At 35.6% G+C, this 72,089-nt stretch overlaps 4 protein-coding genes across 6 annotated transcripts in view; 1 reads left to right on the top strand and 3 right to left on the bottom strand.

Annotated features, from left to right (window-relative positions):
* LOC129887178 (mediator of RNA polymerase II transcription subunit 33A) overlaps positions 1-3,708 on the top strand; it is a 12,159-nt gene extending 8,451 nt beyond the window's left edge. Inside the window, exons 10-12 of the mRNA XM_055962162.1 lie at positions 617-1,277; positions 1,600-1,806; positions 2,369-3,708. Coding sequence (XP_055818137.1) covers positions 617-1,277; positions 1,600-1,806; positions 2,369-3,486 — 1,986 coding nt within the window. The 3' untranslated portion in view covers positions 3,487-3,708. The remainder of the gene's footprint in view (positions 1-616; positions 1,278-1,599; positions 1,807-2,368) is intronic.
* A 23,010-nt stretch (positions 3,709-26,718) lies between these two features.
* LOC129887176 (pentatricopeptide repeat-containing protein At5g19020, mitochondrial) lies at positions 26,719-29,458 on the bottom strand. The gene has a single exon (XM_055962161.1). It carries the CDS (start codon positions 29,273-29,275, stop codon positions 27,188-27,190), a length of 2,088 nt encoding a protein of 695 aa, XP_055818136.1. The 5' UTR covers positions 29,276-29,458; the 3' UTR covers positions 26,719-27,187.
* Positions 29,459-30,418: 960 nt separating this feature from the next.
* On the bottom strand, positions 30,419-36,635 carry LOC129887175 (uncharacterized protein At5g19025-like). Its single transcript, XM_055962160.1, has 2 exons — positions 35,867-36,635; positions 30,419-30,690 (listed from the first exon to the last, which is right to left on the bottom strand). The coding sequence occupies exons 1-2, from the start codon at positions 36,583-36,585 to the stop codon at positions 30,654-30,656; spliced, it is 756 nt and encodes a 251-aa protein (XP_055818135.1). The 5' UTR covers positions 36,586-36,635; the 3' UTR covers positions 30,419-30,653.
* A 2,950-nt stretch (positions 36,636-39,585) lies between these two features.
* Positions 39,586-54,700, bottom strand: LOC129887174 (hydroxymethylglutaryl-CoA lyase, mitochondrial-like). Of its 3 annotated transcripts, XM_055962157.1 has the most exons (9): positions 54,583-54,700; positions 54,314-54,469; positions 53,149-53,320; positions 52,778-52,957; positions 50,617-50,697; positions 50,319-50,482; positions 48,841-48,977; positions 47,506-47,621; positions 39,586-40,826 (listed from the first exon to the last, which is right to left on the bottom strand). In XM_055962157.1, the coding sequence occupies exons 2-9, from the start codon at positions 54,448-54,450 to the stop codon at positions 40,578-40,580; spliced, it is 1,236 nt and encodes a 411-aa protein (XP_055818132.1). In that variant the 5' UTR covers positions 54,451-54,469; positions 54,583-54,700; the 3' UTR covers positions 39,586-40,577. The 3 variants fall into 3 exon arrangements, with proteins under 3 accessions (XP_055818132.1, XP_055818133.1, XP_055818134.1); XM_055962158.1 differs by lacking the exon at positions 50,617-50,697; XM_055962159.1 differs by lacking the exon at positions 54,583-54,700 and having other exon boundaries at positions 53,149-53,342; positions 54,314-54,446.
* Between the last annotated feature and the right edge of the window lie 17,389 nt (positions 54,701-72,089).

The following is a 72,089-nucleotide window of genomic DNA, read 5'->3' as shown; positions in this document are numbered from 1 at the left end:
CTTCTGAACGAGGTTTTCATGCACGAACTTTCAAAGATTATCATGCTGACATTGTATAGCATGACACAATGGTAGACCTAAACTCACGTGTCAGCTACACCCTTTACTTTGTTCTCTTTTTTAACCTGTGAAACGTAGTAATCCTAACACTTTCTTTATGTTCCACAAAGTGCTGTAAAAATTGGTAAGTTTGAGAAATTTTTAATGAGTAATTGGAGAACTTCAAAGTTTTCAGAAGAGAACATTTGAGATTTCTCTTCTCAACAGATTCTTGAAGCCAAAGAACAAATTAGTAAATCTGAAGTCTTACTAAACAAAAGAAATGAAAGAACTTAAAGATTTATTAGATGTTTCTTTGGATTGTGGGAGGAAATGTCACAATGTTTATTATTTTCTTACAGTCAAGTTGTATTCAAGTAAATGTGAATGGTAAGGCGTTTTAGCAGCATCCTACTCTATCCTTAACACGTCTTAGATGTCCGTAAATACTTCCCGGCTAAATGGGGGAACTCATTTTCTATCCATTTTTTATTTGATGAGAAGTGAGGGATGAGTATAATTTCGGAGTTTTGCATGCAGATATAAACTTCTAACTATTGATTTCTATTTTTTTCAGGTCCCACAACTTGCTGCTTCATCAATGACAATATGTGAGGTGTTTGGTTCATGTGCTCCCAATATCTCATGGACACTGACAACAGGAGAGGACATCTCAGTGCATGCTGTGTTTTCAAATGCCTTTGCTCTACTTCTAAAATTATGGAGGTTCAACCATCCACCTATTGAATATAGAGTCGGGGATGTTCCTCCTGTGGGATGCCAACTAACTCCCGAATACCTCCTACTAGTGAGGAATTCCCATCTTGTGTCTTCTGGAAACATGTTGAAGGACCCCAATAGAAGGAGACTAGCAACTGTTGCAAGTTCTTCATCTCCTAATCCAATATTTGTAGACTCATTTCCTAAATTGAGAGTTTGGTATAGGCAACATTTGGCATGTATAGCTTCAACTTTGTCTGGTCATGTGAATGGGAATCTTGTCTGTCAAACTGTTGATGTTTTACTCAATATGATGTTCAAAAAGATTAGCAGGGGAAGTCAGAGTTTGATCTCTATAACATCTGGAAGTAGTAGCTCTTCTGGAACTGGAAGTGAGGATACTTCTCTGAGGCCTAAATTACCTGCTTGGGACATCCTCGAAGCCGTTCCTTTTGTGGTTGATGCTGCGCTAACTGCATGTGCCCATGGAAGACTTTCTCCTCGTGAACTGTGCACAGGTTAGTCAATACATGTAATAGATGACTCTTTTAAAGTACATCTTCCTTTTAACCTAAGAATCTGCAACTCCCAGATCATCCACTTGCACATCTCAGACTGAACTAATTAGCAATTAGAACTTCACGTTTCAACAGACATCTCTAGGAATTTGATTATAGTTGCTTCCCTGTAAATATGTATATCATTTAGTATGTGTTAAAGCATAACTTCAAGGGGGAGGAGGGTTAGGAATTTCAGGCTCTTTGACAATGTCTTTAATTCTCATACAGACTCTAAAATCATGGTTCTACATTATCAAATATTTTCACATTCACATTTCAGGTCTTAAAGATTTGGCTGATTTTCTTCCTGCATCGCTAGCAACCATTGTAAGTTACTTCTCTGCTGAGGTCACTCGTGGAGTTTGGAAACCAGTTTTTATGAATGGCACTGATTGGCCAAGTCCTGCTGCAAATCTCTCCAATGTGGAGGAACAAATCAAGAAAATTTTAGCAGCCACTGGTGTAGATGTCCCAAGCCTTGCTGCAGGTATTTCCCCATTACTGACAGTGATTAAGAATGTTACTATCTCTATTGAATAAAGCCACATATGTTGCTTCATCTTCTCCTGAACCACAAATAGACTCAAGTCTGAAGCTAAATGCTTCCTCCATTCCAAGACGAATGAAACAAGTACTATTTTGGGGAGTAGTAATATTTTCTTTGACTACACCTTTGTAACCTTTTTATAGTCGTTGTAACTATAAAAGTTTTTATTTCCTTGTATTCTTAAAAAAGTTTTTAATATGTATATTTTATTTCAGAAAAGATTAAGACACTGATGTCTGAATTTGCGCTGAAAATTAAATCTGCTACTCCAAACTTTTAACATTCTATTTGGAAGTAAGGGAATATCGAAAGCAAGAGTGGCAAAAGATTTCATGAAAAACATTTTAAAGATAACAAAGCTCTATGTGTCATTTCCTTCTTGCGAAACTTACGTGTAATTATATTTGATTCTGTAAGAACTGAAATCATCTCTATTGTCTAGGCTCAGAATCTTTCTTCAAATTTTTGTACTTGATCATTGAATTCCAATTTTTTTTCCCAGGCGGAAGCTCTCCAGCAATTCTTCCACTGCCATTGGCTGCATTTGTCAGCCTTACTATAACATATAAACTTGATAAAGCCTCCCAGCGTTTTCTCAATCTGGCCGGCCCCGCTCTGGAGTCGCTTGCAGCTGGCTGCCCTTGGCCATGCATGCCAATTGTGGCTTCTTTGTGGACCCAAAAGGCAAAGAGGTGGAGTGACTTCCTCGTTTTCTCTGCATCTCGAACTGTCTTTCTTAATAACAACCATGCAGTCATTCAGCTTCTCAAAAGTTGCTTCAATGCCACCCTTGGTTTGAACTCTTCCTCCATATCAAGCAATGGTGGTATTGGTGCACTTCTTGGTCATGGATTTGGATCACATTTCTATGGTGGTATTTCTCCAGTTGCCCCAGGTATTCTGTATCTACGAGTTTACAGATCCGTCAGAGATATCATGTTCTTGAGAGAAGAGATTGTTTCACTTCTGATGCAATCTATAAGTGATATAGCACGCAGTGAGCTTCCAAGACAACAATTGAACAAACTGAAGATACCCAAAAATGGAAAGAAATTTGGAAATGTGTCGCTTGCTGCAATAATGACAAGGGTGAAACTAGCTGCCTTGCTTGGCGCTTCTTTATTATGGTTATCTGGTGGATCAGGGCTGGTACAGTCATTAATAAAAGAGACTCTTCCCTCTTGGTTTTTATCTGTTCACAGCTCTAATCAAGAAGGTGACAAGGGTGATCTAGTTCCAATGCTCAAAGGGTACGCACTGGCATACTTTGCAGTACTGTGTGGGGCTTTTGCGAGTGGTGTGGACTCGTTGTCTATGGCATCAAAGCGACGTCCAAAAATCATTGGGCGTCACGTTGAATTCATAGCCAGTGTCCTGGATGGCACAATATCACTTGGTTGTGATCCGGCTACTTGGCACGCCTATGTGTCGGGATTTGTGAGCTTGATGGTAGGTTGTACACCAACTTGGGTGTTTGAAGTGGATGCAGAGTTGTTAAAGAGGCTCAGTAAAGGCTTGAGACAATGGCATGAGCAGGACCTTGCTCTTGCTCTGCTTAGCATTGGTGGGGTTGGTACAATGGGATCAGCTGCAGAATTGATCATGGAGGCTTCATCATAGTATTTCCTATTAGTTACCATAAGAAATTTTGTAGGTAGATTGTTATTGGTAGTTAAACTAAGTGTTCACCCAAGTAACCTTGTGTACAGTTTGAAGGTGTAACTCTACTTTGTGTTTTTAGGCTGTTTCTTGATGGGAGGGAAGTCATGTACATTGGGTATGGAATATAACTTTTAGGTTTGAACTACTAATGATAATCTGAATGTGATTAATGTTATTCAATATAGTAAAATAGAAATACTTTTAAGACGAAAAGAAAGACAGTATTCGAGTCCACAAAATTAACTATGTATTCTTAAGGAATTTAATTCCTTCATTGCACCTGAAGTTATGAATTATTTTCTTCCAAGATAAAATGGACAAACTGTTAAAGAATTAATGGTACCTCAAACTTTAATAATTTCAGTAAACTGAAAAGGTAGTAACGAAATTATACAAAGACTCAACTTTGTTTGAAAAAAATATATGTAGGAGGGGAAAAATTTGATGCAGAAAACTGAGAGAAAGCCTCTCTATTTATAGCTAGCAATAGGGCTGTACAGGGCAAACTGATAAACTGCACCAAACAGACAAACCGAACCAAACCGGAAAAAAAACCCGACTAGTGGTTTGGTTTGACTTGGTTTGGTGTTTGAAAAAAAAATCCGACCATTATAGGGTTGGTTTGGTTTTAACTAAAAAAAGTCAAACCGAACCCAAACCGACCCGATTATAGATATACTACTTTTAAATTATGTTATACATAAAAATATTTATTAAAATGTAATTTATAAATATTTTTTAAAAACTTTTCATAATTTTTGTTTTCTTTCTTACATTTAGATTTGGACTTGAGAAGCCCATCTAAATAATATACAAAAAAAGTCCATCTTATAAAGTTATATTATAAAGTTAAAACTTCAAACAATGTTCTGCGTCCATCTTATATGTTGATATTTTGTACTAGAACTCTTTTTAAGAAGCACTGCTTTGTGCTTTTTATTAGATACTATGAAAAACCCGAGAAATCCGAAAAAACCCAAAACCCCAAAAAAATCCGAAAACCCCCAAAAAACCGAGAAAAATTGATATCGAAAAACCCGACTTTTATTGGTTTGGTTTGGTTTATAAATTTAATAATCCGACACAAATGGTTTGGTTTGGTTTGGTTTGTAAAAAATCCAAACCAACCCGGTCCATGTACACTCCTAGCTAGCAATAGGTGCAAACTCACGTATTTAGAACAATCTTATTTGTTCAGAACATGCATGGTGTCTTTTAGAAAAATAATTAATAAATAATTCAGTGGATTAATATTAAGAAAAAATTATCATTCAATCACATCATTTATTGAAGCCGAAGCCGAGTGAGTGACGACGACGGCACGAGGGGGCACCTTCTACTTAACTCTTTAAGAGCTAAAGAAAGTGTTTCCTAATATAAGGACATAACTTGTCCTTTCTTCTACCAATGAATGTGAAATGACTTTTCATTTTCCCTTTACTTGGTTCTCCAACATTTCCCAATTCTCATTTCCCAATTCACACCTTACTTAAAAAAACCAATCCCCCGCATGAATGGGGAATGACTATCGTTTAAAACATATGCATGAAAAACTATGTGATTCGTAAATAAGGATTAATTGCATCTCGATAAGTAGGTTTTCCTTTGAACTTTCCATAGTGAACATAGATCAGATATACTCGATCAATCGGTAGATTTGATATCTTTGAACCGTCGAGCTTTAGTGTATACCTAGACAACATAAGTCACACAATTAACCCTTTAACTGTTTTTGGTTCTCATTGTTTTGTTCATTTAAGCTATGAACACTTCCGGGTTCATAAGTGGGTAAAGAACTGGCCTTACCGGATTCTCCTTGAAGCGGCTTACACTTTACACTTATAAAGATGATTTCTAAATGTGTTATCCCATAGATACATTATTTGGTATACCATGTATCAAACTTATAACTCATTAAAAAGTCCTAATGTCTTATCCTTGTTAATAAACATTGTCTCATCATGAGAACAGACCATAAAAATTATTTTGATAATGTTGAACCGTCATCAATGACTTTGTTTGATCTTCTTGAACCTAGATCTTGGGATGTCCGGTCTCTTAGGTAGAGTTACCACCATGATGATTTGTCCTTGGCCATAGTTCCATTCTCATTAATGATCTCTCAACTCCATCTCTAGTTAGATCTTTTGTAAGTGGATCTGACACATTATTCTTTGACTTTACATAGTCAATTGTGATAATTCCACTAGAGAGTAATTGTCTAATGACATTGTGTCTTCATCGTATATGACGATACTTATCGTTATACATAACGCTCTCAACTCTTCCTATTGCAGTTTGACTATCACAATGTATGCATATAGGAGCCATTGGTTTGAGTCAAAATGAAATATCTTCTAAGAAATTTCGGAGTCATTGAGCTTCTTCACCGGGCTTATCTAAGGCTATGAACTCAGACTCCATTGTAGAGTGAGCTATACATGTTTGTTTTGATGATTTTCAAGTTATTGCTCCTCCACCAATGGTGAAACGTATCCACTTGTGGACTTAGTTTCAGTTGACGTAGTAATTTAATTTGCATCACTTTATCCTTCAGCAACTGTTGCATACTTATTGTAATGCAAAACAAAGTTTTGAGTGTGTTCTAAATACCCCAAAACTCATTTCATTGTCATCCAATAATTTTGGCTGGGATTACTTGTGTATCGACTCAATTTAATTATAGCACAAGCATTGTCTAGTCGTGTACAGTTCATGATGTACATCAAACTCTCCAACACTCTGACATAATCCAATTGAGATTAACTTTCACCTTTATTCTTAGCAATATCAAGGTTCACATCAATTGATGTTTTTACACTTTTAAAGTTTAAGTACTTGAATTTTTCAAATACCATTCAGATATAATGATATTGAGACAATGCTATACCTTGAGGAGTTTTGTGAATCTCAATTTTCAGTATCAAATCGACAAATCCTAGATTTTTCATATTAAATTTACTAGCAAGCATACATTTAGTAGTATTTATGTTAGCAATGTCGTTACTCATTATCAGCGTATCATCCACATATAAACAGAAAATGACAACATTATTTGAAGTGTTTTTAATGTAAACACATTTGTCACATTCATTAATTTTGAAACCATTTGACAATATTGTATGATAAAACTTTGAATGTCATTGTTTGGGTTCTCATTTTAGTCCATACAAAGACTTAACAAGTCGGCACACCTTCCTTTCATTTCTAGAATCCATGAACCCTTTCAGTTGTTTCATATAGATTTCTTCTTCCAAATCTTCATTTAAGAAGGCTGTTTTGACATCTATTTGATAGACCATCAGACCGTACACGGCAGCAACGCTATTAGCACTCACATAGGTGTAATTCTAGTTACCGGTGAGTATGTATCAAAGTAATCAAGACCTTCACGTTGTTTATATCCTTGCACAACAAGTCTTGCTTTATATTTATCAATAATGCCATTATCTTTCATTTTCTTTTTGAAAATCCATTTGGAACCTAAGGGTTTACTTCCGGGAGGACGATCAATCAATTTTCAAGAATAATTATTCATTATGGATTCAATCTCACTATTGACTGACTCTTTTTAATATTGTGCTTCCGAAGAAGTTATGGCTTCTTTGAAAGTTCAAGGCTCATTTTCTAATAAAAATGCTAGAAATTCTGGTCCAAAGGAAGTAGAGGCCCTTTGACGTTTGCTACGTCTTGAATTTTCCTTGTTATGATCATTTTTCTTTGTTTTTTCCTGAGATTGTTTATTTTCTTCGTTAGACAATTCACATTCTCTTTATATGGGTATATGATTTCGAAGAATTCAGCATTATCTGATTCAATTATCGTATTAATATGTATGTCAGAATTTTCTGATTTATAAACCAGAAATCGATATGCTTTAATATTCGTAGCATATCCTATTAACACACAATCAATCATTTTTGACCCTATTTTTTTTTATCTTTTAAGGTTTAGAAATTGCACCTTAATCAAACACCCCCACTCTTTCAAATATTCAAGATTAGGCTTTCTGCCTTTTCATTTTTCATATGAAATAGATTATGTTTTACTATAGGAAACTCGATTGAGTATTCATCTAGTCGTAAGGATAGCTTCCCCCCCACAAGTTCTGGGGTAAACCAGAACTTATCAACAAGACATTCATCATCTTCTTAAGTGTTCTATTTTTCTTTTTTGAATTTCATTTGATTGTGGCGAGTAAGGGCTGTTGTTTGATGATTAATGTCATATTTCAAACATACTTCTTCAAAAGGAGATTCATATTCGCCGCCCCTATCACTCCTTATTATTTTGATCTTTTTGTTAAGTTGTGTTTCAACTTCATTTTTGTATTGTTTGAATGCTTCAATTGCCTCATCTTTACTACTAAGTAAATGAACATAACAATATCAAGTATTATCGTCAATAAAAGTTATGAAATACTTCTTTCCACTGCGAGATGGTATTGACTTCATATCACAAAGATCTGTGTGAATTAAGTCTAAGGGATTTGAATTCCTTTCAACTGACTTATAAGGATGTTTAACATACTTAGACTCAACACATATTTGACATTTTGAATGTTTATTTTCAAACTTAGGCAATAAATTCAAATTGCTCATTTTGCGCAAAATTTTATAATTGACATGTCCTAAACGTGAATGACATAAATTAATTGACTCAAGTAAGTAAGAAGAAGCTTGAACTTTATTATTCTAAACAACCATTACATTCAGTTTGAAAATGCCCTCAGTGAGGTAGCCTTTTCCTACATACATCTCATTTTTACTAACTACAATTTTATCTAATACAAGAACACACTTAAAATCGGTCTTGATTAGCAGATTAGCAGAAATCAGGTTCTTCCTCTTTTCAGGAACATGAAAAACGTTGTTTAGAGTCACCACCTTGTCGGGGATCATTTTTAGAAATACTTTTTCATATCATCCAACTTTTTTTTTACAGAATTTTCCATGTAAATAGTCTCATCCGATGCAACAGGGGAATATATTTCAAAGACTTCTCTAACAGTATAAACATGTGAAGTGATTCCAGAATCAAGCCACCACTCCTTAGGATTTCCTACTAAGTTGCACTCAGTCAACATAGAACATAAGTTCTCCATTTTCTCTTTTATTTTTCAATCATGTCTGCTTGATTCTTTTTCATTTCCTTCTTTGAAGAGCGACAATCCACAACTTTGTGTTCAACCTTTCCACAATTGAGACAATTTTCTTTGAACGTCTGTTTAGGCGGGTAGCCTTTTCATCCAGACGACTTCTTTCTCTTTTTGATATTTGGCCCTTCTTCAACAATATTTTCCCCTATTATTGTTGAACTTACTCGACCCCTTTTCTCTACGACTTTGTCGTCTTCTTCAATTCTCAATCTTACGATGAGATCTTCAACAGTCATCTCCTTGTGTTTATGCTTCAAGTAGTTTTTGAAGTCCTTCCATAGATGGGGTAACTTCTCAATGAAGGTTTCTATTTGAAAAGTTTCATTGATGACCCTCCCTTCAATAATAAAAAAATTATTGTTAATCCCACAATAAATAGTTTTAAGAAAAATATTGACATAGATCATATCTTCGACGAGGAGATCGTGCACAATAATTTGCAACTCCTACACTTGAGACGTTACTGTCTTACTATCTACCATTTTAAAGTCTAGTAATTTATCTACCACAAATTTTTTAAGTTCTGCATCCTCTGTCTTATATTTCTTCTCTAATGCATCCCACAACTCTTTTGAAGTTTTGTACACGCTTAGACATTATATAGATAGTCTTCCAGACTATTCATAACATAATTTTTGCATAGGAAATCAGATTATTTCCATGCTTCTATTACCAGAGAACGTCCTATCTGGAGTTTTCTCTAATAAGAGACTAGAACATCTTCAGTAATGAACCTCTGAAGACTCAAGGTGGTTAGGTAGAAAAACATCTTCTGTTGCAACCTTTTAAAATCAACACCAGAAAAATTTCTTGATTTTTTTGTAGCAGTAAGAGCAGGCATAGACGCCAGACAACCAGATGAAGCCACCGTATTTGCTCCAAAAATAGAAACATTAATGTTGTCACACCTCGGGAGGGTATCCTAGGTGTGATCGGCACTCGAAAGCCATTTTTGGCCTCCAAGCGAACTACCTGGTCCAGTCACACATTCATTCAAACACATTCTCTCAGCGGAAGATTCAATCAATGAAGTACTATTCATAATTTAGGGCTAAAGGCCAAATAACTATCAAATCAAGAAACGGTTATAGAAGAACTATTCAAAAGAACAATCCAACATTTCTACACTCCGGTCTATGAAGCCTCTATCAACAATCTAGGAGGTGCCAATGACAAGCCCATGGCTACCAACAATCAAAATAAAGGAAACAACACAAAACTATACAGGAAACTCAACATCCTCTGGAAACTAGGAGGACTTACCAACTAGCTAGGAGTGTGTGGATATTCAACGGTGCACCGGTTGATGATCTCTAGTACCTGTCTCTGCATCATGAAACGATGCAGGCCAAATGGCGTCAGTACATGAAATGTACGAGTATGTAAAATGGTCGAATGAAACAACATCAGAAGGAACCAAATCAACTCGGGAATCTCAACTCAGAAAGAAATACAACTCAATAAGCATCCTAAGTCTAAGTAAGAATATAGTTTAGACGGGACCAAATCATATACAAATCAACTCAATCCAATTCAGAGTACTACCAAGACCTATGTAGGAGTTTCTCTTATCTGACAACCATCACTTATGAGCCAGTGAAAGTACAACAAACCGACGTTATTGCTGCGTCCGTTCATACTTTGCCAGGGTATGAACGAATCAACCAATCATGAATCCAATCCAACCAAGTCCTATAATGTCAGGACAATATACTCTTGCCCAATTCGGTGCTCGATACTCCTCCCAAGACTCAATGCTCATAAAAATCCATCCAATCAACTCAATCAAATCATATCGACAAGTCTCATTTACAACCTTGTCAACTCATCAACTCTATCACAATCAAACCTCTCCCAATCATACAATCCGATCATTCCTAATCATATTTTTCAAGAGTAGATTAAATATGCATTTATAACAACATACAAATCTATCCGATCATTCCTCTATTCGTTTAACAAATCTTTTGAGACTCATCACAACTCCAAGGTTTTAAACCAACAATTCAAGATAAACAACATATTTAAGAAAATTAGCATTTTTGTCATAATCCACATAGTCAAGAAAATTAATAAAGCATGTTTAACAACCCATCTCCATCGACTCATGCTAACAAGAAGATTTTTGGAATTTCTTAGCTCAACAACATCAACATAATAGATATTAATTAAATAAGTGACAAGACTCATTTGAACATAAACCTACCAAGAACTCCATTCTTATGAACCTTTAACCTCAAAGAAAGTGTAGGGCACATGGGTGAACTCAACCCATGTTTTGAGTAGCCTTACATACCTTAGAGAAGACTTGAAGAAAACCTTGATGTTGGGTCTTCAATGGAAAGCTTGAATCTTGAAGCTCTTGGAGGCACTTCTTGTTGGAGAAGGATTTGGAGAAGAAGAAGAGGAGAGGGAAATTTTCTAAGGCTTTTAGAGAGAGAGAGGGGCTGAAAATATGGTCCAAAAACGTTCAAGACTTATATATATATAATTTGGGAAAATTCCCAAACTGCCCTTTCTCCAAAATCTGGAAAATAGGCCAAAAACACTCTTGGCGCGATAGTGGCGCATCGCGCTACTGCGGCGCCAAGTCGAATAGGCTAAAAACCTGCACATCTTTTAGTGGCGCGTTGCGCCAACGACCAAACTACTGAGGCTTGTTCCTGGCGCGATAGTGGCGTATCACGCCCTTACAGCGCCAAGCCCAAGTTTTCTGGGTTCTGGAACATAGGCTTGAAAACCCTGCACACCTCGTAGTGGCGCGCCGCGCCAGGGGCCAAACTACTGAGGCTTTTTAGTGGCGCGATAGTGGCACGTCGCGCCACTACGGCGCCAAGCCCAGATTTCCAGTAGTTGCAACCCAGGCCTGAAATTATTGCCGTGCTAGTTTGTCTTAGGATCGTCATATCTTGTGACTTCGAACTCCAAAAATTACATTCTTGGTGGCGTTGAAAAGAAGACTCGACGACCTTTAATTTAATAGGTCGTGGGCCACCTAGATTTTCATTTTTCAAAAGATAGGGTCGTTAGAAGTCAACCCCTTATATGAACTCATCCTAAAACTTAGTCATGACGAATCTTTTGGACTTAGCTTGGTCCTAGGGGTACTTTATGACCCCACATTACCTCCAACACTCTTCAATTACTCAGGGACTCATCTTAACTCATGCATATACATCACAATAAAAGAGTTCGACCCTACCCGAATATAAGAAAGGTCCGAATCTTAGGGAAAAGTTTTGGGGGGTGTTACAAATGTCTCCCATTTTGTTTTGAAAATACAAAACCGAGTTTTAAACAAGACCATTTAGTAATTTTTGTTCAAATTGATGAAGTTTTATATTCTTTGAGAGAAATAAAAACTTAATTAACTTGATGAAGATATTATTTCTTCGAACCAAGTTAATCACTAATACAAATGATTTAGTATTTAGAATACTAATAGTAAAAACTAAATCTTTATACAATTATTTCTGGAATGATGAAGATTTTATATTTTTCAAATTGTCAACCGAATGAACTTTGAATGTTGATGAAGTTTTTATGACTTCAAATCAGTTTCAAACTCAAACGGAGTAAAAAAACAAAAGGATTTTAATGTCCACAAATCAAAAATACAGGAGAAAAAAATGTAGCAAATTCCGTAAGCTTGTTGTCCCTGTATTCAATATAGTAAAATAGAATACTTTTAAAATCAAAAGAAAGACAATATTTGAGTCCACAAAATTTACTGTGTGTGCTGAACGAACTCCAAAAATTACATTCTTGGTAGTGTTGGAAAGAAGACTCGACGACCTTTAATTTAATAGGTCGTGGGCCACCCAGATTGTCATCTTTCAAAAGATAGGGTCGTTAGAAGTCGACCCCTTATACGAACTCTTCCTAAAACTTAGCCACGACGAATCTTTTGGACTTAGCTTGGTCGTAGGGGTGTTACAATATCTTCCCCTTGGGATCATTCGTCCTCGAATGACGAGTAAACCAAGAATGGAAATTGGGGTACAAATCACAATCAGAATTCAGTCAATCAACCAATCAATTTCTCAAATAAAATTTACTATCCAAACTCAAAATGCACGAACGTATTTAATTCAAGGGAATGAGCATTACCTTCAACGTTCTCATTGGTAGGAACGAATATATGGGGATATTTAGATTTTATATCGTCCTCTGCTTCCCATATGGCTTTCTCAACAAACTGATTCCTCCACAGGACTTTGACTGAGGCGATCTCTTTGTTCCTCAATTTGCGAATTTGGCGATCAAGAATTTGGGCCGGAACCTCTTCATAGGATAAGCTATCCTTAACTCCAATACTATCAATGGGGACTACCAACGAGGGATCGCCTAAGCACTTCTTCAACATCGAAATATGAAATACCGGATGAATAGAGGCCAGCTCCGAGGGTAACTCCAACTCATAAGCGACACTCCCAATCCGCCTCGTAATCTGGTAAGGACCAATATACTGAGGACTAAGCTTCCCCTTCTTTCCAAACCTCATGACGCCCTTCATGGGCGACAGTTTCAAGTATACCCAATCACCCACCTCAAACTCTAAGTCTCTCCTCCTCACATCGGTGTAAGATTTTTGGCGGCTTTGGGCTGTCTTTAGCCTATCTCAAATAACTCTCACCTTCTCCATGGCTTGGTGAACAAAATCAGGCTTAATCAACTCAGTTTCACCAACTTCAAACCACCCAATTGGCGATCTACACCTCCTCCCATACAAAGCTTCATAAGGAGCCATTTGAATGCTTGCATGATAGCTATTATTATATGCAAACTCTATGAGAGGTAAGTGATCATCCCAATTTCCTTTGAAGTCAAGCACACAAGCTCTCAACATATCCTCCAACGTCTGAATGGTGCGATCTGCTTGGCCATCCATCTGGGGATGAAAGGCCGTTCTAAGGTACACCTTTGAACCCAGTCCCTTTGAAAGTATCTCCAGAATTGGGAGGTGAATTGAGCTCCTCTATCTAAAATGATAGACAGGGGAACCCATGCAATCTGACGATCTCCTGAATGTATAACTTTGCATAATCCTCTGCGATGTCAATGGTCTTAACTGCCAAGAAGTGAGCTGATTTCGTCATTCTATCCACAATCACCCAGATCGAATCATGTTGCTTCCGGGACTTTGGCAGACCTGTGATAAAGTCCATATTGATCATCTCCCACTTCTATTCCAGGATTTCTATATTTTGAGCCAAACCACATGGTCTTTGATGCTCAACTTTCACCTGTTGGCAATTCGGGCACTTGGAAACAAACTCCGTAATATCTCTCTTCATCCCACTCCACCAATAAACTTCCTTCAAGTCGTGATACATCTTTGTAGAGCTCGTATAAATAGAGTATCTAGAACTATGCGCTTCAGCCATAATCCTTCCTCGAACATCATCGACATCCGATATGCACAATCTGTTTTGGTACCTCAATACACCATCTCCCCCTTTGGTAAAAACCATCTCCTCCTGTTTGTGAACAATTCCCTTCAACTGGAGAAGGACGGGATCTTGGTCTTGCTTTTCTTTTACCTCTGCCACGAGTGAAGATGCAGCCCCATCCTGAATATTAACTCTACCTTCATTATTGTCTTCAAGATGAACTCCCAATCGGGCTAATCTGTGCACCTCTCTAGCCAATTCTTTCCTTCCCTCCTCTATATGGGCAGTGCTACCCATAGACAACCTGCTAAGAGCATCAGCAACAGCATTAGCTTTACCTGGATGGTAGAAGATGCTCATATCATAGTCTTTGAGTAGCTCTAGCCATCTCCTTTGCCTCAGGTTGAGTTTCTTCTGCCTGAAGACATATTGTAAACTCTTGTGATCGGTGAACACATCAACATGCACTCCATACAAGTAGTGGCGCCAAATTTTAAGGGCAAATACCATAGCTGCCAGCTCAAGGTCATGAGTTGGGTAGTTTCTCTCATGAACCTTAAGCTGTTTTGAAGCATAGGCGATACCTTTCCCCTCTGCATCATCACACAACCCAAACCAACTCTAGATATATCGCAATAGATCACAAAACCCTCTGTTCCATCGGGCAGAGTTAGAATAGGAGCAGTGGTTAGCCTGGTCTTTAATTTCTGGAATCTCTCCTCACAAGCATCGCACCATTGGAACTTAGCCTTCTTTTGGGTCAACTTAGTCAATATATGATGATATGGATGAGAATCCCTCTACAAACCTTCGATAATAGCCGGCCAAACCCAAGAAGCTTCTTATCTCTATCGGGGACGTGGGTCTGGGTTAATTTTTCACTGCCTCAATCTTCTGAGCATCAACCTGAATACCATCTCCAGATAAAATGTGACCTATAAAAGCTACTGATGTAAGCCAAAATTCACATTTTGAGAACTTTGCATACAATACCTGGTCCTTCAGAGTTTGCAAGATGACTCTAAGATGATGGGCATGCTCCTCCTCATTCTTGGAGTAAACCAAAATATCATCTATGAATACAATCATAAACATATCAAGATATGGTTTAAATACTCGGTTCATGAGATCCATAAAAGCTTCGGGGCATTAGTCAACCCGAAGGACATCACCAAGAACTCAAAGTGACCATAGCGGGTCTAAAAAGCTGTTTTTGGGATATCACACTCCCTCACCTTCAACTGATGGTAGCCCGATCTTAGGTCTATCTTTGAGAAACAAGTAACACCCTGAAGTTGATCAAATAAGTCATCTATTCTGGGGAGAGGGTATTTGTTCTTTATGGTGACCTTGTTCAGCTGCCTGTAGTCAATATACATTCTAAGGGACCCATCTTTTTTTCTGCACAAATAGGACTGGAGCACCCTATGGTGAGACACTCGGCCTAATGAATCCCTTATCTAACAAGTCTTTCAACTGTTCTTTCAACTCTTTCAACTCAGCCGGAGCCATTCTATATGGAAGGATTGAGATAGGCTGGGTATCAGAAAGGACATCAATCCCAAAGTAAATCTCCCTATTAGGAGGGACTCTAGGAAGATCTTCAGGAAAGACATCAGGAAACTCGTTGACAATCGAAACCGACTCAAGGGATGGAGACTCAATACTGTCATCTTTCACTCAGACAAGGTGATAAATACACCCTTTTGAGATTAGCTTCCTGGCCCTAAGGTAGGAAATAAACTTACCCTTAGGCACGACAGGACTACCCTTTCACTCTATGACAGCCTCATTCGGGAATTTGAACTTAACAATCCAAGTTCTACAATCAATAGAGCCATAATAGACATAAAGCCAATCTATGCCTAGGATCACATCAAAATCAACCATGTCTAACTCAACTAAGTCAGCCAAGGTATCCCTGTGATGAATTGACACAGTGCAATCTCTATAGACTCTCTCAGCTAAGACAAAATCACCGACAGGAGTAGCTACACTGAAAGGCTCAAGGAGACACTCAGGGATTGTATCGAACTTACTTGCCACGTAAGGAGTCACAAAAGATAGTGTGGCACCCGGATCCATCTAAACATAACAATCAAGAGAAAGGACTCAAATCATACTCGTCACGATGTTTGGAGAGTTCTCCTGATGTTGACGACTACCCATGGCATATAGTCGGTTTGTACCTTCACTCGTACTTGAAGCAGTGCCCCTCTGATTACCTCTAGCTGGTGGTGCGGTGGTAGAATAGTGGGCTCTATTCCCCCATGCTGGACACTCCTTCTGAAAATGTTCGATTTGGCTGCATTTATAACAACCAACCCTTCCCGCTCTGCATTTCTTAAAATTTACCACTGCAAATATATATCAACAATATTTGACTCGAAATCAGTATAAAAAAGGAAGAAATAAAATCACTGTTTCTACAGAAAATTGTGTAAAAAATATATAAAAAATTATTTAATTTTTGTTTGGGTTGAAAAACATGGGGTTACTTCATCTCTTTATTATTATTAAGAAGACTCTACCTAAATCTCATAGTGAAAAAATCAATTACAACTTATCCCTCATTTTTCTTAAATTACCCAATTTTCTTAATTTTTGACATATTTCAGATACATTATTGGTTCTTCTGATACATCACATTTTGGGGTGTAGAATAATTAATGTTGTTGAGTTATTTATGGATAGTAAAGTAATTTAATCAACTACTTTGCTAAACAAGGGAAATAATTCATACAAAGCGTAACAGTTATGATGAACATGAAAAACTCAAAAAATAGAGCATAACAGCGAACAAAAACTTCAATCCAAAATTTGAATTTCATCAAGCAAATCGAGATGAATAACTGATACATAACCATAGTAAATTGTATAAGGACAATAGTGTTCCCAGATATTCTTTCATAGTAAATTCGAGTTTGATACATGAGGACAACTGATACATAACCATCCGACATATTCGATAGATTAAGGGTTGATACATTGAAGATTGTTGTATTAGTTTTCAACTGAATTTAAATCAATGCCTAGTACCGATATTCCTAAAGGCTAGTGATACAGGAACATCAAGTATTTTGGGGAATCGGGTGGTCATTTGCATCTTATTGAGATTCATAAACCTCAAGATATAGAGTTTGATGTTTTGGAATTGAAGAGTGATTATTCTTCTTGGTTTGTGAAGTATCGTGTGAATCTTGAACTTTTGACCAATTTGTATCTAGTTATGGTGAATCAAGAACTGTATCCTCCTGAAGATTATAATTTTCCGTATACATTCAGTACCCTCTATTTTTTAACAAATAAGGAAAACAGAGCAAGGTTATTAATATCAATTCGAGGGAAAATTGTTGTATAAGGACAATAGTGTTCCCAGATATACTTTCATAGTAAATTCAAGTTTGATAAATGAGAATAACTGATACATAACCATTCGACATATTCGACAGATTAAGAGTTGATACATTGAAGATTGTTATATTAGTTTTCAACTGAATTGTGGTTGATACATAACATCTTGTATTGATATAGGTTGTAGATGTATCAGAAGCAGTAAAGTTTGATACATGAGAATCTGATACATAAACTTTCATAGTAAATTTGAGTTTGATATATGAGAATAACTGATACGTAACCATTCGACAGATTAAGGGTTGATACATGTATCAGATCCGACTTGATGCCGCCCCTGAATCCACAAGTACCGGCTTGATTACCCCCTAAGATATTATCATGTTATCAGAAGCAGTAAAGCTGCTTATGTATCAGATTCTTATGTATCTGATATAAGAAGTAAAGCTTGATACATGTATCAAATTCTCATGTTATTAGAAGAAGTAAAGATGCTTATGTATCAGATTATTATGTATTTGATACATAAGCAATAAAGCTTTATACATGTATCAGATTCTCATGTTATCAAAAGCAACTTATGTATCAGATGCATAAGCAGTAAAGCTGCTTATGTATCAGATTTTTATGTATCTGATACATAAGGAGTAAAGCTTGATACATGCATTATATTCTCATGTTATCAGAAGTAGTAAAGCTTCTTATGTATCAGATTCTTATGTATCTGATATAAACAGTAAAGCTTGATACATGAAGATTATTGTATTAGCTTTCAACTAATTTATAGTTGATACATAACATCTCGTATTGATATAAGTTGTAAATATATTAGAAGCAGTAAAGTTTGATACATGAGAATTTGATACATAAACTTTCATCTTATATTTGAGTTTGATACATTGATAACTGATACATGACCATTTGACAGAGTTAGGGTTGATACATAAGCATTGTTACAATGCACCACATATTAGAAATGTTATGTATCATGAACAAAAATTGATATTCATTTACACTTAATATGTACAATACACCACAGTTTCAAATTTACCAGAGATATGTAACTGATACAAAGAATTATGATACGAACAATGAGATTTATATTCAACAACATTTCCTAAATTATTGAATAGCCAAAAAAAATATTTACTAATGGTGCAAAAACAAAATTGTACATTCTACAACTACAAAATTCAAAAACAAGCTACTCTATGTCCATCGGTTCTCCTTGACCAGGATGACGTACTTCAGTCCCTGCATTGACAGGGAAAATAATTAAATACAACTTGAACTTGATACATTGTACATATGATATGATACATTAGAATAGATGATACAAAAGTGACCTTATGAATCAGATGCATGGCTAATCATTATACATATAGAGCTTATGTATATTGATATGAGACACTTTGTTTTGCCTTTAGGTTTCAAAAATAATAGAAAAAAAGAAATTAATGTACCGTAAACAATGCAAAATTTAGAGACACCTTATGTATCTTGATTAGTACTTGATGTATCAGAAAATTATAAAAAAATATTAGACCTTATGTATCAGAACAACAATAACAAAACCATATCAGAAGCTTATGTATCAAAATAGGAACATTAAGAAAGGTACATTGAAATGAATCACAAAAATCTAGATTTTAAAAAAAAAACAGAACACAGCTTGACATAATTATGTATCAAATATGTAACTATGAATATGATAAAAAGAGAAAGATTTTGTGAACTTCTGTATCAAACAGAAAAATAATTGAAATGACACATAACAACAAATTTATGTATCATGAAATGTGATAGATTAACCCCAATTTAAAATAAGACATTCACCCAGTCATAAAAAATACAATAACATGGTACATAGAAAATAGACTACTGTTTTGATTTTTTTCTCCTTTTTTGGAAGCTTTTGGAACCAAAGATTTTGAACTTGAGACTATTAGAACTGGAGATTTCGAAATTGAACAAGCATCATTTCGCAATTTCTTCATAATTAAAGGCCTTATTACGGTGTTTGAATCTATTTTCATCAAAACCACCACTACTAGAAGAATCAAAATCATGAGTGAGAAATTAGGGATATGCTCAGTAAAAGCTATAAAAATACAGAGAGAATGCAGTTAAGAATCAAAAGGAGATGATAGATTGTAACCTTTAACTCGTGTGAGTGATTTTAGACGAGAAATTAGAGATATGCTCAGTAAATTTCTTAAATTTTTGGATCTTGAAAATGGAGAGAGAACGAGAGAAAAGGATTTAGAGGAGAGAAAATATTTTTTGAGTGATGTATCCAGAATATGAAGGGGAAAAATAAAAATAACGAATTTTGGTAATTTTTTTAAAGGATTGGGACTTTTAGCAAATTTAATAATAAAAGGTGTATAGTTTGATAATTTTCCCTATTATTTATTAAAGTAGTTGTGTCCCTTTCAAAGTGAAAAAAGGATAATTACTTTTTTCTTTATGACTGTTAAAGTTGTTGGCTCTTTCTTTCAGAAGTGAAAGAGCATTTTTAAAAGGTATTTAAAGTGCAATACCTTTCTTTTTTGGAAAAGAGGAAAAGGAGAAGAGTGTAGTGTTTTATGAAAAAACTACAAATGCATCTAAGTACCATTGGGTATTGCTATATTTTTTTTAAAGGAGAGTGTACTCTAGAATTTTATAAAAATAAAAATTTCAAATATTTTAAAGTGTTAATTGTTCTGTTATACTTTGTCTTGAAAATAGATAATGACAATTTTATGTGACTCCTTAAAGAACTATTAGTATTATACTCTTTAATTGGAAATCGTGTGGTATTTCTTTGGAAAAAATGAATATAAAAAATAATATATATACAAATTATAACTTATGTACTGACTATATTTTTTTTATTTGGAGTAATGAAGTATTACAAGTTGTTTCTTGTCAATATGTGACTTGAGGAAGAATAGTGCCAATGTCTATTCATTTTTTTTAATACTTTAGGGGTATTGATATGGTACGAAGTAAAGTGATATTTCCTTTAAAAAAATTGTTAGTAAGTCATACATGTTGTCAAAAGTGATTATGTTTTTGGCTTTAATATTAATGAAAATGAATTTTATTAAAAGCCATATACTAAAATATGTGTACATTTTGTTTTTGTTTATATATGTGCACTAAAATTGATCTTTATAAATTCGTTTAGTCCTTATATTTCTTTAAATTTTTTTTTGTCTTCTACAAGTATTAGTGACATATGTTGTCACATTGAATGGTATAGCCATTTTATTATTTCTTGGTTCCTATTTCAGAATTGGCTGAATGGGGACAAACTCGAATCACTCCAAGTGGGAGTTTTGGATGTCGAGCAAAGAGACAAAGTGGAAGAGCATGCCGTCAAAGGGCATGTTTTTGAGGTCATGAGATCATATGAAATGGTATGTCCAGGGTGACACAAAATCTATTACGAAATGAAAGGGCTTTACGAAGGGAAAGACAGAAGAAACTAATAGAGTTCAAGTCCTTTAAGATGTCCCCAAGTATTACTGTTGCTAATTGTATTCATTTGTTTGAATTAAAATATGTGTAGAACTAAAAAACTATTTAGAAATTTCGAATTGGAAAGCTTTAGCTATTTTACCAAATTCTCTCTGTGATCTTTGGAGAGAGAGATTAATTAATGTTTACCACGAGATTTGGCCTAGCGAGCCTCTTTGGGTGTACATAAATCGACTTGAATTTTTGTGGGATGATTTTCATCTTTAAATTAACTTGTAACTTGAAGATGTTTATTAAATTTATATATATATGACGTTGTTTGTCTCCTTTTATATGAATTTCATTCATTTATTTGAGTTTACAACGATTTACTTGAAAGCTATAATTCTAATACACATTAAGAAATTAATTTATAATTTTGATCAAATGTTTAGTTAGTAGATGATGATCGGATTCTTAAGTGTCCTTTCGATTTTACACTAAACATGAAATCTTTATGTGAAATGATTTACTTGAATGTTTAATTTGCATGCATAATTGATAAAATATTACGTAACTGCCTCTTAATTACAGACATGGCATCAAAAAGTAGTATTGCTGACCTGAACAAAGGTGAAAAATTAAATGTGACAATTACGATATCTAGAGTCGTAAAATATGGTACATACTGCAAGAGCAAAATGCTCTCGAAGGAATAAACTATGTTTTGAACCAATCAGAAGAGGGTAATACTGCATAATATAGAAGAGATCTTGAAGCTTATAAAGCTTGAAAAAAGTCTAATTCCACTATACATGGAATAATAATTAGTTCTGTTGTTGATGACCTCATACATGAATGTGAGGAATTTCCAATTGGAATAATAGTTAGTTTTGTTGTTGATGACCTCATACATGAATGAGAGAAATTCCCAACTGCTCATGTTATGTGGACACATCTGCAAGGAACATATGGAGGTATGTCTGAGACCCACCTCCAACAATTGACTATAAAATTTGACACTTGCAAAAAGTTTCATGATCAAAATGTCAAACAACACCTTAGGGTGACGTCACACATGATAGCGCAACTCAAAAGTGCTGGTCATGTTCTCTCAGATGAGCAACAAGTTTAAGCAGTGATCCGGTCTCTTCCTAATAATCGGAAACATTTGAAGGTTAACTTGACTCATAATGATAATATCAAAACCTTCTCTGATATTGCCCACCATGTTGAACTTGAAGATGAGTGGCTTGGTGCTGCTAAAACTGCTTCTAATGCTTTTGTGGCAGAGTCAAGTGGTACAAAGTCTTCAGGCTTCAAATACAAGAAGAATTGGAAGAAAAATAGAAAGAACAAAGAGACTGGAGAAGGAACCTCTAACAAAAGGAAAAAAGCCAAATTCTAAAAAGGAAAAATGATTTTTCAAGAAGAGAGACAAGAGCAAAATGAAGTACTACAATTGCCAAGTTCTAGGGCATTTTGCTCGTGAATGTAACGAGACGAAAAAAGTAGTATTTCTAAATGCATCTTTGAATGCTACAAATATTTCTAGCACTTCTTTACTAACTGAATCTTATCCTATGTGGATCGTAGACTTAGGATCCACTAACCACATGAGTCGAGATCGAGAAGCGTTTGTGGAGTTTCATCGAGTTTCACCTGGATCAAGGTGGATCTATGTAGGAAATAATGCTAGACTATAAGTCAAAGGGATAGACACTTGCAAATTGGACTTGCGTGGTGACCGATCTTTAATGTTGCATGACGTCCTATATGCTCCAAAGATTCGACAAAACTTAGTATCTGTGTCTGTACTTCTAAATGTTGGTTTTGATTTGTTCTTTAGTCATAATGGTATTCGAATAACTCTAGACAATGTCTTTTATGATTTTGGACTACGTTATGATCGTTTTAGATTGTAATCCTTCAACTTATGACTATTATGTTGACCGTTTTGTAATTACATGTTATTCTAGTAACAATGATATTGATGTTATTACATGACATGCAAGATTAGGTCACATAGGGCAAGATCGAATGAATAGGTTGGCAAAGGAAGGGCATTTAGGTCTTTTCTCCAAAATTGATATGCCAACTGGAAAGATTACACGTAAACCATTTGAAAAGGCTAAAAGAGCAGAGATACCACTTCAATTAATCCATTTTGATATTTTTGGTCCAATGAATGTGAAGGCAAGGTTTGGTGCCACATACTTCATCACATTTATTGATGATTTCACGTGCTTTGATTATGTTTATTTGATTTCTCATAAATCTGAAGCACTTGAGTGCTTTAAAATATATATGAATGAAATTGAAAATCAATTAGATAAAAGAACAAAGGTTTTAAGAACCGACCGAGGTCGTGAATATTTGTCAAAATAATTTGAAGAACTATGTACTGAAAAAGGCATTATTAGATAGTTAACTACTCCTTATACAGCTCAACAAAATGGTGTAGCTGAGAGAAGGAATATAATATTATTAGATATGACAAGATCAGTGATGGCGCAGGTAAATTTGTCTATCTCTTTATGAGGAGATGTATTATTGACTGCAACCTACATATTGAATAAAGTATCTTCTAAATCAATACCTTTTACTTCTTATGAACTTTGGACTGGTCATAAAACAAACTTGAATGATCTACGATATTGGGGTTGTGCTGCATATATTAAAGATCGTTTTGGTGAGTTTGGTAAACTAAGTTCAAAAGGAAAGAAATGTATCTTTATAAGATACTCCGAACATTCTAAAAGGTATGTGTTCCTTGATGAATTGGAAGATGATAGTATTACTGAAATTGAATCACGAGATGTCAGATTTTTGGAAAATGAGTTTTTCAAAAAGGGTGATATAAATGAAGGAGTGCCTCTTTACGAAATGTTGAATTCAGAAGATCAGATAATGTCGTCGGACATACTTGATGGATAATTGATCAAGAAATAATTCATGGTCCTAGTGGGAGTTTTGAATCCCAAAATCCTATATAGGAATCTGAACATCAATTACGTAAGTGTATAATTAAATGAGTACCTAAACGATCTTATGTTATTAAGGATTATGTTTTCTTGGTATCTCTCACAGAATTGGATGAACCTAACACTATGACTAAGGCTTTATTGAGCCCTAAAAAGAATGAATGGTTAAAAGCGATGAAAGAAGAATTAGAGTCCATGAAAACCAACAAAGTCTGGAATCTAGTTAATCTACCTCAGAGATGTAGAGCTATTAGGAATAAATGGATTCTCAAGGTTAAACGCAAATAGGATGGGTCAATAGAAAGACACAAAGCCCGATTGGTGGCAAAAGGTTTTACTCAAGAAGCTGGAATAGATTATGAGGAAACTTTTTCACTAGTTGTAAAGTTTACCTCTATACGGTTACTTTTGGCTATTGTTGCACATTTAGATCTAAAATTACTTCAAATGGATATGAAGACCGCTTTTCTTAATGGAGAACTAAATGGGGAAATCTATATGGAACAACCTGTATGTTTCGTTGTTAAAGGCCAAGAAAAGAAAGTTTACAAATTGAAAAGATCAATTTATGGCCTAAAACAATCTTCGAGGCAGTGGTACTTGAGATTTCATAAGGAGGTGATTTCATTTGATTTCAACATGATCGATGAAGACCATTATATCTATGTGAAAATATCCGATGGAAAATTTGTAATTCTTTCTCTTTACATGGATGATATTTTATTAGCCGAAAATAATTTGGAGTATGTAAAAATTGTCAAGTCATGACTTTCAAAGTCATTTGATATGAAAGACATGGGTGAAGAAGATTATATATTGGGTGTTAAGATCCAAAGAAATCGTTCTAAGAAATTCTTGAGTTTATCCTAAGAAACATACATAAAAAAAATATTGGAGCGCTTTCGAAAAAGGATTTCTGGTGACACGAAAGCTGTGCTCGACGCTCTCTTTCCTATTCCACTGCGCTAAGTGGTCTTTCCCTTTCTTGCTGGATGACTACTATGGAATGAATAGTTACAATCCCATGGATCCTCCTGTAGAAAGAGGTGAAACTTTAAGCCTTGAAATGTGTCCAAAGACAGAAAAAGAAAAGGAAGACATGTCTCGAGTTCCATATTTGAGTGCTGCCGGGAGTCTGATATATGTTATGATGTGTACTCGCCCAGACATTTGTTATGCCGTGGGTATGGTTAGCAGGTATCAGTCTAATCCTTGAAGAGACCATTGGAAAGCAGTGAAGAGAATATTTCAATATCTGAAGGGAGCTGTAGATTATTCACTATGCTATAGTGGATCTGATTTACTCATGAGAGGTTACACAGATGTTGATTGGGCGGGTGATCGAAATGATAGAAAATCAACCTTTGGTTATGCTTTTTTACTTAATGGTGGTGCCATTTCATGGAAAAGTAAGAAACAAACTTGCACAACTCTTTCAACCATGGAATCTGAATTCGTAGCTTGTGCATTTGCGGTACAAGAAGTTGTTTGGTTAAAGAGATTCTTTGAGCATTTGAATATTACAAAGAATTCTAAGGGTCCCATGATTTTAAATTGCGACAGTTAGGCGGCTATCGGATATACGAAGGATCCTAAGTATCATAGCAAAACTAAGCACATTTACATCAAGTATAACTTTGTGAGAGACATAGTAGCAAGTGGAGAAATAAATTTACAATACATTCCTACACGTGAAATTATAGTTGATCCTTTTACAAAAGCGATATCTAGAGACTTGTCTGAGAAATATGTTAAGACTCTAGGTTTGAGTAGGATAGATGATATTTAGGTATTGTAAGACAACGTGATTGTTATAACATTCTCATCAATATAAACTATTGAATTTATATTCATATCTTATATGCATGTGATATTTTTGTTTTTGAAATAAAGTGTGTCGGATAAATCGCGAGATTGGCTCTCTCACAGGAGCAATCGCCTTACATCAGAGAATGTGAAGAGATGTTTTTCACTACGATGAGATGACTTCTTTTATATACTGGACAAGAGTCTCTCTAAGAAAATGAATTTGAGGATCATTGAAGAGAGAAAGTCAGATTAGACATCTAGAGGTGTCTAGACCAAGGTCTGTACGATGTTGGATAATTAAAAGAATGAGACATGTACACGAGTATAAGGTGAAAGCATCGTAGCAAATATTTCATACCACGTGTGTTAAACGATCGATGGGTTAATGAAAGAATGGTTCCCTGCTTCTTCATTGTGTGAGATCCCATAAAAGTTCAATTACCTTTTCATTAGAATACTCTTTGACCTTTTACTGTTTCTTGAAGCTTCGATCAGTGTTGCTACTTTAGCATGTTAGTAATAGACATGAGTGATTTAGTAATGCAGTGCATGTCTAGGAAAGTAGTTGATTTGGAACAGATATCGAGTAGAAAGGAAAGATGATTAAAATGAATAATTTAACTTTTATACACAAACCGGCTATTACACTCGAGTGTAATTGTGTTTATAAAGTTAAACATGAACTCGAGTCCACCTCTTTAAGAGGATGAGGGATCGAATAAGTAACTAATGAAGTAGTGAATAGAGCCTGGGGTATTATGAGTTATAAAATCCTCATATCAGTAGCGAATTCTTTCCACATGTGATTGGATTCCTATGTGGAGCTTGTAAAACATTATAGGTAAGCTCTTGATGCTCACAGGTCGCACGAACTATTTGTCGTATGAATTGTGTGTCTAGTTGATGTCATATTGGTTTGGGTCTTGTTCACCATGTGTGAAGTGGGAGATATAAGTTTTGGGACATGGATCGCCCATGTGGACCGAACCGACCCAATACGTTTTTCTTCTGAAAAAAAAGGGGAATTAAATTTAGATAATTTAAATTTTGAAAGAAGAGGGAACAATTATTAAGTAACTGCTCAACCTCTTCCTTTTAAAATAAACTTTCCCTTCAGTTGAAAGGCACAAAAAAGAAAAATAAAGCAGAGACAGAGAAGGAAAAAAAAAGGGGACGATCTCTTTTTTAGATTCACATTGACAAAAAAAACAAAGACATCTAGTATGCGATATATACTCCGTTTCCTTGAGAGACGAAGTCGATTTGGAGCAACTTCGAATTGGAAGCAAATTCAACATCTTCCGCTGTGAAATTAAGGTACACATAATGTTGTTTTTGCTCCGAATTTCTAACAGTTAGGATTAGTAACACAAGGATAGATAGAACTGGAGAAAAATCAGCAGTTTGCTTGAAATATTTGGGACACTCAAAAGTTATTATAGGTGAATTCTTCTCCTTGGCAGCCAAGTACAAAAAGAGTTTTTGCTGTAACAGCAGCTAACAGAATCAATTTATCATACAACACCACTGTATGCAGTTGACCTTGTCAATCCTCGACTTCGCATAACTTGCCTAGTGAGAAATGCATCATCCCATTTTCCAGCATCTGCATAAATGTTAGACAGAAGGACCCTACTAGGACCATGGGATGGCTCCACTCTAGCCAAGTTCTCTGCTGCCCTTTCACCTATTTCTGTGTTACCATGAGTTCTACAAGCAGCTAACAATGTGCCCCATATGATGATATCTGCCTCCATAGGCATGCTCCTTATGAATTCTTCAGCTTCTTTCAACTTTCCTGCTCTACCAAAAAGATCCACCATACAACCATAGTGCTTAATATTTGGTTTTACATTATACAGTTTAGTCATGCTCTGGAAATGCTGTTCACCAGCCTCCACTAACCCAGCATGGCAACATGCACTTAAGACTCCAATAAAAGTGATAGAATTGGGTTTGATTTTTCGCCTCAGCAAATCTGAGAAGATATGAAGAGATAATTGTGCATGCCCGTGCATTGCCAGGCCACAAATAATGGCATTCCATGGTGAGACATCGACAGCTTTCTCTCTGATTTGATTGAATACCTCTAAGGCATCATTGACGCTGGCACATTTGGCATACATGTCAATTAGTGCTGCACTCAAGTTGTCATTCAAAGGGATGGAATTTTTGCAAATATAATCATGAGCCCATCTACCTTCTTTCAAGGTCCCCAAAGTAGCAATAGAAGAGACTACACTGACCATAGTAATTTCATTTGGTTTTACACCAGCAGCTAACATCTCATGAAAAATCTCAAGAGCCAAATCAGGCTGCTCGCTTTGTGAGTAACCAGAAATCATAGAGCTCCAAGAGAAAACATCTCTTGCAGGCATTTGATCGAATAAATGTCTAGCCTCGTCAATTTTTCTATTTCTAACAAGTCCTGCTATTAGGGCATTCCAACATGCAACATGGTCCTTGTTTCCTACTTCAAACTGCAAACGAGCAAGATCCACTTCCCCGCAAGCTGCATAGAAGTGAATTATTGTTGCCTGAATAAAGTCCAATAGATCAAAACCCATCCTTACTGCTACACCATGAAACTGCCTACCCTCAAAATTTGACATCACTTGTCCACAAGTCGATAGAAAGTCTACAATCATAACATCATTAGGATGCAGCCCAGTATAAAGCATATCACGATATATTTTGACAGCACCGTTCAACCTTGCTGCTTGCAAATAACCATCAATAATTGTACCCCAAGAAACCACATCTTTATCAACAATCTGTTCAAAAACATCTGTAGCTAAATCAACTAGCCCAGCCTTACTATACCCATTCAGCATCACATTCCAAGAAACCACATTTTTTTCAGGCATCTCATTAAACAACATACTTGCATCCTTCAAACACCCATTAAGACAATACAAATGAAGCAAATTCGTGGACACGTGGACGAAATCCGTAAGCCCGATTTTCAACACCAACCCATGAAGCATTTTATCCACCGTAATTCGCCCACAATGCAAGTAAGCTGAAATGACATTCACCATGGTCAGCTCATTTGGACCAACACCAAAATACCTCATATCCTTAAAAATCCAAATTCCCTCACTCCAAAACCCCTTCTGTACCAAACCCATTATCATTGTCGTATAAGACACACAATTTCTCTCAGTCATTTTATCAAACATCTCATAGGCATCATTCAAAAACCCAAATTTAACATACCCACACAACATTATGTTACAAGACACTGCATCTAAACTAGAACAAGAGTCAAAAATTGCCTTAGCATGATTTACTAATCCGCATTTTACATAAAAAGTGATCAAGCTATTTAGTATAAAAATATTGGATTCAAGACCTGATTTGAAGACAAGGGAGTGAAGCTGTTGGCCCCGAATGATACATGAATTTGTCGAACATGACTTGAAGGCTGAAACAAGAGAGAACTCGTAATTGGGTTTTTGTTTCTTGATATTTTTGTCCAAGAAGAATTGAAGATTGGGTTGTGAAGATGAAGAAGATACCCATTTGGGAGAGGGAAAAGAGAGTAAGAAGAATGGAGGAAGGAGGTAAAAGGAAGGCTTGTGTCTGATTCCAATGATCATTACACACTATCATGGGAAACTTTCTTGGCTTCACTAAAACAAAATTTAGATGGGGGAGGTGTGTACCACAAGTTTATGTTTGGACATGCCATACGAAATGTTTGAAATCTTAAATTTTAACAAAAAACTAAATGAGATTTCAAATTTATTTTTAGATGTAATATTTTATATGTAAAAGAATTCTATCATAGATTTTCATGTACTATCATCGTATTAAACTAAAAGTAAATACATTCTAAGTTGAAAGTTAAATTTAAATATTGAATGATTGTTTATGGCGTACTTAGTAGCTAATAGCAATATATACACGAAAGATTTGTTGATCAAATGTAAAACCACAATGTAAGCTGTGTGAAGAGGAAGATGAAACTTAATCCTAGTTAGAGTTTGATAGGTAGTAAAGGAGTAAAGGTGCACATTCAGTATTGGGACTATATCCAGTGTCTGTTTTTTTTGTTTCTTTGAGCTTGACTTCTCAATTGTTGTGGATTTAATTATCCTAATTAAGTAGCTTTAATTGTTTGTTGTTTTATATTTCATGAATAATGATTAAGTTTAATTCCATTAGTTTACAAGATCATTCATCTATCAAACCAATACTAATGGGGAACAAATTAAGGGGAGGAGGTTAGGGATTAAAAGGCAAGGTATTTGAAAAATCACATTCAATGATTTTCTATTCTATAATCATTAAATTTTTTATTCTAAAAATGTCGCATGCCCATTTTGTACTCCTCCAAACCTGCAGATGGAAATAAACTCAATATTCCTTTCGTAGATTTGGGTCGGATCTGAATAAAAGAAGGATTGATTTTTTTTATAGTTGGGTTGGTTCTAGAGGATAAAAAATAGATGAGGTAACAAAAATAGGCTATTATCTTTTGAAATTCGATGAATAATGAGCTCATTTCTCTATCTTTCTCCACTTGAACAAGGCTTTTTGCCTAGAACTACGTGGAGAAGTTATTTAGGCAGTTCAAAATCTTATTTGACTGAAAAACAATATAGCAAACTAGAGGTTCAAAATGGGAAATTTGATGAACATCTTGAGAGGAAATTATTGGGGAAGAAACACCATTCCAACACTGCAGTAACCTGGCAGGTAATGAGGGAGGAAAGATGAGCACTTCCTTATTTGAAAAAGTGACTGCTAATTATGTAATTTATTCATGTTTTATGATATGTGTTTCTTGAGAAAAGAAAATAAGTTCTGTCTATAGTTTGTACACATTGAGCATCGTTCTAAAGTAAGTTCCAAGGAGCTGAAGAGCTCTGTCAATGGGATCAATAAAAATGGTTCTAAACAACAATACCAATCTCCCATTCTTCTGAAATTCAGAAGTAACAAAACGAGATCCCGATAAGCAATCATCAACATTCAGCGATGATCCGTTTTACCATGAAGTGTCAGAGTCCTGCATTTAGTCAACAAATTTATACGTCAGTAATCGTGGAAAGGGGCAAAAAGAAAAGAGAACATGATGTTAGGAGGCTGAGAGAAAACAAGTAGCACAAAAGTATACACCATAAAGTGTTGATGAGCTAAGTAGTTAAAAACTCTCTCTCATCAGACATGCAATAGATTGAGAATGCAGAAATAATGCGGCAATCAAAGATGTGATTCCAGAAGAAAACAGCTCAACATAAGGATTTTAACCGGAAATCAGCTAGCAACACCTTTTTGGTCAAAGTATGATAGAATTGAACCTAATATCCTAAGATGACTAAATGGGCAGATCATTGCTAGTATACACCAAAAAATGGTTCTCCGAAGTTCCAAATAGCAGATGCATGGAGTATTTGCCAATACGATCCTATCAAATACATGTTCTTTTTATTAATGTATGGAGTATATGTCAGCACGATCAAATTCTTTTAACAAACATAAACTCCAAAGACTCCACGTCATCATCATTGTCAATATGATGATCACATCAAAACACAAACTTCTTGAAACTTCAGATGCAGACTATATAGTTAAGTCTTGTAGGTTTTCTGAATCTATTTAGAACTTCTCTGGCGCAAACGGCAGGTTAGTGGCAACAGAAAAGCTGGCACTACTATAATATGCATGACTAGCAATAGGGCCTCTTTACTTTGAACTTGCAAACTGCAGTCAAGCAAATAATAAATGACTGAAATTCCAAGGAACTGAAAATGACTCCAGAGTTTGCCAAAATTAAGGAAGATGTGAATGGTTTTTTTATTTTGAATAACAGTGGTGTCCAAGCCAGCTTGCAAGAAGATCTGAATGACAGATCAAGTCATACTAGGGGAAATGGTTAAAATGACCAATCCACTCGTCAAAGTAGTCAGACATGCTACTTATAAAAAAAGTAATCAGACATATTCCACTGGGCCTGACAAACTACTTAAAGAACGAAAGATAGGATATGTTGCATTGACTAAATCCTTCTGATTGGCTCTTGATGTTAATCAAAGTCATCCAACAAATGCACTGTGTAACCATAACTTGATAAAATATGATAACACTTCTGATTGAATCTGGCATCTTGTAATATATTTCTAAGTCATCAAATCACTTGATTCAGGTATTGAAGAATGCTTTGCCTACAATATTATAACTTAATTCTCAATATTTTCTGATCACCAGCCTTAGATCTTAGCCAAACACCTGGGGCAATTTATACTGCGATTATAATACTAGGATTAAATAATGACGAAATTATTCAGCAGATATACTTTAATTTGTTGGGGTTTGGTTCATTGGAGTATAATATAAAACATCTGTTGGGTTTTAACTAGATAAAATTGGATTAACTTTTATTTCTAATTTTAAACTTGACTTTCTTAAAAGACTTGGAGAAAAGTTTCAGAGTATAGAGTAAATGTATCATTGTGCTATTTTATCCCAATATCAGGATTGTTATCCCACAGAGTGCGGTGTATAAATCCCGAGATTGCACCCTGTAATTAAAGATTCTACCAATAATTCCACATTTTATCCCGGGAATCTGGTATAAGAAATCCCGAAAATGCTAATCCTGGAATTAAAAATTCTATCAATTATCCCATATTTTAACTCGGGATTATAACCCCTTATCCTTTTTTTTTTGATAAACTTTATAATCCCTTATGCTTGTAATAAACGATCCCTTAGCATTGTAAAATTCTAAATGCAGATCTTGGTATACAACAATATTATGCTACCACCACTTGAGAAAGAAGATTTGGGGCTAAAACCTAATGTTCATATTGCAAAATCAATGATTCCATACTCACAGATCACAATCTCTAGGAAATACATCATACTACTCCCAAGAGAGAAATCATACTGACAGAGTGCCAACTGCCAAAATCTCAACTCCTGAGCAAAGCTACCACAAAAAATATATTTTTTTTAAGAAAATTGATGGAAATTTATTGGAAGAAGAAGAAAGATCTACACCTGGTGTTCATTGACCTAAATAAAGCATATGATAAGAGTACGGCGAGAAGTTGTTCAGTGGGTATTGAAGAAGACAAGAATCCATATTAAATATACAAATGTCATAATGGATATGTATAAACTATAAAGTAGTCATCACTACTGTAAGAACAACGATAGGAAATACAAAGGAGTTTCCCATAATGGTGGGTTTACACCAGGGATCAACATCAAAACTGTACATGTTTTGCCCTAGTTACGGAAGAGTAATAATGTTAGGTATAATCTAGAATTCCTGATCGTTCAAAATTAAGAAACATAAGGTTATTGACTTGTGCGAAGTTCACTTCTGAAATACCAATCCACGCTCAGCCTGAAGGCTGTTCCCCACTGATCTAAAACGTAGTTCTAGAATGTCCCACTAATTGATCAAGGGCATAAGGCAGAAAAAGTAGTCTCATCTCCCTCTTTCTATCTCATTCATTTCACAACTGTGTACTCTCACCAAACGCACAAATCTTAAGATAACAAATACCCGCCCTCTGAGGGGGATAGTGGATGAGGATCGAAATGGGGGTGATATCCTCTGAAACAGTTTAAAGGACAAGTGAAGTCTTGCCATCCGGTCCGTGGACATAGTCTTTTCAGGCAGTGGCAGAGTCCGTAAGAACTTCTACGATTTTATCCTACAACACTATCAATTTTGGCACTCCCAAATCCTAACTCCTAACCCTACCATTGAAAGACATACCATTTTGAAGCCCTTAAAAATAGAATCTTCTCCCATGAATTAGTAGGCTAGAAGATATTTTGCTGCAGCATCAGATGAGCATTACACTTAGATTGTATACAGAAAGGAAATATCTTTTTTTATTCTTAAATAGAAAAGCAATAACTTACAAGTTATACTTGGTAACTGTAACAAAACTTACATTCACTTCCCATGCATTTTGGATAATACATTTGCACATTAAACATTTTACCACCTATTCCTAAAATGTCAATCTCCAAAAGTCAAACTGAGTAATAAAAACATGTTAATGGTCATAAGATGACAACATAATTATAACAACTGTTTCTTCCCAAAGCTTCCCCACCATTTATTTGGGAGAAAGGAATTCATACCAAACATGTAATAACATGAAATATATGTATGGGGGAGTAATCACAAGTGTAAAACAACGGGGAGAGATCTAAAGACTTGCTATAAACATGAATTTACACTACGTACTTGCTTTGAGCGGATACTTGTTTAACCTAGTTATGGATGAACTCATCAATAATACTCCCTTTGTCTAATTTATGTGGCATACTTTCCTTTTTAATCCATCGCAAAAAGAATGACACCTTTCTATAATATGAAATAATTTAACTTAATAAAATGATTCATAGTCACACAAATGTCCAAGGTTTGTTTTAGACCACAAATTTTAAAAGTTTTCCTTTCTTTTTTAAACTTTGTGGCTTTGTGTCAAGTCAAATGGTGCCACATAAATTGGAACGGAGGGAGTATACAAAATGAGGGTTCATGGTGTATGTTATATACGGATGGTAATATGTAAATTTACAAAACAAATGAACACGTCCACCAAATGATAAAACTATGGACAAATATTTTTAAGGAATATGGGTTTTAGATTAAATAAAAGTAAGACAAAATATATGCTCCAGAGATGTAGTCCCAATAAGAAGAATGAAGGTGAGTTGAGATTAATTGTAGTGTTTGAATACAAACAATTGAAAGATTTAGACTCCTTCAAGAATTGATATGATAGATGGAGATGATTTTTCCTTTAAAAAACCATAGACGAAGACAACAACAACAATATATCCAGTGTAGTCCCACAGAGTAGGAAATCATAGATGAAGATGTAACACAAAACATTTGAAATAGGGAGGAGGAAATGGAGAAATACTATGACAATTATATGCGATAAGAAGATATCTCACAACGTGAAAGACAAGTTCTATAGAATAATTTTTTTGATCGGTGACTTCAATAGAATAATTGTGACAACCACAAAGTTATATGAGAAATAATGTTGGGTCTCTTAAGGTCCATCATATCCACAAGATGAATTATATGGGCATAAGATGGATATGTAGTCATAAATGATCGAAAAATTAGAAGTAAATAGATTTGGTATTTTAAGGGGAAGGATAGAGTTATTTTTGTTGTACATAATACTACGATGTGCATGATTACTTCATACTTAAAAAAGTATGTATGCAGAGATCCGACAGAGGGTGCAACCAGTAGAGGATACGACAAGAGAAGATCACATATCATATGCACTTTCTGTAGGTTCAACATAATGATAATTGAAGATGTTAAAAGGGACTGGATAGATCTAAACCCACATGAACAGAACTTGTCAAATTACCTACTATCCTGGAATCATTGAGGACTTACGTAAGAACCAAACAAAATAGAACAGAATGGTCCTTTTAGGTGATACAAATAAGTTGGAATTGGGGCACCATTCATTGTTGCCGCACGTGTCTAGGTCTAGTGACTACCAAGTGCTTCTTAATCTAGTTAGAATAAGTGTATGATTTAGAGAACCCTTAATTTGTCTTTTACATAATGGATTAAGAGATTCATAAGTACTTTCCAACTAGTTTGACTTGAGGTCTAGTTGATTGACTGGTCTTTATGACAATTCATAGCTATTGTGTCAATTAGTAACCTCATAATCACTTGTTAATGGATAGAATCAATAATCAACAAACTCATAGATAATTATTTAGTTTCGATGTTGACTATACTTGGATGTCATTTGACCTGTAGTAGCCTGCCAGACGCAAAGAAGCCCTAAAAAGTGTGAGCATCATCATCCCAATTTATAAATTCCTCATCTCTAAAACAACTCTTCCTAGCTCATCACATCATTTTTTTCTATCTTTCTTTTCAGGATAAGTCTCACATCCTTCAAATCTATCCAAACCAGACCAGCACCTTTTTATTTAATCATTATGAGAGCAGTTTCTTCTTCAAATTTAAATTTCACTTCAGTAACCATTACAGGTTTCCTTGTTCTTTCAGCAGGAATGAACTACTACTTAGAATGCATAATCATCAACTCGAGCAATGGAACTAAAACCAAACACAATCAACATAAAGCAAGACTCTTGTGATACACAACCAAGAGTAATTCCATAACTCCAAATGCAAAAAAAAAAAGAAGAGATAAAGAACTCACTTCTTGTGCCGACGCCCTCGTTTAGCACCCCAACCTTCAAGTTTAGCGACAGGACAGCCACATTTAGACCTAAACAACAATACAGCACGTCCATTGGGTGGTGCCATTTTTCTCAATTCAGCACGAAGACATTCATAATCTGGATTATTCTCAGTCCCACCTTTCCAAGGCAACTCATTGATCTCTCTAACAGCTTTGGTCTCACAGCCAGATCTCAAACACTCTTCACCCTGCAATTGCAAGTCAAATTCCATAGCCCTTCTCAACCCTTTACACCCAGTTTTCCCACATTTCCTTGATCTAAACCCAAAGCCACAACAGATCTCAAAAAAAATCACCACGAAAAGGAAAACAACAAAGAAGAATGTGTAAAAGATGTAGTGGGTCGAAACGTCGACATCTTCAAGATGGGTCAAAAGGGTGTTTAGTAAAAGTGACGGTGGGTATGGGAAAAGGAGAGAAATGGAATTAAAAATGTAGGAGAAGTAGGAAATGATGAGGAAAGCACCAGAGAAAAGTACAAGAATGAAGATTAGAAGATCAAGGGTAGCTGAAGGGGAGTGATTACAAAGGTTGTGATGGTGGTGGGATGAAGAGGGACAATTTGGGGAATTTGGATTAGGGTTTGAGTTTGAGGTTTTTTTTAGGGGTTTGGAGAGGGAAGAAGAAGAAGAAGAAGAAGCCATAGTAATGAAGGAAGAAAGGAGGAGATGGTGCATGTTAGAGAAAAATGAGGGGTAGGGGGGGAGTGGTTTTGTATTTCAGGTGGAAAAAGAGCAAGAGGAAAGTGCCTACATTAGTACATTCTGGGGCACGTTAGTGGCGTATGTTATCATTCCATTAATTTGTTAATAATTCTCTAATAATTATGAGAGGGGAATATATATATAATTGTCCAATAATCATGAGAAGAAAAATATACGAGCTACTTGGCTAGGTAATTTTTTTACTTTTTTCCAGCAGAAAATATATTTGTCAATAAAATTTTAGAATGAAGTTGAATTTCATAATATATTCATGATCTAACACAATTCTTATTTTCAAATATCATTTTTATTTTAAAAATTTCACAATGAAACATAGTCAAACGTCCACATAGTAATTGTCAAAGGTGATTTCTTTTCCGCAAGAGCTCTTCCTCTATTTTGAATACTATTTTTTCCTTGTAAAAGTATACAAGAGCAATGAAATGAATATTCATCATGCTGGTGTATATATATTAGAGCTCTTATTTGCAGCTCTAATATATATATATATATATATATATACCAATATATATTTGTGAAAGCTATCCAATCAAGGATATCAAGTAAGTTAGACCAGCATGATCGCAATAAATATAGAATTTTATGCCTTTGAGTTAGGCTTGAACACAGTAAAAATAGTGGAATTATTGTTGGAATTGCTCTTTAAAAAATAAGGAGTAATGTAAATTAAGAAATGGTAAAAAAATAAAATTTAAACAAAGTTTATTTCTCCGTCATTGATGAGGAAGAGAAGAACTTATGTGCTTATATAAAGGGAAGCACTTCTTCTAATTTTTAAAGAATTGAGAAGAGAATCTCACATCGCATTGTTGTCGTCACTCGAATTTAAATTTGATTAAATGATTGGTTGAAATTTTTTTTAGACTGAATTTATTTTTCATTTTCGATATTTAATTTCCTTTTCTAATATTAATTTATGCGATATTCACGAAATTATTTTTTCCAATAAGATTTATTTAAAATTCGCAGTTTTTTTCCCTAAATTGAAAGAGAATGTCTTTTGTGAATATGCATATTCGCATGTCTTAGTTCCTAACTAGTTTGGCTATGAATTTTTATAGATTTCGTCTCATTTCACACACTGAAAAAGAAAATTCTTCTTCTTCACAAAAGTAGACAGAATTTTTCTTCTTCTCCTCACATTTTTGTATCTGTTTTAAAGAAAAAAGTAAATGTCATATAATTTATTCTGTTTGTTGAGTTCACTGAAGTTTTGCAATTTCAATTGCCAGTATTGTAGAATGGTGTTCAGTCATAGCATGAGAGAAATTAATCTTAGAAAAAATTGATGGCGAAAAATTTAAACAAAAAAGTCCAAAATAACTTCAAGTTAAAGTTATTTGCCCAATATGTAAACCCTAACTTGGCAATTCAATTTTCATCACTCGATAAACACAAAAAAAAACGTAGTTTTCATCACTGGGTATTGTTGTTGTTCTCTCTTGAAGTTAATTTGTTGCATTTTTTCTTTTGATATGGCTCTACATCAACAAATTGTAGATAATCCAAGCTTCAATTTTGCAATGGTAGGTGATGATAAAATTATTTTTGTCAAAATATATCTCATAGGTGAATTCAAAAAATAATACGAACCCACTATTATTAATTAATAGTCTAGAGGCATGAAATGCATATGGTATAAAGTAAAAACTTCGATCTCTAGCCTCAGAGACTTGAAATACAAGTGGTGTAGGCGAGCATTCTTATCCATAGTTTGGAGGCTAATGCAATAAATATGCACCATGTGTATATATATGGGCAAATAGTAAAAAAATCATGTTATAACAATAATTTTAGCTAACTCAGCAGTTCATAACAATTTTATATAAATCTCTATACGGGTCGTCGAGGCTATTAGGATACCTAAATATATGCAAATCGATGTGCGGAGAAATGACGTGGATCATACCGAAATTACACGTAACTCTTTCTCAGAGGATCGAGAAGACCATCATAATATCTGTATGTATGCAAATCGCTATGTGGACCGACAAAATCACCATGATATCTATAACATTAAAAAAATGCATGAATATGAGAAATAACAACACCACGAGTAATATATGTATGTATGCAAAGTAGACATCCCACAAGTAACACATGTATAACCGTACCTCCTCTGTACCACAATTATAATACCATGATCAATTTGACCATCACAAGAATCTGATAATCACGACAATATAAAACAACCTCCTACTGGTCCAATTTGACACGGAATCGACATCACTAGATTTGAGTTTTAGACAGGAATAACATTAACAACAATTAAGACATTTATAACCGACAATTGATAGCACATTAAACCCGAAACCTGTAAAATTAAACTCAAGAAATCATGCCCAAAATAAAAATAAAAATTGCCTGCACAAGGTTTTGGACTTAAATAAGTTGATAATCAATTTTCTTTTGGTGATATATATATATATTATTATTATTTTTTCTTTTAAAACAAAGTTAAAGTTGTGTTTGGAAAAATATATTCACTTCTTCAACTTTTCAAACTTGAAAAACTCATCTAAAAAACTAATCCAAAAAATCATTTCACTATCTAACCAACGAAGTTTTAAATTATTATTTATTATTTTTAAAAAAAAAAAGAAGAAAAGATTTCATGTCCAAAAGGTCCTAAAATATGCAAAGTATCAAGATAATCCTTGCTACCGATAAAACATGACTTCTCTTTTTCTATCTCCTTGTAAATAAATGAACTTTACATCAAGTGTATCCTAGAAAAAAATATTAAAGGAAATGAGATTTATTATCCTCTTATAATTTGAATATAAGAACATGACAATTTCAGATCTCTAATGTGTAGAAATGATCTATTATAGAAAAAACATATAACTAAAGAAAACTATTTCTCACTAGCAAATCAAGTCATCAAAGGTATGGAACAGACAAATTTTAAATAATTTCTAAATAAAGAAATACATATCATTTTTATAGGTATAAGACTAAAAAGAAAAATATATATCACATAAAATGGAATGAAGAACGAGGAAGTAACAACATTTTTACATGATTAATTACAGCAAAGTAAAAAGCCAGAATTCCCCGACAACTTACGTACCCTCAGTACAACCCTGTGAAGTCAATAAATACCTGGAGTTGTAAATGTTGTTAAACATTCAGAACAGCATAGTTAAAAACTACCACCATTCATTTTCTGTCTGCTTTCTCTGCTCTCTAACAGTGTATTTCAGATGATTATGAAGATATTAAAAATATCTGAAGTTCTAATCCAGTTGCACCAAGGCAAGAGAACATTGGCACTATGTCAAGTGTCGACGACTAAGAGAACTATTTGACCTGTTATTGTCAATGACAAAAATATCATACAGAGATTCAGACTCACTGGCAATTAACCTTTCGATTCATTGACAGTTGGTATCAGCACAAATGAACTTGTTACAGGTAGTGAGTTGCGTCATATATGTCTACAACCTTCCATGTGGTTCTCAATAGAGAACTTTTCCTTCCCACCATCAGCCTTTAAAAGAACAACCCATGCAGTTCTCTAGTTCTTACAAAATAATTTCTTTTCATGTCTGACACTTCCTCCCAAATCCTCCAAAGTGCCCAACCCAGCACGCCAATATGAAGGTTCTACCGTCAGTCACTAGGACCGGTAGTGAAGCCAGGAATTTTGCTAAGACTATTCAAGATTTGATATTTATTTAAAAGAAGTAATTTTTAACCAACATACGCTGTATTATTTTCTCTATACACAGAATAATATTCCAACAAGAGTGTTCAACCGACTACCCTTCAGTCTGTCGCTATGCCACTGACTAGGTGACACATCGACATGGGTATGTTTAATATAAGACAACAATGATGGTACGGTATGAGTGACAGTAATGGTGCAGTTAAGTTGGTCTGAAGTGACTTTCACCTCAGAGTGGACGCAGTGCACAATTTTCAAAGGCATCAGATGTCCCTTAAAGCTTTGAGGCAGTAGCTGTTGTTCTGCTCAAGGCAATAGCAGCCTTAGAACCAGAAGGGCGACCCAAATGTTTGCAGATGAAATCTCCAGCCAATAGAAGCTTTCTCAGATCCACATTTGTCTTCACTCCTAGTCCATTGAGCATGTAAATGACATCCTCAGTAGCCACATTACCCGAGGCACCTTTGGCATATGGGCAACCGCCAAGTCCTGATACAGATGAATCCACTATGCTGATCCCCATCTGTCAAGATTAACATTTTGTTACTTAAAGCATTATTTATGCATTAAGGTTCAAAGTGTCAAAGAATACATAATAAGTTCATGCCACTTCCATCAATTAAGTGATTTGCCGAATGACCTAGATACAGTAACAAGATGCACATCCAAGGAGCCTAATGATCAAGTTTTTGTTTTGTAAAACTCAGCAATGTTTTATTTTTTTTTGGGTATATTTCTTCAAAAATAATTATCATTTTACAATAGGGTGTCTGCAGAAAGACCTTGTGCACATGGTGCATGCTTGCACACACAGCATACAATAACAGAAGGGGATTTTTATTTAATTTTTTGCTTGCAGGAAGTCTTGTACGCCCAGTACATCCTTGCACACGATAACAGAAGGGCTTTTTCTGCATGCAGGAAATCTTGTATGCATGGTGCATGCTTGCACGCATACCCCACAACTTCTTCAACCCATGCAAAGCCCAAAATTGAGATTCAATTTATTTTCTTCCTTTTCCTGAGCTTGCACACCACTCCAACAAGGGTTTTCACCCAAGATCATCTCCAACATTAAGGTAAGCTTTAAGGGGCAAATTAATGTTGTTTTACACTCCCTGCTGGAGTGTGGTGGCTAAGACTCATAGACTACCTACTCCTTAGGAAGTGTGATAAAGGTTTATGCAAGGACTTCAAGGTTATCCCGAGCGAGAATAATACAGTGGTTATGGGGGCTTGGGAGAGTAGCAGGGATGTCGATAGTATGTGAGCTAGGACAGTTGACTGCATTAGAGAAGTAACCAGAGAGGTGTTAGCGTTCTCGAGGGGTAACCTAGGTGGGAATAAAGAGGGTTGGTGGTGGAATGAAGAGGCCCAAGGAAAGTGGAAGCCAAGAAAACTGCTTATGACATTAGTGGAAAGCTTAGACGAGGAGGATAAGAGGAAGAATAGAAAGAGGTATAAGACCGCGAAGAAGGAAGCGAGCTAGTGGTCACGAAGGCTATAATGACAACTTATGAGCACTTATATGAAGAGTCGAGGGCAAGGGCAAGGATCAGAAGTTGTACAGGCTTGCCAAGGCGAGAGAGGAGAGCCCGTGATCTGAATTAAGTGAAGTGCATCTATGAAGAGAATGGCAAAGTATTGGTAGAATAGGCACACATTAGATGAAGATGGAAGACGTATTACCATAAGCTCTTGAATGAAGAAAGGGACAGAGGTATCGTGTTAGGGGAGTTAAAGCACTCCGAGAGTCGTAGAGATTTTGGGTATTGCAGTTGCATAAAGGTTGCGGAGGTTAAGGGGCTATTCGTAAGATGATCGGAAGAGCGACACCAGATGAGATCCCGGTAGAGTTTTGGAAGACTGTAGGCGAAGCAAGTATGAAGTGGTTGACTAAGTTGTTTAATATCATTTTTAGGATGGCAAAAATGCCAGAAGAATGGAGGTGGAGGACAATGGTGTTGTTGTACAAGAACAAGGGTGATATTCAACATTGGAACAATTATAGGAGTATCAAACTACTAAGCCATACTATGGAAGTTTGGGAGAGGGTGGTTGAAATAAGAATGAGGAGGGGTGTGCCTATATCTGTAAACCAATTGGATTCATGTCGGGACGATCAACTACAAAAACCATCCATTTCGTAAGGAAATTGTTGGAGCAGTATAGGGAGAGGAAGAGGGACTTACACATAATGTTCATCGACCTAGAACCGACATATGATAAATTCTTTAAGAAGGTCCACTGGAGATGTTTAAAGGCTAAAAGTGTACATGTGGATTACATTAGGACAATTTAGGGCATGCAAAATAGAGCCAAGACCCGGATTAGAACAGTGGAAGGTGACTCAGATCACTTTTCGATCATGATGGGGTTCTGCCAGGAAATCAACCTTTACCACGTTTCTATTTGTCTTAGTGATGGACAAATTGACACGACATAATCAAAGGGAGGTGTCGTGGTGTATGTTATTCACAGATGATATAGTGTTTTAACAAGACGGGCGGTGAAGTGAACATTAGGCTGGAAGTTTGGAAACAAACCCTAAGGTCTAAAGGTTTCAAGTTAAGCAGCACTAAAATAGAGCACTTGGAGTGCAAGTTCGGTGATGTAACGCATGAGGCGAAAGTGGAAGTAAAGATCAATGCACAAGTCATACCCAAGAGAGGAAGCTTCAAGTATCTTGGATCCATAATCCAAGGAGACGGGAAATTGATGATGATGTTGTACACCGTATTGGAGCAGAGTTGGAGAAATGAAGGCCTGCATCCGGGTAGCGTGCGATAAAAATGTGTTGCCAAGGCTTACAAGTAATTTCTATAGAGAGGTGGTCAGAATACTGGTCAGTCAAGAACGCACATATTCAAAAGATGAATATAGCAGAGATGAGGATGCTCAGATGGATGTGTAGGAATACAAGAGAGAGATGATTAGGAACAAAGTTATACGGGGCAAGGTGGAAGTGGCTTTCATGGCGGAAAAGATGAGGGAAACACGATTGAGATAGTTCGGACATGTGAAGAGGAGGTGTGTACCAATAAGGCGGTGTGAGAGCTTGGTTGTAGCAGGAATTAGGAGAGGTAGAGGTAGGCCGAAAAGAGTTGGGGCTGGTAATTAGACAGGACCTGACCCGAGGTAGGAAAGTATGAAGGTTGAGGATTAGGATAGAAGGTTAGCTGGTAGCCGAGTGTTGTCGCACTTTAGGTGGGAGAGCCAGGGGGCTAGCCCCATCTTCTTTACTCATTAGTAGTAGTGTGTAGTAATAACGTAGTTTCATATTCTTCAACGTGTTTTACTTTCTAGTTAATGCATTTGCTTTGCATCTTGATATTTTGTTGTCATATTTCTCTTGCAACTATGCTTCAAATAATTTTCCTTTTGAGTTGAGGGTCTATTGGAAATAACCTCACCTACAAAGGTAGCGGTAAGGTTTGCGTACATCTTACCTTCCCAGATCCGACTTGTTGGATTACACTAAGTATGTTATTGTTGCTGTAGTAGAATCATAGAAATTATCCAGATCTCTCATTTCCACCAAAATTTCTCCAAAACCTAGCATTTGAGATTTTTGCACGTTAAGGCTAGGCTTGATAATTTACCTTAAATGGACTATTGATAGACTAGCATTTGAGATTTTTGCACGTTAAGGCTAGGCTTGATAATTTACCTTAAATGGACTATTGATAGACTAAGTAATGCTACATTGGGCGAGGTTTGAGCCATGGCTCAACGCAAGAGCTCACATGTAGATATGCAGATTTGATCGTATTAAGCATGTTTTTAAGTTCATAGCACCATTTTGCTAGCTACAAACCGAGATAAGCAGAGACCTAATCATCTAATTGTGATTCTATAAACGAAATGTTTCCTAAGTGTTCGTTAAATTGCATAAAGTGTTATTTTTAGTAATGTGTGCCCAAAAGCACATAGAGACAACCACGTGCTAGTGTTCCTTAGCTGTGGAAGTACTACATGATACTTTGTGTCTTTAACCAAGTGGAATATGTTACTTGAACTCCTGCATGCTTTCCTAACATTATTTAGACTTCCAACTTGACTTATGAGATATGAACACATGTTTATACCAAAATTTGAGATGCTTAAGCTTGAATGAAATTCTTTATGTTAAATTAATGCTTTGACCACTTGAGGCGTCATGTATAAGTAGGGTTTTATGTTGAACAAAACTATGTTTTTGGACGAGTATAGAAGATTGAGTGGGTTATGCTTTCACTGGAAGAGGAGGCTTTAATGGTATACATCTATTCAAACTCAAATTCAAAAGATAAACTCCAATTTATGGGGAAAATATGGATCAGTTCACATTCTTTTAAGAGAAACTCTTGTATTTTGTATTCGTTTTTTTGGGGAAGGAGGCTGTCACACAAGAATCACATGCTCATCTACTGGTTAGTCCATGTCGTTTGCGGCCTTACACTTAATACCCTCTTGGCCTTACTTTGACACCATTCACTTGGCATTGATGTACCTTTATGTTACAGTCGATTGCTAGCTTACCTGACCTTTCCCTGATGTACTCGATAGTAGATATGTAAGACCCCGGAAGTTGGAGAGACGGAAAACGAAGTTTGAAAAGGGAAACCATGGCAATTGCAGCTTTTGGGCACCAAGTAGACCTCATGGATCCCTTCATGGGCCGTGAAGAGGCAGCATGGTCCAGCCCTGGTGCATTTGGAAGTTGGGTGAAGGTTCACGAAGGGGTTCATGGCTCGTGGTGGACCTCACGAACCGTAATTCCTTCCGTGAATATGACCCCCAAGACTCTAGGGTAGGGTGAGGACCACGACCCGTGGTGGGCTCCAAGGAAGTCACCCCTCCAACCCAGTCCAAGCCCTCCTCACCACGGGCTGTATTTAGCTTCACGGGCCGTGGTGGCCCTTCCATGCAGGTGCCCGATTCAGTTAAGTTAGGGGTGTTTTGGTCTTTTCCCTATTGACTCATTAATGAATGTGGACGGTTTTGGGGGGTTTGTTCTATCCTATTAACTATCCTAAGCCTTCTAACTCTCATTCTCACCCTAACACCCAAATCCCAAAATCTCCTCTCTAAAGTTCTCTCTGAAGGGTCTTCTTCTTCCTCAAGCTAATTCCAAGAGAAATCAAGTCAAGTCTCCAAGTCAAGAGAAAATTAGGAGCCCGTTTGGATTGGCTTTAAGTTGGTCAAAACCAACTTAAAGCCCCTTTTTAGCTTTTGGACGTGTTTGCCTAATGCTGACTTTAAGCCATAAAGTTCTTAAAGTCAGTCAGAAATGAAAAGTTAGGATTTCTAACTTTTTTTTCCAAAGTGCTTAAAGTCATTTTTTTTTACCATGGAAATTACTTTTATATCCTTTATATTTTAACTAAATTCTCAAACTACCTTTTTTTATTCTTTTAACCCTAAAATTCACATCATAAGCACTTTTATCCAAACACTCAACTGCTTATTTATAAAAATAACTTTAAGCATTTCAAAGTTCTAAAAACACTTTATACATAAAAGTTACTTTTTTAAGCCCATCCAAACAGGCTCTAGGGCTTCTAAGGTCTAAGGTATGTGGGGATTCATCCATGGGTCCTTTCACCCACGGAGTCCCAATGTTTTCTCAAATTCTCTTTCATGAATTCTTCTTCTAAGCCCTATTTTCCATGTAATTGCATTGGGTCTTCTTAATTATGATTTATCTTATAGTTATTGATTAGATTATGCATAAATTTTATTATATTGCATGATTTCAAGTTGAATTTCAATGACCCATGCCATATGATATTTTCAAGTATGTTTCAACGATTTATGATCATGAATTTCAAGGGATTCCAATGAATGTTTATGAATGATTATCAAGGCTTATGAATGACTCATGAAAGATTATGAATGATGTTTCAAGTAAGTATTTATAGTGTGAAAGGTAATTCTCACACAATCATGTTAAAGAGGTGTGAAGGATTTTCTTACCAACTCATGGATTCTAATGAATCAATCCTGTTAATGAGTTATTCTTATGATTACTTTATGACGAGGATTGATATCTTTTATTGTCTTTCCTAATAATGATTAATGACCATGATTTATGACTTCCGTTGGGATAATGACTAACCACCGAGAGGACTTGAGGTGGGGTTCAGTCCGGTAGCCAAGTAGCTACCCAAGGGAATCCTAGTAGCAACCTTTAGTCCCTAACTACATTGCTCGTGTAGGTTTATGATGTCAATATGGCCTAGCTAGTGGATCCACATATAGCTCATGATGTTATGATGTTCTCACGGAGTCTACCTTGGCAAAATAGCCTCTCCCTTCTCGATGTGGGAGTTACATCGGATTCCATGTTATAGCTCGCATGGTCTTATATGTCGGTTAAAGGTCTTATCCCAGACCAAGGTATATGAAAAGGTATAAATTCTCATAATGATGTATTTAATGCATTGATCACATGATTATGATGTTTAAATGTTTTCAAGGTTTTACTCATGTTTTAAGATATTGGTCATGCATCCTATGTTCATATTAATTATGTCCTATTTCCATTGTTCATGCATACTTAGTGCATTCCATGTACTAACACATACTTTTTGCCTACATTGTATCATATTGTAGGGTCGGACGATCATCGCGCACCTTCCACTTGTGGTTAGAGTTGAGCTTTACTTTCGTATAGTTGGTGAGTCCTCATGCTTCGAGGACAAGACTTTTATCTTTTCATCGTTCTTATGACTTTTATATGTTGTCTTGGGTGAGCTTGTCTTATGCCCCCATCTAGTCTAGTAGAGGCATGTTGGATGTCATGAAGTCTATGGTGTCCTTTCATTTCGAGTTTGAGATTTGTTCTCTTTAATTGAGATTTTTCATGTTGAGACTTTATTTTCGCATCTATGTCTTAGCTTTACTGGTTTACTTACCTTATGTATGCTCATGAATGATATGCTAAGAGGCTTGGTTGGGGTCCCTCAGGATTCGAATCGTCGTGTCACACCTAGGGCCTAGCTTGGGTCGTGACAAGATACCTCCGCTATTTTTCATTTTTCCTCTTTTTAATTGTTTTCGCATGCCAACTTGCACAAGAAAAAAATAAGACATGCTACACCTTTTAGATCTAGATGGACACAGCACCAACTATGCAACAAACAAATTTCTCATAATGTGATAAAATATGCCAACATGTGAAGAAACTTCTCACTACAAATAGAGAAAGGAGATCTTACTTGCAACGACACAAGAATGTTAGAAAGAGCTTGTCCATAAGTGTCATGAAAATGAACAGCAAGCCTCTCTACAGGGACAACTTGAGTTACTGCATCAAGCATTGGAATAACAGTACCTAGCAAATGGAGAGCAGAGACAGAAAATATGGGAATATGTAACAAATAAAAAATGGTTTAGTGAAGGAATGACATTTTTGACAATCAAATCCATTTCAGATACAACTCAAGAAAAACAATTGACATATAGTAACTGTCTTTCGTTAATTTTAAAGGAAAACCATTTGATGAACGTCCATTGCATTTTTTGTGTAATTTTGGCACAGACAATGAAGTTGAAATGGCCTATACATCCACTTGATGGATTATGAGTAGATTTCACAGCACTCTGTGCCGCTTCAAATCACATCATCTCCTTATTAAGCTATCGAGTTCAAAACTATATATTTAAGGAGTGTAGAAGACATGCACCTGGAAGTTAATCAGCTGGGCAAATATGTATACAGTTGAGACATTGAGGTTATATCCTATGTCTTCTAATAAAACAATGAAAAAAGTGAAGGTGAACATTATTGTCTTTCCTATCACGCCTTCATCAAGGTTCTCATGACCATACAATCCTGGAAGTTCATCAGCAGGGCAAATATGTGTACAGTTGAGTCATTGAGGTTATATCCTATGTCTTCTTATATAACAATTAAAATGAGAGAGCGAACATTATTGTCTTTCCTATCATGCCTTGATCAATGTTCTCATGACCATACAATTATTTAACAGTTAACACTTGACAACTACATGTCTCAATTATTTTACGGATTATATACACTAATTTCTCTCAATGTTCTTTATGATAATTATTTTCCTCTAAAAAACATCGCACTAAAAACGTACTTGACACTATCCTGAGAGACTTCTCTTATTTTTATATTTTATCTCTTAAAGCCAGAAGAAAACCACATAGAAACCTAACTTAATACATGGTAAGCAGTCACCACTGTCCGTTATTGGAAATTGAATCTAAAATCCAGCAATTCTAATAAGATGTGTTACTAATTAACTAATAACATAGCAATAATGCACTTCCCTAAAAAGAAAATTATATTGTTAAGCTGTCTATGTTGACTCCGTAGCCTGTAGCTGAATGTAATACAGCAAGCTTGTCCCTCAAAAGAGTGACTGCCGATAAAATTCTTCTTCAAGTAAGAATCAGAATTACCAACAAGTAATGTAATTTGCTGGCACATGCTAGAAGTTTACCAAGAAACACGATACAGATTCTTCTAGCAGATCAAAGGTACAAAATGGGGAAGTGTGAAAACTGAGAAGATTCAGAATTACCTGGAGTACCAACTCCAATTGTGTCACCAAGAGAAATTTCAAAGCAACCCATATCTACAAGTTCTTTAGCCACATATGCAACTTTTGATGGAGACACTGCTCCTTCTATGGGACAGCCAACAACACATGATATATACCTGATAGAAAATAATGATAGCTACTTTTTCAGTTCAAGAGATGCAAGCTTACTTCTCCAGATAAATGTTACAACAAAAGAATAAATTCCTAAGCATTACTACCAGTTACTCTAACAGATTTACTACTAGTTCTCCTTAAGTGCTTGAAATGACAGAGCTACCTTGATTTGAAGATTATATCTAATACAAGAAACCAAGACCTTTTGCATGTCGAAGTCTAGCCACTAAGGAAGGAATAATTTGAGCTCGTAGACATAGGTAGGGCTTAAATAATCAGGAAAAGCAAAAATCACAAATTTTGTCACAAATGTTAATCATTTATCATCATTTCCAAAAATGTATTTTCTCAATCCTTTGTCCTTCCAATTTTAATGGATGTCCACGAAGGAACCTCCATTCAGTAAATTGTAATACTTCTAGCTGTTTCAAATACGAGGGATTTGACATCATTAAATACAAACATGTAACAGGAATGTACTTCTGTAACAATCAACTATAGCAGTAATTAGAATGACAGAAGCATGAATAGCCAAATATAATAAAAGGGATTAGCAGAGCAACTGGTGAGCTAATATGCAGCCCCTATCCATTGAAAACCAGTTCACTTGGATTCTTCGGTGAACATAGACATCCCTAGACATGAATATACTCTGACTACTTTGTAACAAGGGCCATAGTCAATAAGCTGGTACTTGGTTTCCACAGGCAAATTGCAATACATGCTAATGGAAACATTTTGTAGTTCGTCCAAAAGAAAGTGATCTTTAGACAGAATATAATACACAAACACTCATGAAGTTCTAATATTCATATTTTTTTTACCAAAATCTTCAGTTCCACATTGATTCCTGGAAGGAATAAAAGAGGAGATAACTGTACACGATATAACATGGTCACTAGTTAGCACTCCACCAGAAAACACTAAAGCTTGCCTTCAGATCCAGAAAAATTGTAAACCTCATATTTGGAAATTGTATCATGGTAAAAGGGAAGGTTGGAAGTGATCGATAGTCAATACTTTATGCTTAAAGGTTATGAATGGGGAGATTCTTATGCGAGGTGAAGTTATAGCAAAATTTAACCACCTTGCTCCAATGTATAAATAAATTTAAGCTAGTATATGATGTGAAATAGCAACCATTCTGTTCTGCTGAAAGAACTGTAAGCAATTATTAAGCTATATGGGTTCAGCAAAAATCTGAATGAGACTAAGGAAGTTAAACAAGCCTTGAGTCTCTACTTCGCTTGAACTCTCCTTAAAGACCTTACATTGTTAATCTGGTAAAATTGGAAACGTAAAACCTGAATTCCTAGAATATATAGATCTGCTAGAACGCATACCCGCGAACAGGGATGGAATGGTTTTTGGCTGCAAGGGCAACATCACGATAACGAGCAAGACTGTCTTCAATGCTACAATTTATGTTAGACCGAGAAAAGGACTCGGATGCTGCAGCAAAGATTGCCACTTCCTTGGCTCCAGCTGCAACAGCTGCTTCAAAACCCTTGAATAGAGCCAACAAAACATTATGAGTGATCTCAATCATCAGGCTCCATTGTGAGCATGAAAATGTATACAGATTTAACATAACAAGACATATAAAGGAGAGTCTCACGCTTTGCATTTCTATCAGCTTACTTTAAGATTTGGTGTCAAAACAGGTAAGCGCACCCCTGTAAGGTTCCTAACTGCTTCAATTACATCCTTTCCATCAGCTAACTGCAATTTGGTATTGGCAGAGAAACACTATCACCAACACTCTAAATAATAACTACGGCATTTTGGTAGTTTAAATCCTATTGATTCAATATATATTACTTGAGGGATATGCTGCAGTGCTATAGTTCATCACAGGCTAAGCAGAAGCACATTCATGCAAATAAATTAAAATAATCATGAACAAGCTTGTCACATCATTAAGTCACCAAGAAGTGTTGCCATAAATCTCAATAAACTAACACAAGAGGTTATCATTATTATACTTTCATGTAGATAGAAGTTGAGGATTATAGGCCCGTAATAATGAAGAAGATTATGAAGACGTGAAGCGCTTATTCATCCACAATAGAATCCCAAATCATATATAGTTCATGCTTTTGAATTTGCTTGAAGTTAAACGGTGCATGCCATAATCTCATAAAGATCTGCAACTTTGTGGGAATAGAAGAGGACTACAAAAGGCGACAAAATATTGCGGAACACTACACCAACAGCTACATGGTAGACTGTGTGGAAGGAGAGAAATCGAAGATACTTTGAAGGCAAAAAGGAAAATACTGTAACCTAAAGCATATATGTTTAAGAGCCCGTTTGGATTGGCTTTAAGTTGGTCAAAACCAACTTAAAGCCCCTTTTTAGCTTTTGGACGTGTTTGCTTAATACTGACTTTAAGCCATAAAGTTCTTAAAGTCAGTCAGAAATGAAAAGTTAGGATTTCTAACTTTTTTTTCCAAAGTGCTTAAAGTCATTTTTTTTTACCATGGAAATTACTTTTATATCCTTTATATTTTAACTAAATTCTCAAACTACCTTTTTTTATTCTTTTAACCCTAAAATTCACATCATAAGCACTTTTATCCAAACACTCAACTGCTTATTTATAAAAATAACTTTCAGCACTTCAAAGTTCTAAAAGCACTTTATACATAAAAGTTACTTTGTTTAAGCCTATCCAAACGGGCTCTAACTCTCAACTTATTGGTGTAAAAATGAAATGCACAAGTAGACAGGTTGGTTAATTCCTTTCTTTTCACAGGAAGTTAGTATATTACTAAGAAACGTATTGTTGGGGTCATACTACTTATGATTGCACTCATTGGGTGCAATTCTTTAATGAAGTTGACATGACCTGCAGATGTCGAGCAGAATGAACATCCTTTTCATGACATAGAAGTATGAACTTGATGAAAACACAAAGCAGTAATCATGGTTAGTCACCCGTGAGATATAAAATTATATCAGCGTAACTCTTCAAACTTGTTCAAACCATCTCATGGCATGAGTTGATACACGGCTACAAGACATACACTACTCATTTGAGCATTTTCCGTTTCGTAACATCATCATTGTAAAGCAAAAAGTTAGATAGAATCAAGCACTTGAACCTAGAAACTGGAAACCTTGCCATATATCTCTACCTGAGGGAACCAGATCTTACAGAAATCAAATGTTTTCTCCTCAAAAATCCAAAATGACTAACAAAAGCATTCATGGGGCCTTAAACAATGTTTATCACGGTCAAATTCATCTTGCAAAATAAACAAAATACAAAAGTAACAATCTTTAAGGGCCTTAGTAGTTAGTAAGAGTCATGGGCGGAGCTACCCTTGCCCGACGGGTGTCAAGCGACACCCCTTCGTCGGAAAATTACATTGTATATATAGATCAAAATTTGGTTTAATAAATATATATATATCAGTATTGACACCTCTTAAAACAAGTTGAAGGTTTAGTGTAGTGGCTAAGGGGTTGCAAAAGTTACTTGAGGTTGTGTGTTCTACCCCTGCTAGCAGCATTTATTTTTTTACTTTATATTTTGACACCCCTTAACAAATTTCCTGGCTCCGCCACTGGTAAGAGTCCTAACAAGGGAGTAACTAATGATCATAAGAAAAATCTCATGCTCATGATTTAAGATGAAAAACTAACCATTAAAAGAAGAACTGAAATGAAAATTCTTCTCATTTCACACAGTTGGAAAAGAAATAGCAATAAAAAGCACATTTTGCAGGAGAAGTATGAGGATGACAAATGCAAGACACGTAAGGAAAAAAAACCCTAGGAAAAGCAAAATATATACCTGTGGTACCCACTTTGGAGACACAAAACTAGTAGCCTCAACAACTGGCAGTCCACTAGAAACAAGTAATTTAATAAGCTCCACCTTCACTTCAGTAGGTATTATTGTCTTTTCATTTTGCAGTCCATCCCTTGGGCTAACTTCTACTATCTTGACAACTTCAGGGACAGATCCTAAGGACTGCACAATTAATTATATGGTGCCAAAATTATAAAGAGAAAAATCAAGGAACTAGAGCTGATGCCTTCAGGAAGTTAGCATATGTCCTAATCCTTGCACAAGTTAGGTCACCAATATTAAATATCACAAAAAGGAAAGTACACTACATGAAATATCAGCAAGATCCGGAAACACTGACAAAAAATAGATACCTTGTCTTTGATGTCTTTTAAATGTCCATGGCTTCTATAATAACGATTTGACAAAGAAAAAGATACAATGCTTGTTCTAACCACCCTATGATCTTGATTAAATAAAGGATTACATGATGAATCACTTCTCATTTGTCTTCGCAATTGGAATGCTCCTCCTTCAATATCCTTGCTGCAAGGATATAGTTATTTTACTATCAAAAGATGGAAAAAGAAAGGTTACTTGTCAAAAGTCATCGGATGCCAATAAAACTAATTGAGAAAAAGATGATAGTGAAAACCCTGCACAGTATTTTTGACAAACACACTGATTTTTCCCAAAACATCTAGTTTAAAGTAACTGCTGGAAACCATTACCAAAGTGGCTCAATTTGAAAGAGGTGTACAATAATAGTAGCATGAAACTTTCCAAGATCTGTTAAAAAATGTTTTTGGTTGACAATCTTTTGATCAAACTGCAGCAATACACTAAACAACTACTTTCTTTTTTTGATAACCAAAATAAAATGCTTCAGCAGACTCGCAAGACCAGTGGCCCCACTTCTCATTTTGTACTAAACAGCTACTTTCTTCTGGACATATTACTTATATTTATTTTGGAAAACGACTTCATTGTGAAGATCAGCTCTTTCCTTATTATTCATGAAACATAAAAATAAAAAACATCTCCCATGGTGTTGACAATTAATTGGCATGATTTAATATGATTGCTTCTTTCAGTCATTATGAGTCCAACACAAACAAACTCCAATTATATACATTGCACTTGAGTGATATTGATTTATTCTCTTGATTGTCAGAGATATATTTCAAATCAACGACTATCTAGAATTATGGCGAGGAAACAAATTCAGGGTACAGGGACACCAACGACTATCTAAAATTTTGTATCTTTATTCTGGAATTTAAAAAACACCAAAAAGCTGTAATGTTTTTTTAAAAAAAAATTGGTAAATTGTAACACCAAAAAGCTGTGTTTTCACTCCATATTACTCACAAAAACTACATTTTTCAAATACTCACAATTTTCATCTACAAACTCCCTTTGGTTATGAGTAATTCATGAAACAACACCGCAAGCAACATAATCAAAAGAGAATTTTATTTTTTTTTACAAAAAAAATATATAGGAAAGTTTAACATCAGAAATTTCTTCAATGAATACCTCAAATTGATTAGAGACGAAGTGTTGTTTTCTGCTCCGAAACTCCTAGTAAATCCACTAAATTGCTCCTCAAAAGCAAAAGGTGTAGTTCTCAATCTCCATCTTAATGTTTTCTTCATTACTTTACGAGCTAACATTTCAATACATTCATTCAATCTTCAGAAGAGAAAAAATTACACATAAATTAGTACTTCGTTTTACGTATTTAATCTGATAAATTAACAACAATAATCATATTGAACTGGAAAACCGGGGTATGGGTGTCTAACCTTAGAGAAAAATTGGGATAATTAGAAAACTTCGTCGGCGATCGGAGCGAATCGAGAAAAGAATTTTGGATTATCAATCATCTCACCATACGCTTATCTATTCTAATTATAATTATGATTTTGGGATTATTTTGAAAGAAGGCCAAATACATAGATAGCTCCTCCAACTTGCCATTCATTTTTCATTTTGGTGCTCTAAGTTAGCCTTGTTCTATTTTAGCCCTTCATCACAAAATACTAATTTTATGATTTTTTTTATTTTTATTTATGTTTTTCAACTATACTCTTGCATTTTAAAAATCAACGTCTATCTGTTAATTTTCGTAAAAAATAAATAAATAAGTAACAGATGACCATCATTTTTTTAAAAATAATGATGATTTCATTTTGAGAGTTTCTCTGTATTTTTTCATAAAAAATTACCGATGAAAGTGTGTCCGATTTTTTTTCTTTAAAAAAATCATCGAAAGTCAGACGAAGTATATCGAGTTTTAGCCTTTTCTTAGTAGTGTTATTAGCAATGAACAAGAGTCTTTTTTTTATCTGTATTGAAGATGAGTTCTTTTTTCCGTATTGAGTTAAATTAAAAATTAGAAAGTGAATATTTGCGCTAAATCTTGACAGCTTGGATGATATGGGGAAAAAAATATATGTGGTGTTATTTAATATAATTCAATGTTTAAGAAAGAAAAATCATTTGAGTTTGGCTGCTTAGGTATTTTAATGATGTTTGGTACGTGCTTTATTCGGTCTTATTCTTTGTTATACATGAGTCATATGTTTTTTTGGTTATTTCAATATTTTGATATACTATTTTAGATGTCGATCAACTATTATTTTCTGATGTTGTACGTCCCATTATCAAAAAAATAACTTTAATTGTGTGCTTGTGCCTACAAGTGAAAATCTTGAGTACTTTGTGTTTATCCAAAGCTAAAGTTGCTTAATATACGTTAAGTAATTTTTTTAGCTCATGGAATTATCAATTTTTTGGTTGTTAGTAAGCTATAGTAGAAATTTTAAAAATATAGGTTGATCGATAAGCTGATCCATTGCCAGTTACTTGTTGCTAGTGTCATGGCTTTGATATTATATTTCTTATTAATATACTGTATTAAGGATAGTCCATTTTAGTGGATGAATCCATCCGATTTCTTATGATTTAAGTACTGCATTTAAGAGATAAAATGTCATGTTCTGGAGTTCTAATACACAAGACTTTAATGCAGTAACTTGGTATAATTTTATGTATCATTTGTTTAAGTTAGTGTAGCCAAGTTTAAATATTGGTTCTTATACATCTTCTTTGTAATGCATGTGAAACCTGATGAGTTCAATGTGGACTCCATTTTTGCCTTGCATTGTTATGATGGGCTGGTAGGCCCAATTTCTCGAGTCAGCCTTGCTTGTTCGAAAAATGAAAGTTGATGAAAAGGTTCCAGAATCTGATATTACAAGTGTTGGAGCAAAAATGGACTGATATATAGCCCATGTATATCAGATATAAAGGAAAGCAATGTTGTATACACTGGTATTGAGCATATATATAGCTACGATATACAATTAAATTGGGCCAAAGGCCTAAAAAGCTGGTGGCCCAACAACTAATCCAAGCGTACAGAAACTAGATGTTGGGCCAGATTTTCATATTTTTATTTATTATTTATATTTATTTGAATTGTAATAATTTATTTACTTATGTTATTTATACTTATTTAGTTATTAATTGTAGTTTGGTTTAACTTATTAAATCCTCCTAAAAAAGGAATCATCCTTTTTTGTGATTGATTTACACTTTCTAAAAATGATTTTACTCAAATATTATCTTTTAGTTAGTCATTTTGAACAAAAGTCCTCCTTTCAAATTATTTTGAAGTGTTTCAATTAATTGAGTTTTTCAAATGAATTTAAATGTCTTGTCTTTAAATTATTTTTAGCCAAATGATTTAAATCATTGGATAATCGCATGTTAGCGGCTATTTTAAGTGCTAAAACCTTATTAAAATTGTAATATGAACCTCTTACTCAATTTTCTCTAAATTAAGTCTTAATCTGTTAAAGTATTTTGAATTAAAGTTTTTTTTTAATTTCTTTAGAAATTAAGTGACGACTCCTTTCTAAGTTGATTTTTTACTAAAAAGTTGGAATAAATTTTAAACCTTCTTTTCAATACATAACAGAAATGACGATTCCATTAGAAAATTTAATAGGTTCTAACTATTAGATGTGATTACTTGTCTATGTATGTAATAATGTTTACTTGTCTTTATTTATTTAAATTTCACAAATTATAACTGTTGCACTTCATGACATTGAATTCCGTCAAATGACAAATAGTTTGCATTAGGAATAATGATGCGTACGTGGTTATCTACGGTTGTTCCTTTAGAAAAATTACTTCTTGAAGTAATATACAGATATTTGGTTCGTGGTCGTCCAACGCCATTTATTATATTCACCCTGCAGTTTATCCAACTCGGGTAACCGATTTTAAAGCCCACTCTAGTCCATCCAGCATAGAGCGAAATCAAATCCCTATTTAAACATAAGCCTAAGATGTCTTAATATCCAAGGTGTATTAGGTCTATTAGTAGACCACCAAAACATGCCAAAGGTCCATGACCTAACGACATACCATTCTTATGTGACATTTGAAAGATGTATGTGTGGTAACCAAATTGTTATCCCTGGGGAGGGGATGCTAATGGTACCTTATTTTGTAGGCACGTCCCCTTTCCTCAAATTTGACATGGTTATAGAAGCGCCCTTGAGTCTTCAAATATGGTGGCACAACCTCAACAAAGACCATAAAAAGGAACTTAGTCGGTATATGGGACTATTACCATCACTTATGGAAATGCCCGCTTGACCTGAGTTGATCGAAGTCCTTACTGAATATTGAGATAACTAAAAAATAGTATTTTATTTTGGAATCATAGAAATCACCCCAACAACTGAGGAGCTTTGAGATGCCATAGATGTTGTCGGTACAAGATCAAAAAGGAGAGTCAAGAAAGAAGAAAACATTTTGATTCCTAATAAGCCTGACCCCAAAGACATTATAAAGTGCCTCAAATTGAAATGCGACTGAATCGACTGGATTTACGGGTCTAGCATCGCTTTTAGAGATCTTTATGATAAATTTAGACATACTGAGAATTATATAACTTTTAACCAGGATTTTCAGTCATATAAGGAATTGGATGATACAGGACCTTTAGCATTTGCCATTGCACTATTAGGAACCATGATGTTTCCTCAGGGACCGAATGTTATTTCAACTGTTGAATCATCATGTTAGCTCACACTGCTTTCCATGGACTTACTAATCAAGAAGCGGTGAAATATTATCCGCTTGCTCCCACTATCCTAGCCGACATGTATCGTGTTTTGGGAAGGTATAAGAATGGGCATAGTTATTTCTGAGGATGTAATATACTCCTCCAATGGTGGATAATGAGTCATTTTCTCAAGGTACAAGGAACTAAGGGGCTCCATATCCTAGACAATAGAAACACTCTTTTGCATCTTAACATGATGTTATATTAGGGGAATCTTGATAAGAAGAAAACAAAAGGGAAATGGGCTCAAATCTTTACTGAATTAGGAGAAAATGACATACAGTGGATGTTCAATAGTTTCTTCTCAAAGGAAGTCATGTTTCGAGGTACTAAGTTTCTGTTCTTACCACTTTCGGATATCCGATGTATTCACCCATACATACATATCTAAGTTTTGAGATAATTGGGAAGAAGACAAACCATACCTCCAATAAGACCTACTAATATCTATGTATTTGATCATAGGGACAACAAAGTCCCAAATGCAAAAGATATATTGAAAGAATAGAAAAATGCCCCAAAGTTGGGTGATGAAACAATCGCTGAGGACGAATTCAATGCTGGATATGTGGAGGGATACGATGAGTGGTTAAGAAAATATTTGCAAAGTCTTTCATTTTTTGTTTCGAACATTTATCACAGCATTGAGGATAAAGAATCAGAAGCAAGGATAGAATTGGAACAAGTCAAAGAGTGATGCACGGGAGATGCAAAAGGATTTCCTCCAAAAGCAAGAGAAGGACAAACATACTATAGAAGGTCTGACCCAAGAACTAGAAAACCTAAGAGGTAGCTTGAGAGATTTTGACCCAACAATGATGATGGTTATTGGTTGATGGCCCAGTACACGCTTCGCCACGCCATGGGACAGATCACGAGGAGCTGAGGAGAAGAAAGACCATCGAGAGCACCTTAGTAGCTTCGCTCGTGCTTGGGCTTTATTATATGTATTTTCAATTTTTCGCCCCTGTGTGGGTTTAATTTTATGTATTTCTTTTTTATGTACTTTCCTGTGCGAGATTTTTACTTTATGTATTTTCCTATTCCCAAAACTCCTCCCCATTATATTTTGCCTTATGTTTCTTTTGAAAGGAACCTTTTCTTATATATGCAAAATTATTTTGGGGTAATAGAATGGTGTAAATACTACACACATCTTTCAAATTCGCTAGGCTTACCTTTGGCACAAAAGGGTCACATATCTATTTACAATGCAAAATAACTATTTATGTGTTATACATTTGTTTTATGTGAATGTTTTGCTTTGATTGAGGATATTCTTTCCCACTTCTTCTCAGAATTTTTCTAAATTTTTGTAGGCACAAAAATTGAGTCACTATAAAAGTTCGTCCAAATCCTTTTTTTTAATTAAACGGACCTAACCCAAGGATTTCATCCCTCATGGCGATCAGGGGCTGAGCCACACACCCAAAGCTTTAACATAAAAAAAAGTACAAAGGAATTTTCCAAATAAATCTGAATTCCATTACGAACTCCTAAAACCTTACTCTTTTATCTCAGGAAAGGTTGAACTTGCCTTCAAGATGGAAAGAAACCAGAATGTTGAGATTGAAGAAATCGATGAGGCCTTAAGGATGTGATTGTTCTGAGTTACCCAAGAGATACTTGAAATTAAAAGAAGGATAAGAGAGGTGGATCGAACCACAAAATTCATAATATCCAAGACTAGTGAGGTTGAGGCGAAGATCAAGGCCACTAAAGGAAAAATTGTTGAGACAAACAAGGCACACAAGATGCTCCAAAAATACTCCTCCACTCTAGACCAAGCCGCAAAGATTGTAGTGGCCAGGATTGATGAGGTTGATATGAAGATCGAGAATACCAAAAAGGAAATAGACATGGTAGACAAGAGGATGCATCTTGATTTAAGGAAGAAGGGTCTCAAAATAGCTGACGAGTTGATCCAAAAGTACTCCACTTTAGATTTGGAAAAAAAATCGATGAAGAACCTAACTAAAGAAGGAAAAAATTCATCTTGAGTTCCCTCCCCGCCGCTTTTGAAGTCAAGAACATTGAAGAAAATTAAAGATGTGAAGAAGAAGCATTGGGAGATACACATTTTATGTTTCTAAATGTTTTCTGACTTCCTATTTTTCAATTTCCTTGTAATGAAGTATGGATGAAAAGTTAAAACCCTTGTATAAAGTCAAAATACATAGGGCCTGATTTGTCCTTCGTGAGATACGTAAGCAGCCTTCAAGGCCCGTCTCCTATCATTGGAAAGCTTTGTTTCCAATCAGTTCTACAAGGAATTGAGAATTTCAGGACAACGGACGTCGCAATTGTGGAAGATGCTAGAAGACCTTGACTAAATGCAAGTCGACCTTTCTGAATATACTAAATTGCAAAATCAATAGGCAAATTTATGTCTATTTTTTCACTTCTCAATACCCATAGGTTATCTTATCCTCAAGCAAAGTAACTCTTATATGTTTATTTTTCTGTCTTTGGGTGATATTGTGCATTATCTGTTATGAACATAGAGTAACACATTTGCCTTTGAGTTTTTCTTCCATACAGATAGTTAGAATTGATCTGGGTTAATAAACTTGTTGAGCCTCCCTACTTTACGCAATTCAAAGCATCAAAAGATTCCTTCCCTGACTGTATCTGTTGAAAGGAAAAATGACTGAGGGTAGTGAGAATGTTGAATTAACCCAAATTTTTATAATGGATCCCATCATCGCTTAGCAAAATAAGCTGATTACACAACTGATGTAATAGATAAACAAGATGAGAGTTAAGATGTAGAGGAATCAGGATTTGACAAATTAAGCTACGCCTCTAACGTTCCTACACCAAATGACAAAAGGCCTTCATCCCATTTCTCTCATCCAAATCCAACTCCTGAACATGCTCTAAATAACTAGATCGCTACTTCTATCAAAAATCCTTTCACCTTTGACCTAACCACCCCTAACCCACATAAGCTAACTCTTCCTACCAAGTACCATTTCCCTTTCAAGGCCCAAACGCCAACAATCCTCAGACCTTCCCTCCATTTTAAAGCTCAAATGCCAACAAGTATTCAATATTCCCTCCTCCTCAAGGCCCAAATGCCAACAACTCTCAAACCTTCCCTCCCCTTTAAAGCCCGAGTGGCAACAATCCTCAAACCTTCCCTCCCATGTACCAGACCTTTGATCAAAACATTCAATACTCATCAACCACTCAACCCTTACCTCCCAAAACTACTTTCACATTCTATTACCCCCCCCCCCCCAAACTTCATCTTCCATACACTGCCTATGTCAAACTCGACTATTACGAGGAGAAGGAAAGAGAATGGAGAGTCAAGGAAGAAGTTACCAAGCAGGGCATAAAAGAGGAGATCATGCAAGCTATTAAGAAGTTTAATTATTCTCCAAATATAATTAAATTATGAAGATTTGTGTATCCACCCAAATTTGAAGCTTTCGGAAAGGCTCAAAGTGCCAAAATTTGACACTTTTGGAGGAACCAAAAATCCACTGGCTTATTTGAAAACATATTGTGATCAACTTAGAGAAGTTGGGAAGAACGAAGCTTTGTTTTATCAAGAGGTTTTCTTACAATGTGGAGATTATGCCCGACCATTATTCTCTAAAGAAAGTCAAGCAAAAATCCATTGAGAGCTATCGCGAGTATAGGTGGAGGAAAGAGGCCGCCAAGTTCGACCTCCCATGACAAAGAAAAAGATTGAGATTATTTGAAGTATTTATATGTATGCAGGAGCTTGAGTATTATGATAGATTAATGTTGCTTGTTGGAGAAAAATATATCGAGATAGTCAAGGTAGGTGAGACTATTGAAGATGGGCTCAAAAACTGGAAGATTGCCCATGTGGCCTCCTTAGCTGGGTCTTGGGATTGTTAAAGAAGAAAAAAGAAGACGTGTCCACCATCTCCTGCATGCTTAAGGGAAAAAGATTCACCAATAGCAACTTAAGAAAATCTGTGCCTTTTAAGGCCCATCCTTGAGCTCGATGGAGTTTATTTCAAGTTTACTATAACCAACCGAGTTACCAAACCCCATCTTTCTGTTGCCAAACTATACCTTAAATTACCAAACCCCACCTCAAAGTTATCAAACTCTACCTCCCAATTATCTAGCCCTAAATTACCAAAATGCATATTCGAATTACTAGATACCATCCCCAATTTGCTCAAATATCCAAACAAGTTATCAAACTCCACCTTTTAATTACCTATCTCTATAATATCAAAATACCCCGCCAAACTACCAAGTTTCACTACCAAATTACCAAACCCAACATATACAAGATTCAAAACTCCCTCACCTTTTTATCTAAATCATCCAAGTTACCAGCAAGTTCCCCCACCGTCAAAAAATAATTACAACTTTCCTCAACCTAATTTTGAAAAGAAGACTGTTAGTATTTTTACTCCTCTAGTTGAAAGTTGAGATTGGGAGATTGAGAGATGTAGGAATGATTTATTCTATTGTGCCTAAACCTGCTGATATAAGTTCTAGATTCTTTAGAGTCGATCGAATATGTGTGTATTATTCCAACAAAGCTGGGCATGATACCGGGAATTGTATCAATTTAAAGCATAAAATTTAGGATTTGATTAATCATAAAGTTGTCACTCTTCAGATCGCTGCTCCTGATGTCCTTTGCCAAATCATGGTGGGGTTGCTATCAATATGATTGATATTGTCATGCCCCAAACTAGGAGAGGTGCAACAGGCACCCAATGCCTCACTTGATCGAGCAAACCAACATACACATAAAAGAAATTAAATCATGAGGGCCAACAAGGCTGTCACAGTAACCTGCTGAAACAAGATAACTAGACCGACGAGGTCACAATTATATCAAGGACATAATGAAAGGGACGATAAGGACAAATAACTGTTAAATAAATAGCAAGCCGATAAGGCTATAAATGAAAGCTAAGAAGACTCAACAAGGTATGTCCACAAGTCTATCTATAAATAGTACAACCCACTGGTTAGGAAAGGTCCCCAAAAATATCAACAACTAATACTATGTTCAAGTATGCAAAACCTACAAACCACCAATAACTCCAGGAAGAATGGAGCTTACCAATCCTCAGCTGAGACAACCCCCTATTTCAAAGACTGATTAGGACCTCTGTATGAACCTGTAGCACGAATGCAGCGTCTCAGGCAATAGAACGTCAGTACAAATGAAAATGTACTGGTATGAAAAGCAGAAAGTAAAATTATAAATAGTTATAGTAAAAAGGGTAATAAGCATACCACTTGAAACTCAAACTTCGATAGCCTCCATGACCGACATCTGACCTCGTAATAATTAAATATGCATGATATGCTCGTGTAGTCATATGTCATGATATCATATATATATAAATGTAAATGCATGACATACCCAACCAAATGCTAGCAATGGTGGTCTTTCCGCCAGCTAATCGACATCATATTGCCAATTTGTGGCCATCTATACAATATATATAGTCAGTTGGGCAAATAGGCCTCTTCACTCCAATTATAGCTCGGAGTCCATGCATAACATGCCATGTATGATATAAATTTGAATACACATAGTAGGCCATGATAAGAACTTAACCAATCTTGGCTCATTGGTACTCTTATTATCACAATCTCGTAATCACTTTTGTATAACAAGTAAATGCCTTCTAGAACCGCATATGCTTTTAGAATAAACCTGAATACTTAACTTGAGTTCAAAAGGGTAACTTAAACTTAAGGATGTTCATACAGAGTTTGATGTGCTTAAATAATCTCCTTGTGACTTCGTTAACTTCCATATAACCATTTAGGGCTATAAATTCATAGTAAACTCAAAGCTCTTGACTCGATTTCAACTTCGAACATTAATCATTTGAAAACTCAAAAGAAGACTAACATGCCTGACTTGATTTAAGAATGACTCCAAGATGGTAATAGTATGATCCTTTTTAGAAATAAGGTAGTTGGACAAGTATATAACCAAAAAAGATAGAGTACAAGATTTAGTATGAATATCATTTTCAAATAGCATTTCCATAGAACCTTTTGACAAGAAAGAATGGCTTAGCAACTCCCTTAGACAAATGTACCAATTTTTTCAACATTTCATCCTCATTCTTAGGACAACAACTCACTATTAGACATAATGAATAAGAAATTTGACACAAAGTAGCTTTAACTGTCAAACATACTTTACAATTTTACAAGCACGGTAATAATACAATAAGGTCAAGAATTAAGATCAGTTAACATCCCAATGCCCTTTACAAAGGATCTTTCTAGCAATAGAATAGTAAAAATAACTTATCCGATGATTTATAATTTTTAGAATTCGTGCAATATGAAAAGAGAGTTTTGCCTTAACATACCTTTCTATATCCCTCTCGAAGCTTTACAAAACTTCACTCAAGCACCCACTTCAATTACTAACAAGAAATAACAATTTCGACACTAGTATGCTTTCATACGACCAACTCCTCCAAATTAGTTGCATAAATTGATGATGGAAAAGTCACGAAGGAGATCCAAAAAGTGTACTGGAAGCGAGATATAATGGTGAAGTGGAGTTGCTACAGAGAAATATTCAATTCAACAATATACCTTTTAAATTTAAGAAGTAATTAAATACTTACGTATTGGTCTATCCGTCTATGTATGAGAGAGTGAGAAAGTGAGAATATAACAACAATCTAGGAAGGATCTTTGAACCTTTATATACACCAGCATGCTCTAACAACAAATACATGGAGGACAACACTGCTACAGGACTCTCCATGACTGAAACAAAAGGAGTGTGCAGAAATGGAGCCCCCTATTGTTTTTGGTACTTGTTTGGTTGTATGTATTCCTTTGTTTGTTTTTGTTTAGGTGCAATAACTAATGGGGAGCCACACACAAGCAACTTGAACCAGATCACAAGAGAAGATCCTCTGTTCTGTGAAGCATGCTCCAACACAAAATTGGAGCTGCACACAAACCTTCAGCAGTTTCTCCACTCCATCCATGAACTCTCTAAAAGCTCAACACTTGCAGCAGCCCATTGTGCAACCCCTGTCCTGCTGGCTCCTGGTTGTTGTGTAGCTGCAGGTACATCAACAACTGGAGAGCTATTCCATCAGAAATTGGAGAGCTATTCCAAGAAGTCTAACCACCTCAAAACAAAGACCAACAAGCAGCCTAGGGAACCTGCAGCCATCACTAAGAGTCCTACACAAGAACTGTGCAGAGCAACAACTTCCTTCTGGATTTTGTGGTTGTTTGGTTGTTTGTATTTGGCTGTTAGTTTTTGCTTAGGGACATCAAAAACTGGGGAGCTATTCCATCAGAAATTGGAGTTGATCACCAGGAATTCACAGACACAATCCCATAACATCCAATCCAGTATTTGGCCTTGTTCTTCTCCATCTTTTTGGACATGGCCTTTGTCCACTTATGCAGGCCCTCTTTGGAACTGCTATGAGGGATGCAATGTCCTGGGGCTTCTATGGAGCAACACACTCAGCTGGTCAACCACACTCTCTATTATCAACACACCCCAGCAACAACTCCACCAACATGCAGCAGACAAGGAACAAATACAACCTAATAGTACTACTATTGGTTACAGCAGCATGCAGATTTCTTGGGTTGTGTGGTTTGTTGGTTTTGATTGTCTGTGCAGGTACTCCAAGAATTTGAACCTGATCACAACAAAGGACATCCATTCTTGGGTAACTGACACCAACAAGCAACCTAATCACAAAGGAAGCAACAAGAAGATGCACACTTGTTTGAGATCTTTTCTATTAACCTCAGCTCCTTTCTTGCTGGTTCTTGTTTGTTGTGTAGATGCAGATGTCAGGATGGACTCATCAACATGTCTTCCCAACACCTACATAGAACACATCACAACTACAACCACCAAAACAAATACCAAAACAATTACTAAGAGGCCTCCACAAGGACTATGCAGAAATGCAACTTCCTTCTGGTTTTTGTGTTTGTTTGGCTGTTTGTCTTTGGCTGATTGTTTTTTTTTCTTAGGGACATCCACACTCTCTAACATCAACACACCACAGCAAACACTCTACCAACTGGCAGCACACAAGGAACATGGGTACAGCAGCCTGCAGATCCCCTTGGTTGTGAGGTGCAGTCGTTTTGATTTATGCAGGTACCCCAGCTGCAGCTTCCTACTTGAAGCTGCATTGAGCCCCAAGAGCAGTCACCCCAGCAACAACTCCATCCACCTGCAGCAGACAAGAAACATATACAAGTTTGTTTGTTTTGTTTTTCTGTACAGGTACTCCAAGAAGTCTAACCACCTCATAACAAAGACCAACAAGCAGCCTAGGGAGACTGCAGCCATCAGAACCTGCAGATTGGCAGCCTTGGATGCATTCCATCAACAGCTGCAACAACTACACCAACTTGAAGCAGACAAGGAACAAATACAAGCTAACAGTGGAACCCAGAAGGAACTCCAACACCCTCAGAGACAACATCCAAGAACCAACAACAATATCATGAGTAGCTGTAGAATGATACACCTCCATCAACTCCATATACATACTGTGGAAACACAACACCAAACAACTACTCAGCCACACACCAAACAACAACTCAACCACAGAGCTGAAGCTGAAAGTGCAGAATTGAAAGATGAAGTTCAACAGCATCAGTAACAACAGAGGCCAAAACCAACACACCCACGTACAACAACCTCCAGACTTGGTTGCTTGTGCATGTTGCTGGTTTTGTCTGTCTGTGCAGATTTTCTTGGTACGACAAGACTAAAAAGAGCAAAGATGAAAAGAATTTCCCATCCCATGCGAGATAGAAGTTTCGTATACTTGTTCTTCTTCAATGTAGCTATGTCTGGTACGTAGCATAGTTGGAATAGGACTAGTGTAGGTTACTTTTCTTTTTTCTCATTGAAGGGGAGAGTCTCCCTCATTTATGCTTTCATAGTTGAATTGTACCGGGAGGAGTCCTCTCACAGGTTTACTGCTTTCTAGTTATAGTTAGTCTCTTTTTGTATCGAGGATGAGTTAGCCGACCATAATAGGTTAGCCGACTTATGAACCACCATAAGATCGGAGGTAAGGTTTATGTCCCCCTCCTTGTATTTTTATTTTGATTATTTATGTTAAGGCTTGGGGGTGTTGCTTAACCCCTGACTGTGCACGAGAGGTGGGAGCCTCGTGTAGGGTCTGTTCCCATAAAAAAAAAAAAAAAAAAAAAAAAAAAATCTATACTAAATTAATAGAAATCCCACTAACATTAATTGCTACTTGTCTTTTCATTTGGCAAGTGGCCAATACGTTGCCATATATCACAGGTAAGTATTATAATATATACATATATTTAATAAGATAGGTTTGTAGATATCTCCTATTTAAAATACTAACATATAAATCTTATAAGATAAATACATACGCAAATATATTGTAACTAAAGAAACAATTTTTTTACTATAAATATTTGTGATATTTTAGGAAGGCAATAATATATATATATTTCAGATTTCAATTAAAAATATGATGTTATCAATTAAAAAAGAATATGATATTTTGGGACGATCCAGTTGTTGCAGGATATGCTCCAAACTTGTGTTATTAATTTTGGTGCTATTGAGGTGTTATCAGTTGTTTCACCTACTAGGGAAATGAAGTTCGATGTTGCATTCACATTTGAGAAACCAAATGGTTGTTACTACGAATATTGGAATTAGGTATAGTTTATAAGGAAAAATTATAGTGGTGGATCTTTGGTGGAGAATTAATGTGTTTGAATGGTGACGTGTATTTTGAGGATCTAATTGGGGATTGGTGAATTCTTTATGAGCCAAAAGGAGTGGATTGACATTTAAACAATAAGCTTATGGGTGGAGAAAGTTCTATCTAGTATACTTGTGTGAAGGCAAATGAGTGTTCTAGCAAGATAATATATATGGGAATTGGTTAATTCACGGGATTAGATAGTATAAAAAATTTGAGGTATCACGTGGATGATAAGGTTAACTCCGTGATGATGGCAAGGGTGGCTGAGCATAGTAATAGTAGTTTGGGATGGACTCTGATTATGATGCAACTATGTGTTGATGGCTTTTGGTTAAGGGGATCCAGTATGATAATGATGACTTATGAGTATCTAAGATTTCGGTTGCTACTACTTGATGAGTAGCGTAGTTATGTGGAAAGTTAGGTTCAGGAACATATGGCTTTGTCTATCTTATTCTGGTTATGGAAATAGTATCTGGTGTTCATCAGTCAGGTTGAGCATGCTTCGAGAGTGGAGTCTATGGATATTTAGCTCTAGTGTTGTGGTAAGTTCTATAGTGGTCTCGAGTCTGACAACTGGCATAATTTGGATTCCTAATGAGGAATAGGGTAAGATTGACGTATAAATGTCTAATGATAAGCTAAGGATGTGATTGCATAAAATCTTCAAGGTATGGGCTAATGTTGATTGATAAGGGGATTGATTTACATGATTTGAATCGAAATTTTAAGTTTTGAATTGTAAGTCTATATTCATGGTGGTTGGTTTTTGTCAAGGTATGAATTGGCAAGGTAAGGAATGATTGATTGTGTTGTGAGCATTTGGAAGAACTTGTGCTTAGTTTGAATTGTGAAGTTTATTATTTTCGGTTATAAAAGAGTTCGGTGAAGTTTTCATTTGAGAAGCTTGATTTAAGTTAAAAGGTAATATATTGTGGATGCTTAGCCAAACAAATAGTGATGATAAATGAGTTAGGAAAGTAATGTGAGTCTGGTGCATCAAAGAGTTCAAGCATTTGGTATTGGGTCATGTGTTGATAGTATACAAAATTATCGAGGTGAAGAAGGGTTCCTCTAAGTGTGGCATGATGTATATGATGGTTGAATAGTAGTTGAAATTGGATAAGTGTAAGATTGCGTAGAATTGATATTGGTCGTGATTCAATAATTCTATCTTAATGGAAAAGTACTATGAGATTCAAAAATTGGAGTTTTAATAATTGGTTGAGACCCGTACTTGTCATGTGATGCTTAAATAGGAAGAAAGAGGTCCATATTTGAAATCTTGGAAATAATAAGGTGTTGCTAAGAAAATCTGAATGCTAGTGGCTGTCTGAGTGTAAAGTAACTAGTCGGTGTGACTATGATGTTTTAGTAGTATTGGTAGTGTTATCTTCACTGAAGTATTGTAGATTGTATGAGAAAGTTGATAAATCAAGTGTGTCTACCATTGTTATGGGACCAAGCTGTCTGATTGTGGAGTCAAGCGAATGAGAATGTGTGTTATGGACACTATGGAAGGAATATCTTGTGATATTTGACTTCGGTTCTGTATATTCTTATGTGACCACCTATCTTGTTTCAGACATGGTTTAGTGTATGATCCTCTGTGTATGTTTCATAACGTGTTTTCACTTCCATGGATGGATCTTTATTGGTGGATCAGATGTATCGATCCATGCCCTTTTTGGTAGGGTAAGATTCTGACTCAAGTTTGGTTATTTCAGATGTAGCGGATTTGGTATTGTCTTATGGCAGTTGAAGGTTTCAAAAATTCTACTAGTGTGATCTTTCTTAAGAAAACTTATAGAAGTGCTACCTTATATATTGTAGTTTCTCGATAATTTTGGTTTTTACCTTGTTATTAAGGACATGTTTATCTAGGTATGATTTGATACTTGTAGGACCGTTGGGCCTAGTTCTTCAGTTTGGGGATTGACTACAATCACAACTACGGTTCCAGTTTTTTGGCGACATTATTAGAGGTTTTGTATACTTGGATGTACTGTTTATCAGGTGGTTAATGATCATCTCCTTCTTTGGATCAAATTAGTTGGGTTCTTCCTTGATGAGTATGCATTGTCTAACGATCAGGTGTTTGCAACAAAAGCTCATAGAAGGATTAGGTTAAGAAAAGAAAACTTAAACAAGATTAGTGATGGGTGTGTGCATTATGCATGTTTGGTGGTTTGTTCTGGATTCAATCCAAATTTTAGAAGGTAGTAGTTAAGAATCTTCTCATGGTTATGTGGGAAAAGGGTTTATTCCGATGGTTGTGCTGTGATTTAGAGAGTTTCAATTCAGGTTTGGTTCATGGATTAGCCCGTGACTTGGTAATCACTCCTCACTCTTGGGTTGTAGATTTTTCAATTTTGATTCAGAAATTCAATTTTAGAAGGGGAGCCTTGGAGTAACTGGTAAAGTTGCTGCCATGTGACTAGGAGGTCACGGGTTCAAGCCTTGAAAATAGCCTCTGGCAGAAAATGCAAGGTAAAGTTGCGTACAATAGACCCTTATGGTCAGGCCCTTCCCTGGGCCCTGCTCATAGCAGAAACTTTCGTGCACCGGGCTGTCCTTTGATTCAAAAATTCAGTTTTGATAGTTGATCGTGATGATGTAGTCTAAGGATGGGTTCAATTGGGAAAGACAAATACCGAACTTCAGATTATGCCTCGAGCTCTTGGTTGCATTGACTATCCTTCTTTCTTTTACTCTATGTTCGAGGACGAACATGGATTTTAGTGATGGATGATGTAATGACCTCGAAGGTCATTTTTGATATTTTTTATAAAATTACCATTTTACCCCTCTGTCTATTACCTTAATTTATTTTTAGATTGAGTTTGAAAGTTGGTTTTTGAAAATCTTATAAAAAGTTGAGGTTTTTCTCGAGAAATTAGTTTAAAAGGCTTAAGTTGTCAAATTTTGAGTTTTAGAGTCATTTGGACTTTTGAGTCTCGAAATAGAATTCTGTCAATTCCACCAGTTTCTGAAATTGGAAATTGATCTAGGAGAGTTATTTGAATCAGATTTAGAGTTGAAACGTGAAATTTAGGTCCGAATTCGGAATTGAGTTAAAGTTTGATACAAGTTTAACTTTGGTGAATATTTGGAATTCGGGTGCTCAGATTGAATTTATGATGGTTCCAATGGTTTTGAGAGGTGATTCTAAAGCTAGAAAGGGCTTCGTTGAAATTTTTGGAAGTCGTGAGCTCATTTGGTAATTTGGAGGCCTAAGTTAGTTTAGTTGAGACTTTTCTAGTTTTAGGTCAAAGAGACTTCGAATTCGAATCCATCAGTTTCATTGAATCCGAAATATCATTTCCAAGCTAGTAGCATATTTGGTTTGTGATCGAAAAGCTTCGAATGAGTTTTGGGTGAGCTTTGGTGTTGCTTCAGCAAATTGTGGCAACTAAAATGTTCATTATTAGTTTTGAAAATCAAAAATTATTTCAAAACTTTTGAAATTTTTAGCATGAATTATAGGACTTTTGTGCAAATTTTGGTGCATTTTCGCTAAGCCGAGATTGGACTTTTATCGTAAAATAAAAAATAATTATTAACGAGCAGAAATAATATTTGATTGGGTAAACGAGTTCAAAATTGAGTTTCTACTAAAAGAATAGGTTCGTATCATTATTTAAGATATTTAAAAAAAAGAATCGGATCATTTCGCTATTGTATGAGGGATTTACGACTCTTTTAGTGAAAATATATATTGCAGATTTTCTAGTGTTAATAGAATTGTACTGGTTTTTAAATTTTAGATTGTGTTCATTTGGTATTTTGAGCATATCGGGAGTTCTAGAGCTCGGAATGGAGTAATTCTTGTGGGGTTCTTCTTGAATTAATATGGACCTTAGTATCCGATCCTCTATTCAACATTTTCTCGTGATCTCTTCATCTGATCTTTTTCTATTCATAAATATTTGGAGAAAATTGGGGTTTTATCGATTTGGACTTAATTTTTTAATGAATAAGATATATTTAAGATTCTTGTGTTATGGATAACCTGATTTTGGCATGAATTTGTTGATTCATCGATTATTTTCATCATATTAACCATCTATAATTTGGATTTTTTCGGTAAAGTTAAAGTTTGCTAAATTGAGGATTTCAAGATTGATTTTAACTCCATATTTGATGAAATTTCATATTTAAACTTTCCTAAATATGGGTAAGATATTTTTTAAGAAGTACTTCCGGTTTGAGTCGGGGTTTCGGATCCGAATGTTGGGTATTTTCTCAAGAACATGAATTTTAATAAAATTGGTGTTTGAAGGCTAATTTCAACTCCAAGTTCAAATTGTTTTTAACATTAGTTTCTAAATACTTCAAGGATCGTTTTTATGTAAAGAATTTTGAATTTTCTTTTCGTTTTTGAAATTGGATTTTTTGGGTGGTTCGGGCCAGTTTTGGCCAGGTT

The sequence above is a fragment of the Solanum dulcamara genome, chromosome 4 (genome assembly GCF_947179165.1).
Source record: "Solanum dulcamara chromosome 4, daSolDulc1.2, whole genome shotgun sequence".
NCBI classification, from domain to species: domain Eukaryota; kingdom Viridiplantae; phylum Streptophyta; class Magnoliopsida; order Solanales; family Solanaceae; genus Solanum; species Solanum dulcamara.
This window is presented reverse-complemented; position numbering and strand designations above follow the sequence as displayed.

Bases quoted from the DNA above. Each gene is read 5' to 3' on its own strand.
- LOC129887174 (XM_055962157.1), bottom strand. From the start codon at position 54,450: ATGTTAGCTCGTAAAGTAATGAAGAAAACATTAAGATGGAGATTGAGA. The intron at 53,321-54,313 runs GTATTCATTGAA...ATATCCTTGCAG, and splicing joins TCGTCTCTAATCAATTTGAG to CAAGGATATTGAAGGAGGAG. The intron at 48,978-50,318 runs GTATGCGTTCTA...ATTTTCTATCAG, and splicing joins CATTCCATCCCTGTTCGCGG to GTATATATCATGTGTTGTTG.
- LOC129887175 (XM_055962160.1), bottom strand. From the start codon at position 36,585: ATGCACCATCTCCTCCTTTCTTCCTTCATTACTATGGCTTCTTCTTCT. The intron at 30,691-35,866 runs GTGAGTTCTTTA...GACTAAATGCAG, and splicing joins CGAGGGCGTCGGCACAAGAA to GACTCTGACACTTCATGGTA.
- LOC129887176 (XM_055962161.1), bottom strand. From the start codon at position 29,275: ATGATCATTGGAATCAGACACAAGCCTTCCTTTTACCTCCTTCCTCCA.